The sequence below is a fragment of the Perognathus longimembris genome, chromosome 12, assembly GCF_023159225.1.
Source record: "Perognathus longimembris pacificus isolate PPM17 chromosome 12, ASM2315922v1, whole genome shotgun sequence".
Classification (NCBI taxonomy): domain Eukaryota; kingdom Metazoa; phylum Chordata; class Mammalia; order Rodentia; family Heteromyidae; genus Perognathus; species Perognathus longimembris.
The window spans coordinates 1,527,131-1,597,975 of record NC_063172.1 but is presented as its reverse complement, the minus strand read 5'-3'; the positions used below and the strand labels follow the sequence as shown (position 1 = coordinate 1,597,975).

The 70,845-nt window shown below is 56.8% G+C and overlaps 1 protein-coding gene across 1 annotated transcript; it reads right to left on the bottom strand.

The window, feature by feature from the left end:
• Positions 1-18,421: 18,421 nt before the first annotated feature.
• Positions 18,422-68,667, bottom strand: Tsnare1 (t-SNARE domain containing 1). Its single transcript, XM_048359236.1, is given in 20 exon segments — positions 18,422-18,444; positions 18,751-18,862; positions 27,928-27,955; positions 27,957-28,060; positions 36,748-36,810; positions 37,210-37,266; positions 38,891-38,988; positions 39,124-39,321; positions 41,634-41,752; positions 46,198-46,303; positions 46,923-47,001; positions 47,100-47,232; positions 47,535-47,618; positions 48,470-48,558; positions 51,248-51,333; positions 55,667-55,813; positions 55,816-55,923; positions 55,926-56,183; positions 66,744-66,882; positions 68,605-68,667. Coding segments are annotated over 19 exon segments (1,980 nt in total). The 5' UTR covers positions 66,832-66,882; positions 68,605-68,667.
• Between the last annotated feature and the right edge of the window lie 2,178 nt (positions 68,668-70,845).

Here is a 70,845-nt window from a genome sequence, read left to right as displayed (position 1 = left end):
ACAACCAGACGAGGTCCAATGGAGCCGGGGCCACGGAGACAGGCCACTGGCCTCAAAGGCCAATTCAAACCACGCCTGACCCTGAAGACGTGCTATTGTGGTCGCTCTGGCTCCCGCCCAGGAGATTCCCCGGCGGTTCAAAGGTGGCCTAGCGTTCGGAATGGAGTGTTGACTGAAGGCTTGGGCCACTGCAGCTGCCGGGGGACCACGGGGCCCCTGCGGGCAGTGACCAGGGGAGGCCTGGCCCCGGCTCCCCCTCGGGCCTCCTGTCTGTGACCGAGTCTCTTGCTGTCACCAGAGCCTGGACAGGTCACTGTGCATCACGAGGCTTGAACTTTCAGCCTCCAACACTGAGCTAACGGAACCTCCTGCCTTCTAAAGTCACCCCCGCTTCAGTCATCTTGCTTGAGTAGTAAAGGCAGACAAATACCAACACCATCCAGGATTTTCTTTAAATCCCTTATAAAATCCTTAACATAGGGATGATCACCGGTAAGCCTAAAACACACACGGTCCCTCCACCACTACAAGAGAACAAGCAAGTGAGCCACGGGCCCCGCCCAGACGCAGCGGACCGGGGCGGAGAGACACGGCCACCGCGCCCGGTGATACGCCCGTCATCTTCACAGGAACCCACAAAAGTACCAGAAATAATGAGAAATAACGTAACCTGTGACCGGCTACGCACTCGATTTGCAAAATCACGCACATTTCTGTGCAATCAGAAAATGCGGTTCTTATCCCGGCGCAACGGTGCACGCCTTTAGTGTCAACACCGTGGGAAGTAGAGGCAGCTGGCTCGGGAGGCCAACTCGAGCAGGCGAAGTGAGCGAGACCCCGGCTCCAAAACAGAGCAGCAGGCGGCGCGGGGGCTCGAGGCCGAGGTCAGCCCAGGAGCAAAGCCGGCAAGACCTGCACCTCAACAGGAAATGTGGGTGTCGTGGCGTGTGTGCGTCACCTCAGTTATACGAGAGGATCACGGCTCGGGAAAAGGTCTTGGCAGAAACGAAGGCTTTCTTTAAAAATATAACCGGAGTAAAGAAGGCGAGGATGCGGCTCCGGGGGAGAACACCTTTCTAACGAGCTCCAAGCCCTGCAAGAATGCCAGGACCGCAGAAAGGAAGGCTGTGTAGCGCGCTCAAATCCACGGAGAGATACACTCAGCCTCGGCTCTACCGCAGCGGCGCAGGGCTGGACGGGGTCCACGTGCTGCCGGCTTCGCAGGCTGAAAGACTCACCCCAGAGCAAGGGACCAAGTGCCTCCGGCTTCCCGGAGCGCCAGGGGCGGCTGAGGGACGGAGTCCACCCTCCACCGCCCTCCAGCCCCACCCAGCTGTGCAAAGGGCAGGCGGGAGCTCCCTCGGAGGACAGCACCGGGCTGAGGGAGGGATGTCCGTAGAACCTTCCATCTACAGAAGCAAACTATGGAGGAGGCTGTTCAGGCTCTGGGTGTGCAGAACTTGCAAGTGAGACACAAAACACGCTGTTGTCCCCAAGGCGAGGGTCAGGAAGGCTCATCCCCAACTTCCCGAGGGCTGGACCCCGATCGGGGCACCCCCCCCCCCCCGCCAACCACACACTTGTGAACAATCTCCTCAGCCATTATGGTGGGGAAGAAAAAACAAACAACATGATTTTAACGATGGGCAAAAGGCACGAACAGACTTATCACAGCAAAGGAAACACAAATATAAACATATGAAAAATTCCAGCCTCGTTAGTAATCAGGAAAATGCAAATTAGGACCACAATTAGATACTATTTTACACCCCAGCAGATTGGCAAAAATTAAGGCGTCTGACAATATGGAATATTGGAGTGACAGCGAGCAGATCAAAGTGAGCTTCATAAACTGCCAAGAGACGGCAATAAACCGTGACCGCCATGGAAAACCTTCATTCTCTCTGACCAAGCCCAGAACACACACACCTGAGACCCACGTCAATACAGAAGGCAGCTTCAGAGGTGCACCGGGCCCCCCCCCGGCCCTTCCCGGAAGCCCGAGAGGGGGTCACGGCTGCGATGTTATTATCCACCCAACCCCAGAAACACCGCACGTCCAAATTAAGATACATTCACGCGACGTAATTTTCTGCCTCAGTGAAGATATGAAGTGCAGCTACGCGGGAGCACGTGGCTGAGTCTCAGCAACAAAGCTGGATTTTAAAAAGCAAGTCTCGGAGAAATGCAAATATTATGGCACGATTTTTATGAGCTTAAAAATAAGCAGACCTAAACAATATATTGTTTAGCAGTAAACACATTTCACCAGCACTATCATGAAATGACACAAAACGACTTTAAAAAGACATAAAAGCAAGGGCGTCTGGGGCCTTGGAAGCGGGGCCAAGGTCGGGCGGGGGAAGGCGGTGGGCGTGGCCGGCGGCGCAGTGGGGACCTGGTGTGTGGATCAGCCCCGAGCCCCCCCCCCCCCCCGCTGTCCTATCACGGAGATGGGCTCCTGCAGCCTCGTGAAAACGCCAACAGCGTCCACATTAACATGGCGAGACGTCAGTGCGGAGCGCGGCCTGCCCACTGTGAAAGCCAGCACCGGCATCCGTGATTCTCTGAGATCCTATGGTGATTCCAGTCATCCAGTGCAGTACATGCACACACACAACACACACGTGTGTGCACACACATACAAACATGCACATGCCTACACAGACATGCACACACACGTGCAATACAGACATGCACACATGCGCAATACCCTCATGCATACCCACATACCCGCATGCACACACTCGCGCCACACACACGCACGCGCACATGCACACACACACACACACTGCTGATGTCTCCACAGGGCCCTGCACACTCTTGGTTCCTGACACCCCCTGGTCTCAGAGGCAGCACCCTTGCCCTTGGGTGACATGGGTGACGGGGGTGGGGGACCCTCGGCCACGTCATGAGGTGCCCCTCTTGGGCAGGGCCACAGATGATTCCAGCTGCTGTCTCCCTGCTGCTCCCCGGGGCCGGCTTTCACCCCTGGGCCGCCCCTGCCCCGCACGCCCTGGGCACGGGCCGGGCTTCCCTCAGCCACCCGTCCATCCCGGTGGGGAATGCAGCTGGGCTCCGTGGGAGGGCGGGTGGGAGGGCGGGCGGGTCCCATCCTGGCTCTGGCACCACGTGAATGTCACTGTGGGGAGCCCCGGGGCCTCGAGGAGCCTTTCTGTGCAGACCCCCGGGCTCCAGGCACCCCGAGAACTGGGACGCGAGGGGTGGGGAACGCAGAGTGTCGGGCGGCCCATGCGAGCAGACCCGGCCCCTCCTCTTTCTGAGCCTGCCCACCAACGGTGCCGTCTTCACCCGCTCAGGTCCCTGACCCCGGGGGGAGGGGGAGGGGGTGGGGGTGGCGGGCCTCGCTAAGGCCAGCACCCAGCCCGGCCCCTTTGCCCACCTGTCCTTCGTCAGGTGCTGAGACCAGCGGCCAGAGCTCATCTCCCACCTGTGCCGACTTCCTTCTGGATAACTCCAGGTCAGCCAAGCTCGGACAGCCCCGAGGGAGGAAGCGGGGAGGGCCGGGCCAGTTCCCGCGGGGCTTCCTCCGAGGGTGGACGCTAAGTGGCCAGGAGCAGAGCACAGCCCGCACCTTTCTCTCTCTGTGACTCTCTTCCCTCCCTCCCCCCTCTCTCCCTCCCTCTCTCTCTCTCCCTCCCTCTCTCTCTCCCTCTCTCTCTCTCCCTCTCCCTCTCTCTCTCTGTGGCTGCCGATTTTTGCTTGCTGTCCAGGCTGGAAACCGGATGCATGAAGTTCCAGCGGCCACCTGTGAGCGGGCGGTGAGCCCCAGGGAGGTGAGAGAGCGGGTTCTCCCACCACAGACTGCCCCACGCTCCATCCACACACCAACGTGGAGAGTGGCTCTAAGCAGGCCCGAGCCCCGCCCACAACCCCTCCCGCGCCCTGAGCCCTGCCCACGACCCCTCCCATGCCCTGAGCCCTGCCCACGACCCCTCCCATGCCCTGAGGCCTGCCCACGACCCCTCCCACGCCCTGAGCCCTGCCCACAACCCCTCCCATGCCCTGAGCCCTGCCCACGACCCCACCCACGCCCTGAGCCCTGCCCATGCCCTGAGCCCTGCCCACCGCCCTGAGCCCTGCCCACGACCCCTCCCCATGCCCTGAGCCCTGCCCACGACCCCACCCACGCCCTGAGCCCTGCCCATGCCCTGAGCCCTGCCCACGCCCTGAGCCCTGCCCACGCCCTGAGCCCTGCCCACGACCCCTCCCACACCCTGAGCCCCCGCCCATGCCCTGAGCCCTGCCCACGCCCCCACCCCACGCCCTGAGCCCCGCCCACGCCCCCTCCCACGCCCCTGAGCCCCGGCCCACACCCCCTCCCACGCCCTGAGCCCCGCCCACGCCCTGAGCCCCGCCCACCTCCACCCACGCCCTGAGCCCCGCCCACGACCCCTCCCGCGCCCTGAGCCCGCCCACGCCCCCACCCACGCCCTGAGCCCCGCCCACACCCCCTCCACGCCCTGAGCCCCGCCCATGCCCTGAGCCCCGCCCACCTCCACCCACGCCCTGAGCCCCGCCATGACCCCTCCCGCGCCCTGAGCCCTGCCCACGCCCCCACCCACGCCCTGAGCCCCGCCCACGCCCCAACCCAGGCCCTGAGCCCCGCCCACGCCCCGAGCCCCGCCCACGCCCCGCCCACGCCCCCACCCACGCCCTGCCCACGCCCCCCTCCCACGCCCTGAGCCCCGCCACGCCCCCACCCACGCCCTGAGCCCCCGCCCACGCCCCCACCCACGCCCTGAGCCCCGCCCACGCCCCCTCCCACGCCCTGAGCCCCGTTCATAACTCCACCGAACCCCCACAACCCGTGGCCGAGGAGGCTTCCGGCACGGGTGCGGGCACCACCTCTCCAGCACAAAGCAGCGATGCAGAGGAGGCGGAGCCCTGGCGCCCGGGCGCCGCGCCTGCCTGGCGGGGTCCCCCACCTAGGGCCGGCCGCCCGCCCCTCCGCGGCGCAGGCCCCAGTGCGCACCCCCCGCTGAGCGCGCCATGGAGGGCGGCTTTCATTCTGTTCTTTTCCCTCTCTGCTGTCCAGTGGCAAACAGAACACGATGTCACCCCCCCCGAGCGGGCCGGGATTCACAGCACCGCCTCCGCCGCTGGGGAGCTGGGGGGGGCGGGTGCTGGCCCCACCACACCGGGGTTTGTCCTGGCTGTGCCAGCTTCGGCGGCTGTGGCCCGCCCAGGTTCCTGGCGCCTTGCACATCGGCACCGTGGGCGCCGCCTGCCGCGGGGCGGGGACCGGCGGTGGAAGGCGCTGGTGTCCTGACGGCACCTGCCGGTCCGTCCCGGAGACGCCTGCCAGGCACAGGGAAGAGGGGCGCGGAGGCGGCTACACGTGGGGCGGCAGGAGAGCAGAGCCGCCTCCCGCCGGCCAGCCTGGGCTCCGCACCGCACACCACAGCCCGTCCGCCCCCCGCTGCCAGCGCGCTGCACCCCGGCATCTGACCGTCCCCCCCACCCCCCCAGCTCCCCGGTGCCACGCTGGGCCCTGGCATCCGACCTCCCCCCCCCCCCCCCCCGCTCCCTGCTGCCCGTGCAGGTTGTCTGGCCACCAGCCCCCGGGTCTCTGGTTTTACACCGAGTACCCTCCTCCTCCTCCTCCTCCCTCCTCCTCCTCCTCCTCCTCCCAGCGAGGGGCCGCTGAGGGCTGGCGTGGACACGACGGTTCTCCACCGGGTCCGCGGCGGTGGGGACGCCCCGGGACACGAGCCCCCGCCTCCTCCCAGCCCAGCGCTGGCGCTCAAGGAGGCGCTCCGGCGGGCAGCGGGTGCCCCTTGGAGTGGAGCGGGCTCTGGGGGTGCCGGGGCGGAGGGCGGCCCCACGCCCACCACCGGCGTGGAGCGTGAGCCCCCCCGGCTGCGGCTTGCCGAGCGGCGCTGGCACCAGCCTGGAGGCCACGGTGGCACCGGTGACCGCCCCGAACGCCCAGGCTCCACGGGTGACTCCCACAGCGCCCACCCTGCCCAGCTCGGGCGCCCGGCGGCAGAGCGCCCAGGCCTCTCCCGGGGCAGACAGCCGGCCCCGGGCCCCGCCCCAGGCCCCGCCCCAGGCCCCGCCCCGCCCCAGGCCCCGCCCCGCCCGGGCCCCGCCCCATGCCCCGCCCCGAGCCCCCCGCCCCATGCCCCGCCCCTCCCCGGGCCCCGCCCCAGGCCCCGCCTCGGCCCCGCCCCGGCCCCCGCCCCAGGCCCCGCCCCGGCCCGCCCAGGCCGCCCCGGCCCGCCAGGCCCGCCCGGCCCCAGGGCCGCCCCGCCCAGGCCCCCCCCGCCCCCCCCCCCCCCCCCCCGGGGCTGGCGGCTGCCAGACACCCAGCTCAGGGCCTGGGGCAGCGGGTGAGGGCAGGGCGGGGTACTCTGGCTACCCCTCCCGGGCCGCTCGCCCCCCACCTCCGGACCCCTCCACACCCAAGCCTCCAGGAGACAGACTTCAGGGCCTGGGCGGGGTGGGGGTGGGGATGCCACGCCTTTTCCAGAAGACGGGAATCCCCTCCGCGCAGACGCCCCGCGCGACCGGGCTTCCCTCTCGCCGCCCTCCCGGCGGAAGGCCCAAGGGCTGCGCTCTGGCCCGGGCGGCGGCCCGAAGCCTGGCGCGGTGCTGAGGCCTCCTACTGAGGCGACCCTGTCTGCTCTCGGCAGGCCGGGCTACGCGTGGCGGCTGCCGGCGGCCGCCCTCCCCCAGCGGGCCGGGCCGGGCCGCGGCGGGGAGGGCCCTCGCGGGCCTCACACCCCCCACCGCCGCCTGCCGCAGCCCGATCCGCAGGCTTCGCACACCGAAGCCCTTGCGGCATCTCCCTGCGGCTCCGGCCCTTTAACCACGCTGTGCACGGCAGGCGGGGGGGGGGGGGGGGGGGTGTGCATGTTGGACATCTTGTTCATCTTTGATGTCCTCCCCCAGCTGCCCCTTGGCTCGGTCCCTCTCCTCACAGCAGCCTTAGAAACGTGCCCTCTCTCTCCCAACCTCCGAGTGTAAGGAGAACGCAGGTGGTGGGTGAGACCTGGATTCAAATTCTGGCCGTGCCACTTGTCAGCTGCTTGAGAGGAGCCAGGTCTCAGCCTCCCCCGGAGTGCCACACAAGCCACGGCAGAGCGTGGGGGGGGGGCAGGGGGGGGGGGAAGAGCCCACCCCCTCCCCTCCCCCCTTCCAACCCGGGACCGGCTCTGGGGAGGCTGAGAGCCCCGGAGGCTGAGAGCCCCTGCCCGCCCAGGCCGGCCCAGAGACAGGCCGGCGCCCGCCTCAGCGGACTGAAGCCAGTGGGGGACAGGGACTTGAAGCAGCACGGGGGGGGGGGGGGGCGCTCCCAGGGAGGGGCCGTGCCGACTCAGCACCCTCTCCCGGGGAGCCTTTGAGTAAGATGCGAACACCTCAGGGACGGATATAACTTACTCCCCCCATCCCCCATGACTCACCCAGTGCTGCGTACGGAAGACTCTGCCTCATCTTAATCACCACAGTCACCACCCACCGCGCCTCCATCACAGGGACCCGCCGCCGCCGCCCACCCCTTCCACCCCGGCCACTGCAGTCACCCCTCGGCCGGCGCGCAGTGGCCGCCACGGCTGTCACCGCTTCCGCAGCCGCACGCGAGCCGCCAGTGCGACCCTGCACAGCAGAGGAGGGGAGGAGGACTGGGCACAAGGGCTCCGCCACTCACCACGGCCCCCACACCGCCGCCGGGCACGCCACCCCCGCCGCCCCCCGGAAAGGTGGCGCCGGCTGACCCCACGGGGAGAGCTCCTCCCCTCTCGCCAGGCTTCTCCTCCGCAGATCGCGCCGGGAGGGGGGGGCAATCCCCCCATCTTCCAGCTGCCTCTCCTCCCGCAGGGGCCCTCCAGACTGATTTGGCCCCGCGGATCTACCCACCATCCTTCGCAGCTCACAGGACCGGCCTCTGTGGAACCACGCCGCGTGGAAGCTTCCGGTGGGCCCCGTCGAGGCCAGTCCCCTCCTCCGTTAGGCCACGGGGCTCGCAGCCGGCACGTAGGAAGAACCCCAGAGGGTCAGCAGCGGGGCCCCTCGGCGCCCAGCCCCCGGGGCAGGCCCGACATCGGAACCTCTCCTTCGGGGTCCAGGTGAGCCGCAGGCTTCCAGCACGCAAGGGCCCGGACGGCTTGCAAAACACCTGTTCCTCCCCAGGCCCGGGTCCCGGGCACCTGCCCAAGTCCCCAGCTTTCTGCGGCTCGTCTCTGAGACTCCAGAGCCCACCCAGCTCCGAGCCACACCCCAGGCCTGGTGACCCCACGCCCCGACCCAAACGCCACCGCGCCACCCACAACCTATGCAGCAAGGGAGCCCCCGTCCAGCCCCAGGAGACGGGGCCCGGCTCTGCCGAGCCCGAAGAGGCTCCTGAGAAGCCCAGGCCAGAGCTCTGGCGTAGGCCTTGACACCCCCCGCCCCCCGCGGGAAGCGGGGCTAAGGCTGCATTCTCTTCTGCCTGCGCCCCCTGGGAGCCTGGCGTTTATTAAACGCGGGCTGACTGATTTCGGTCTTTGCCTGGGGTTATTTTTCTGCTCAGCATTGTCCCAGAGGAGGCCCCATCGGGTGCCCCCCCCTGGGGCCCCTGCAGATGAGAGGGGGCACAGTCGTGGGCCCCAGTCAGACAGGGCGGCCTCTGTCCCCAACGTGCCTGGAACCACAATTCACATTTACATTTCTCAGCAGCAGCAGCGGTCTGGGGCGAGAATCTATAACAATCTGATCACCAAAATGAGCTTCTCCGGTGTTCTCTGCACCCGGCGCAGGCCTCGGCAGAACCGGCTGTTGTTTATGTAAGGTGCTCGGCCTCCAGTTAAAAGGCCCGGCCCCCAGCACACGCCCAGCCCCAGCCCTCCCCTCCACACGCAAGCAGGATCCCCCAGCGTCCACCAAGGGCAGAAACAGCGTCTCCGTCGTCCCCCCCAAGAGGGGTGCCCACCCCCCTTGCTCTCGGGGTGGAGCTGCTAACAAGGCTGAGTCCTGCATCTCACCTGAGGGGTCATGGGGAGGGGCCCAGCCATCAAGACCCTGAGTTCAAGGCCTACGTGCCTTCCCAACCAGCTTCCCTAGCCAGCTGGCCAGGCACGTCTCCCTAGTTCTTCCCTTTTGTACTGTGGTCCTTTTACATTAAAAATAAAAACCTGAGCTGGGTGCTGGCGGCTCCCACCTGTAATGTATTAGCTACTGGGAAGGCTGAGATCGCTGGGACCAGCCCAGGCAGAACAATGTCCACAAGACCCCTTCTCAACACAGACCTGGACACGGTAGCAGGCCTACTAGTCTAGCCACTGATTAACACGAGGGGGTTGTGACACTGCACCCTACCTCAAAAGAAACCAACAAAAATCGGTGCTAGAGTCATGACTTAGCAGTAAGAACACCTACATTCGTGTAAGGACACGAGTTCAGATCTCAGTACTGCTCCTCCCTCCACTTTCTTCTTAATATGTTCTCAGCTGTTTTGTTTTTTTTTTTTTTGGCCAGTCCTGGGTCTTGGACTCAGGGCCTGAGCACTGTCCCTGGCTTCTTTTTGCTCAAGGCTAGCACTCTGCCACCTGAGCCACAGCGCCACTTCTGGCCGTTTTCTGTATATGTGATGCTGGGGAATTGAACCCAGGGCCTCATGTATACGAGGCAAGCACTCTTGCCACTAGGCCATATCCCCAGCCCCATGTTCTCAGCTGTTTTGTGGTATTAGCATCTGAGACTCTTAATTAACTTCAAAGTGTCCATAAATTAGGTTGGGCATTCCTAACCCAAAACTCAGAACTCTAAACTGCTCCCCCAGCCGTTAGCCTGTGGGGCGTGCTCAGCCGGTGGAGGCCTTAGGTCCATTTGTCTGCAGTTAACAGGGCACCCAGGTCTCCTTGACATCTCTGCTGGTGCTTCCTTCTCTGCCTTACCCCCCCCCCCCCCCACAGCCTGTCCTGGCTCTTGCGTTTCAGTGTACGGTTTGTAAAACATTTGTTTACTACACAGTTGCAAAAACTTGTCGACTAGAAAGCTTGTTTTCTATTTGTCCTTTATTTTTCTTCTGTACCGTTTCTCTTTTGGTTACCCTTTTGTTGTTGTTTAATGAGGACTTTTATTTGCACTGATTCTGCATGTGTGTGTGTTGGTTCTGGGGTTTACACTCAGGGCCTGGCTGCTGTCCCTGAGCTATTTGGCTCCAGGCTACTATTCTACCACTTGAACCACAGCTCCACTGCCAACTTTTTGGTGTTGAGTTGGAAATAAGAGCCGCTGATTCTTCCTGCTTGAGCTGGCTTCGAACCATGATCCTCAGAGCTCAACCTCCCGAGTAGCTGGAGTACAGGCGTGGGCCACCAGCAGCTGGTTTTTATTCCATTTTCACTGGTTTGGATGTTATAAATTCCAGTACTATTCTTTGAGAGGTCACCTTTGCCTCGTTTAGTTTTTTCTTTTTTCCTGTGTGTGGCTCTCTGGAAGTTCTTATCCCATGCAGACGTGTACAGCCCCCACAATCAAAATACAGATCTGCTCTGTCGCCATGAAGAAAAAAACTTGTACAGCCCTTGACAATCCCAGCCCGCCCCCTGCCTAATGCCCGACAAGAAGCTATTGGTCTACTCACCATCTCTACAATCTCAGCACATTGTAAGAATCCACCTAACACAAATACTCTATGCAGTGTGTGCGCGCGCGCGTGCGTGCACGCACCAGTACTGGGGCTTGAACTCAGGGCATTAGTGCTTCCCTTAGCTTTAATCACTGAATGTTGGAAGTGGGCTACACTCCACTTGCACACGTTGCTGGTTAATTGGAGATAAGAGTCTCACGGACATTCCTGTCCAGGCTGGCTTCAAATCACAACCCTCAGAACTTAGTCTTCTGAGAAGCCAGGACCATGGGTACGAGCCACTGGTGTCCGGCAGCAACGCCCTTTTAGACTAGTGCCTGCCGCCTGCCCCCTGGCACATAGGTGTGATGAGGGTAGTCCTATAGCCACGTTGGACTAGAACCACAGAGGAGGGGGCTGAAGCCACATGAGCCGCAGGTGACTGCAGTCTTCAGGCTTCCTTCCTGTAGGAGCTGGAACTCCACCTATCTTCCCCAAGACCAACTAGCTGTGTTCTTCCAAATGCAGTTATGTGGAGTTTGAACAGCGTGAGCTTTGCCGAGTGTGTGTTTACTTGCTTAGCATGTTCTGTAACACTGTGCTCCCGGAGGCCTCGTGTCTGCTGCTGTCCCTTCTGTGTTCCACACACTGGGTACAGGGCCCAGCCCAGAGCAAGAGCCCAAACATTCCATGGGATCAGCCAGAACCAGAGTTCTGTGTGTGATTAGGATCCAGGCTAAGTCTGCAACCAGGATTAAGGCTCAGTCTGTGGTTAGGGTCGGGGCTTGATGTGTGACCAGGGCTGAAGCTCGGTGTGGGACCACGATTGGGTTTCATTGATTGGCATCAGGCTTAAGTTTGTGGCTGGGATCAACGCTAAGTATATATCTGGGATGAGGGCTCAGTGTGGGGCCAGGTTTGGGGTTCGGCGTGGAGCTGAAGCAGGGTTAAGTCACACAGAAAGTCCTCCCTGCCACGGGGACAAAAGCCAACCACGAGGGGCATTTGTAGCGGACAAGAAGTCCGAGGGGAGACTCATCGGGCTTCTTAGAGGTGGTGGTGTTAAGCTGGTCCTGAGCTCCGCAGGACAAGGGCCGGTCTTCCTGAGGGCAGCAGGGAAGCATGAGCGGGGGCTACCGGCCACCTGCCCCAGGGTGGCGAGGCTAGAAGGCAGGCACTGCTGCAGAGGGCTGTGACCATAGCAGGGGCCGCGTGTCCCAGGCGGAAGGCCGCGTAGGAAAGCCCCTCTGCCCCGCCAGTGGCCCGTGGGCCCGGTCCCCAGCTGAGCTGGAGCACCGCAGCCGCAGGGGCCGCACGCCGCCCACCCAGGCCGGCCCAGGCCTCCAGCAGCCAGGCCTGGGCTCCCAAGGGCCGCCCGGCGGTGCGGCTCCGGCTGTGCGGCCCGACGGGGGCAGCCGGGCCCGGCGGGGTCCCAGCGGGCGGTGGAAGGGAAGGATTCGCGGGGCCCTGCCGGGAGGCGAAGACACAGGCAGCCACCGGAAGAGGGGACATCCAGCCCGCGCAGCCGTCCTCCTCGGCAGCTCGGCGGCGGCTTTCCTGCCACTTTGTGCTCATGGAGGAAAATGCCATTTGCAAGAAAAATCAATAGGTACAAAACAGCGTCCCACCCCCACACAGAGCTGAGTAATATATAGGCATGTATCCACAGCTGACATGGAACAGGAAAGAGACGGTTCCAGGCCCACGGGCAGCGACCTCGGGTGGCAGCCCAGGACACCGCCAGGTCCTCGGGGTCTGCACACCCACGAGGGGGACAAAGCTTTCAAGAGAGCTATTCCATACCCTTCTAGGCAACTAGCCAAGCTGTCGCTTCCCGGGTCCAAGGCCGGGAGGGGGGCAGTGCCTCCCCATCCTCCAACCAGCCTGCCTGCAGGGCGCGGCCCCGGTGCCCAGCGGGGTGTGGCAGCTGCGTGGGCCTGCTGGGACCACGGCTCCTCTGCCCATGTCCCTGAGTAAGCCCGGGCCCCACGGGCCGCCGCTCCACCTGCAGGGAGCCACACCCACGCCAGGGCCAGAGAGGGAGGGGCTCCCCACCCTGGGTGTGCTGTCCTCTCCTGGAGGCGCGGGCTCCTGCCCTCTCCCCCGGGGCGGGGGGGGGGGGGGCTAGAGATCCTGTCCCCACCCTCGACTCCAATCTGCCAGCGGCCCCACCGCCAGCCCTACACCCCTTCTTCTACCTTCAGGGTCGTTCCTGAGAACACTTCCAGGCCTGGGGGAGACGCCCGAGAGCCTCTGGGGGGGCCTGGGGGCCACACAGCCGACGGAGGTGCTGTCTGGGACCGAGGGTGGAGCTCCCAGTCACCAGCCGTGCCAGGGTCCGGTTGAGAGCCACGAGGCCCCGGGCCGGCCTCCGGCTGTGTTCAGCCAGCTGCTGCAGCAGCTGGTTCTGCTGGGCCACCAGCTGCTCTGCTGCTGCGACCAAGAGGCCAACAGGGCACCCTGCCGCCCGCGCACCCAGCAGCCGCTGCTCGGAGGCCTCCGGTGCCGTCACTGGGGTCCTCCCGGAGGGTGGGGGCCCGGAGGTCCCCAGGAGTGTGGCCACAGGGGATGCCAAGGCTGGGGAGGAGACAGGCGCACGGGTGGGTCCCCGGAAGTCCAGGGGATCGGGCTCAGGTGGGCGGGGCCTGTGCGGGGCTCGCGGGGGCCGCCACAAGCAGGTGGGGGGCCTCATCCTCTTCATCAGCTGGCAGGGAGACAGGAAGCCGTCAGATCCGGCGGGCCGCAGCCGGGCAGTCCAGGCAGGGGCGGGGCCCGGGGATCGGCACCGAAGCTGTCAGGGCACAGTCGCCGTCCGCAGCGAGGGTGGGGCGCACCTGGCAGGTGGGAAAGCGACATTCCACAAGGCAAGGAAGTGTCCTTGACCATGCCAGCACCGTGCCACCCCGGACCCACCTGTCCACCACCCAGGGGCCTTGCGGCACGCCTCGTCCGCGTGTCTTCCTGTGTCCACCCTCTTCGCGTCTCCCCGATCCCCACCTGTCTCCCCACTCGTTCACCAATGGTCCAGCTCACTTTGATGCGCTCCTCCTCTGCCGCCTCTGTTCTCCTCTCCCCTTCTGTTGGTTCCTGCCCTCACCACCCACCCATCCCGCCACCCAGCCTCCGCCCGCGGGTCCCGAGTGACATCTCAGGAGGGGCAGGGGCCAGCGTCTTCAGGGCAGCAGGAAGAGCCCCACCCAAGCCATCCTGAGGACGCAGGCTCTCAGAGCAGCTCCTGGTCTCCACAGCTATGTGGCCCCCGGAAGAGCCCTTCCCTCCTTGACCTTCGAATTCCTAAGCTGCAAGCAAAAGGCCTGGCTGCAGCCCCCCGAGTGTGGAGTTTCTCTGGCTGTGCAGGCCCCGACACGCGTGGGGAAGGTCAGACTCGGAACAGGACACGGTGGTGACCTTTGGGGGTTTTCTCTCATGCTGGCTAGTGTATGGCCTGCGTACCCAACACATCAGCCTCACCGGTGGCCTCCATTTTCCACTCCAGAGGCAGAAGCTGACCTTGGGGAATGGCCCGGCCGCTACCCCCATACCAGAAGGAGCCCTGTGTGGGTTTCAGAGACCCAGCTCCGGCTTGCCCCTGCCCCACCCTATAGATGAGTCCTTGGCAAGGTGCCTGGCTGTCCCTGGCAGTCCTGACCTCGAGTCTGTGGTTGACGGAAAAGGTACAGCCACGGGTGACCCTGACCCAGCCTCCACCGTACACTCTTGCTGAGAGCCAGCCCGGGCCTGTGGCCTCGCATCCCCACATGAGATCCGCCTCGTCTAGGCCCGAGCTCTTCCCGACTTGTCTACTCTGCCCTCAGACCAACGCTTCTTCCTTGCTCCCCAGGGCAACTTAGGAAGCTCTCCAAGCACAACCCTAATTTCCCAAAGTCCCCAGAGGGGAACAAGGGCGTGATGGCTGTCTCTCTCTCCTGGGCACGGCCCACATGCAGACGTCCACACGCGACACCCAGGTGGCTTCTGTCCCCTCCACCTTGCCCCCCAGCAGAGTGTACAGCCTTGCGGGCAAGCCCTCCCGGCCCTGGGTGGCCCAGGGCGTCTTGTGACTCCCGTGCCCATCGCCCTCACTCGGCACCCGGGATGCCCACTCTGCCTGGCTCTTGGGACGCACACACGGAGTCAGGGCCAGGGCAAAGCAAAGGGTCACGATGGATCAGACCACTGCTGGGCCCTCTTCCCACCAGCTCTACGTCCCAAGCCAGCACAGGCTAAGTCAAGCCTCTCACGGTGGCCACGGGTCAACAAGGGGGTTAGCAGGTGAACCCCAGGATGAATGAGTCACACACAGCCTGAGATCTGCTCTCCAAGTGGTGCACCATTCCTGCACAGCCCCCAGCCCAGGCGAGCAGAGCCACACGCTGGCCCCTGAGGGTGGCAGACCCAGCAGACACCCACAAGAGCCCCGGGGCACCCTGCGGTGGCACAGGCATCAAGGACCACATGCTCTGGTCTCAGGAGGCACAGCCACGCCACGCTCCCTGCAGGGAGACCGGGCCCCACACCCTGCTAGCAGCCAGCCTCCAACGGGGCAACTGCCTGGCAGGCCCAGGCGTTAGGAACCAAAGCGCAGATGAAGAGCACCTGGCGCCAACCGCGCGGGCAGCCCGGTCCATGCTGCGGGCTCCTCCCCGACCACCGGCAGGGCTCGGCGGGACAACGGGACACGGGGCGGCAGGCCGAGCGTGCTCACGCCATCTCGCTTGGTGCTCTTAAGCGCCGTCCACGACCCAGCCCGCAGAAGACGGCCCCACAGTGGCCCACCTATTCTAGCCCTAAGGATCCCACCGAAGCCAGTCCCAACGTGCCTGGCGGGTTTCGTCGTCCTATCAGTGGTGTCTCTGAGGGCTTTCCCAGGGTCCCCAGCCTGAGGGCCCCAGGCCAGGCCAGGCCGACAGCCGGGGGCTGGCCCTGGATCCTGACCTGTGCCCCCAGCAAAGGCCTGTTCTGCGCCCTCATCTCCCAGGCAAAGGCACCGTGGTGAGGAAGGGCTGCAGATACCACGGCCCCCGGCTGGAGCGTCTGGAGCTGGGCCTGCCTGGCCACGTGAGGCTGTCCTGCTGTCATCTGCGGCTTTCAGGGGGAGCTGGCCCTGCTCCTGGGGCTTCAGCCCAGTCTTCAAAGCAGCTTCCTGGGGTAGAAGCTTCCAGTGGGCTTGGCTTCGAGGGGGTGGGAAGGAGGGGGGGTGGCAGTCGGAGGTGGCACAGGAGGTGTCCGGTGCCCGATCAGCACCGCGCCTGAGTACAACAGGGCCCCGACCAAGGACAGACACGTCCAGCAAGGTGACCCCTGGAGTGGACTCAAGGGGCGCAGCGCGTCCTGGGAGGCGAGCAGCCACCCCCATGAACCCCAGAAGGGTTCCGAGGAGGGTCGGAGAACAGGTCAGAGGCGGGGGCAGGAGAAGTCCAGGCTGGGCACGCCTAAATCCCACAGCGGTGATGACCAACGACAGGTCAGCTCCGCAGCCAGCGGGGCGAGGGCCCGCCCGCAGTGCCAGCTTCCACCCGCTGCTCGCCCCCGCCCCCCGGGGGCTGCCGGCCCCGGGACTGGGTCCAGCCTGACGGAAGGAAAGCCGTCCCTCCGGCCCTGTCGCACGTTCAAGTCCCATCCCACCCTCGCCCCGCCTGGGCGCGGGGCCCCCTCCTCGCCAGGACATGCCGGTGTTGAGAGCCCGGTGGCCTGACGTGGCTCTCGCCCCGCCTTCTGCACGGGGTGCAGACGAGCGACCCTCCCGTGGCAGAACGGGCCTCCAGCGTCAGTGCGCCTGTGGACCTTGACGGACCGAGACGCACGTGGGAAACGAGCGCCCCTCTGGGGGGTCTGGGGGGTATTTCCAGAGGACGATCTAGGGGTAAGACCGCTCACGGACTGACGAGGGGAGAGGAGGAAAGAAGAACGCCACAGGCATGCACCTGCCACCCCCGCTCTGGCGGCCTGACACCGCTACAGTCAGGGGCCAAAATAAACCCTTCCTCCCTCGTCGGTCACGTCTGGCCACAGGGATAACGTCTAAGACGCCCAGTGTCCCCATCCACAAGCCACGGGGCCAGAAGGATGACAGCCGTCTCCCGGGACTCTAAGCCTTCCACTTGGAGGGCAGGCACCGGCGGTGGCCAGCACGGGTGGGCTAGGAATGGGCTGCGGGGGGGGGGGGGGAGCCCACTTACTCTGCAGGGTTTCCCCAGCCTGGCCCTCGCCTTGGGGTGCTGGCGCTGAAAAGGCCTCTGCCACCGTGCGCTGGACGGGCGTGAGGAGAAGGCCAGGGGCCGGGCTCTCAGCGCCCCCTCCCCCCCAGGTCTCACCACGTGTGCTTGAGGTGGCTCAGGTCTCGGTGACAGTAGCCCAGCTCGTTCGTGGCCTGCGGGACCCCGCTCCACACTCGGTGCTCCGGGGCCGGCACGCCCCGCGGCGCCCCACACAGCAGCGGGGGTGACGGGCCACCCTCTGCACTGGCACCTCTGTCTCCTGGGTGTGTGGCGGGGGCGGGGCTGACGTGGGCTTGCGCGTTTGGGTGCGGGAGTGGGAGCCGGGCGGCGGGCCTGCTCGGCCAGCTGGGGGCTGGAGCTTTGGCCGGCTTGGGGCCTTCTTGCTGCGGGACCCTGGAAAGCAGAGCACCAGAAGCAGAGCGATGGGCGAGGCTGTGGGGACACACGGAGGCCCTCCCGCCAGCCCACAGGGCAGCCTGCCCTCGCTCGCCCCTCCTCCCACCGGAAGGCGGCCCCTCACGGGGGCACGCGGGGCGGACAAGCCGGCGTGCACAGTGCACACTCCATCCGTGGGACAGCTCGAGCGGCAAGGGCTTCGGCCGCTTCCTTGAGAACCAGCAGCAGGGGAGGAGCCCCAGGCTGAGGGCGAGGTACGTCTGGGGAGGGCTGTCACGTGGAGCAGGCCTTGGGGGAGACGGCCTCTGAGGGGCAGCGGGGACGGGCCGGCCTCGGGCCACCCAGGAGCACCCGCTCAGGAGCTGGGCTCAGGCCCTACCACCTCGGGGAGCAGCAAAGTGGGGGAGAAAGCTCAAGACACTCAGCTCCCAGATCGAGGCAGAGGATGCCACCCCACCCCACCCCTGGCCCGGCACAAATAAGGCACAGTCTTGGCCAGATAGGGGAGGCTGGGAAAAAAAAAACCAAAAAAGCAGGGTCCTCGTGCCGGCCGGCTCAGGCTGGTACCCTGGGCGGCGGCAGCAAGTACCAAGCCAGGCTCAGGAGGAGGGGCCGAGGCCCTGCGCTCCTCCAAGGCCCCCGCGTGGGATCTGGGCGGCGGCACGGCGGGGGAGAGGACTCCGTCCGCATCGCTAGAGCTCCGGGCCACGTGAGAGGACGCACCACGCGGCGTCCAAGCCAGACCTGCCCTCGAAGGAAACGGCCGGAGCGTGCGGAGACCCTCACTTGGCTCTCCAAGGACCCGACGCCTAACTTGCCTGGCTTAACACCATCGTTCTCCTCCTTGTAGGAACACAGGCGGTCAGCTCCTGGTCGCCCTCCGTGGTGAAGTAGGGGAGGCAGAGGCAGGCTGGACCCGCCGCTTCTCCCCGGAGCTGGCAGTGGGCAGGCGGAGGAAGGGGCGGGTCTCTGCGGTGACCCCCGGCGGCTCTGGCCTGCGTTCCCACTTCCGGGAAAGGCCTGTCTCTGTAGCGAGGAGGGCGTCGCTGGACCTTCAGCCTCTCCGCTTCCTACTACGCCAGGCAGGGCAGCCCAGTGCCCCTGCAGAACAAAGCGGGTTTCCTTGAGATACAAACCTGTGCACCCTGTTCGACCCACTCCAGGGCGGCCCTAACCCCAAGGGCTCTTCCTGTCACAGGGCCCACCCAGAGGAAGGGGCTGATCCTGCCGCTCATGTCTCCAGAACCTTCAAGGCTGTTCAGGGAGGGAAAAGGGTGTTCGGGGCACCCTCCCCTGGAGGGGCTTCAGCTCCCCAACCGCCGTCCCCACCTACCTGCCTACACGGGCACACGCATTCCCGGGCCACCGTGACAGCACCAGACTCCAAGGGGCCCAGGCTCTCTAAGCTCACGAGCGCAGGCCACGGCTGCAGCCACGTGCGAGTCTCCCCCCCTCGGGGCGGCAGGCCCGCACAGTGGCATACATGAGGCCCAGAGTGGTCACGTGTTGACTGAGCCGGAGGGGAAGGTGGAGAGCCCACGCTCAGCCCCACCCAGGTACCTCTCCCCGGCAGGTGGCCCGAGTCAAGCAAGCACCCAGCAGTGGCATCTCCCTGCTCCGGCACCATGGCGGCCACGTCCTCGACGACTTAGTTCACGTCCAGCAAGTCACGCTGCAGAAACAGGACGAGCCACGTTGGGAGCAGGGGTTGTGGGTGCAGACCGCGCGCATCAGCACGTGCCGAGAGAAGCCCAGAGCCTGACATCCCTCGGAGTCTGCCCGCTCTGCCCGTTCCTGTTAGAGGGCAGGCCGGGAAGCTCTGTCCCCGCAGAGGCAGAGCCAGGTCTCGGTGCTCAGCACCCCCCTCCCCGGGCCGAGCCCCAGGCACTCGGCAGGCAGGGACCACGTTCCTCCAGAAGCGCAGAGACACGGGGAAGTGTAGTCCTGTCCAGGACACGGTGTCCTCAACACCATGTGGGCTTGGTGGGGAAACCAGAGATCACCCGGAGAGGAACACGAACCACAGCATCGTCAGGCCGCCATGATGGCTTCTCCTCTCGCCTCTTCCAACTTCCATCCAACCACAGATGGCCGTGAAAACCCACGTGCTAGGGATGTGCCCGGGGCCAGGCACCCACTGCCGCCTTCACAGCTGAGGAGGGGTGGGGGCACCCATGGGGCAGAAGAGCGGCAAAGGGCAGGTCAGGCCTTAGCGGTCCTGTGACGTCCTGGCTCCCTGGGATGCGCGGGGGGGGGGGGGGGTCTCCCACCTGTGTCTGCCTCCTGGACACCTCAGCGCTCCCGAGCTCCACCAGCAGAGGGGTGCCCGTCTCTCTGCCCGCCATGAGATGCTGGGCAAGGCACTCACCAGCCACGGGCGCCAACCCTGCCAAGTCTCACGCGGCACCGGGCATGTTGCTGAGTTCAAGCTCGGGCCAGGGTCCCTCTTCGCGTCTGCCGAGATGGGGCCCCTTGCCCCAGCACGCCCACCCCCTTGGAGCTCATCATGGAACCGAGATTGATTTCCACAAGGGTCATTTCACCCCACTGCAAAATATTACAGGGAAATTCATTTTCTTTTTAGGAGTGTTCTGGGAAATGAAGCAATTAGCATGATCTTAAACCGACATGTTCTATCAATTGCAATTCAATTACTGGGCTTAAATACGGTGAGTCGCGATGGCTCAGGGAGTCGCCGTGGCCAGGAAGGAGAGGTGCAGGGCTGGGGCTTCCGCTCATCCCCGGTCTATCTAACGCAGCACTGTGGGGCAGCAGTGAGAATGACTGGCACCAGCCTGGGCAGTTTCCAGGCTTCTGTTCCCTCTACCCGTGCTGGGAGTGGGGTCCTTGGCTCAGGGGAGCTCCCCAAAGATAGACATATCAAGGTCACAAGTCAATGGGCCTCTGGACCCATGGGCCCCTTCTCCTAGACTTCTGGTTGCGGAGCCACACCGATCGGGGGGATATCTCCGTCCTCTGGCTTTGTGTTTTCTTCTGGTGCTGGGGTTTGAACTCGAGGCCTTTCTGGCAGGCACTCAGCCACTTGAGGCACCCCGGTGGCCCTTGTTGTTTCCATTACTTCTCCTACGGTCTGGTATTTTCTCATCTCGCCGCGGGCCCTGCTCTTCCTATCTCTGCCTCCTGGGCACACGGGCTCGTGGCGGCACGCCATCGCGCCAAACTTGTTGGCAAGATGGTGTCTCATTAATCTTTTTTCTTGGCTGGCCTCTAACGGATCCTCCCGATCTCCACCTCCCGAGATGATGCTTGGAATTCGACTGCAGCTTTGGAGTGGAGACTTCCCTTCCTCTCTTTGTGACTGCAGCACTGCTCGGCAGGTGAGCCCACTGTGGGTACCAGAACAATGCCAGCCCCTGCCTCCAGCCCTCTGTGTGGGCTTCCCACACACAGACCCACGGTCCCCTGGAAAGCTCACGGTCAATGGACAAAGGGGAGTTGCAGCTGGAAAGAAATAACGCCCCGACCTTTGTAGGGGAGTGGAGAGGAGAAGTGGCATTACCACAGAGGACTGCCTTCCCCACAGAGCCGCGGGCAGGGGCAGCCCGGGCTCTCACGGGGCACATGGGGCTGCGGGCAGGGGACGGACGGCCTGCGCCGCAGAGTCTCGCATCCCCCCGAGGCCACTGCCCCTCCTGTGGCTGTGTGGCCTCCACAAGAACCCCCAGCACCGCTGGGTGACGGGCACCCCAGCCACCCCAGCCGGGTCTGAGCAGTGTGTGCCTGCTGGGAGGGCGGGGCTGGGCTCCTCCTGTGTTGGGATCCGGCCCCTAGGCCTGCCGCCCCTCCCCCAAGCCCTGGGGGAATGCGGAAGCAAGCTGCCCTCTCTGGGTCCGCCCTTGCACCCAGCCCCCAACTCCAGCCAGCCCAGGCGTCTTCCATCCTAGCCAGCCCGGCGCCTACCAGCTCCGCCCTGGCTCGGCGCGCTCGAGTGACGATAGCTCTTGGGGGTCAGGTGATACCTTTCAGCCTATCGACATCCTGGCCAAACCCCCTTCCCTCGGAATCATCTCCTGTTGTCCTTGTCTCAATAAAGTTAGTTCGCTCTAAGAAGCTGACCCCGAGGCATGTGTACGTCTGACTTTGTCCATTGGTAAGGAGGCGGGCACACATTCTCAGCCAGGCCACGTGCGCAGCAGGTCAGTGCTGACTCCCCCGCTTCACCCTAGCTTCATCTGCGGGTCGGGTGACTAGGGGAGAGGGCGCGAAAGGGAGTGTGGAAAGAAGAAGTAAGTACCCGAGCCGGGAGAGGCTAACGAGCCCAACATTGTGGCACCCAATGTGGGGTGCCAATTTGTGGGCTCTCTCTCTCTCTCTCTCTCTCTCTCTCTCTCTCTCGACTTCCCCTCGCTTGGGGGGGAGGGGCTTGTCCGCCCCTTCCTGGGTGGTCCATTATTGCTCACGCGGGAGCGATGGCCACGGGTAGCCTCGGTGGCGTGTGGTCGCAGGGTGCCCCATAGCCGCCAAGAACGACACGGACGCGTGGGCCCCTGGAGAAAACCTCTAGGGCTTCTGTTTATTCAAATGAGGAGCCTCCCAGATATACCCCAAAGGCGGGCACAAGAGAGGGGCCCCTGATTGGTCCCAAGGAGCTGTCCCTCAAGTGATGTCAGACTTCCTTCTCTTCCTGTTAAAGACAGGAAGGGGAGGGACAGGCTGAGGTCAGCTGTGGCCCCTTAAAGGTGCAGCTGACCCCAACAATCCTGGGCTCCCAAGACCTTGGGTGCCGTGGGACAGGCTAATCCTACCAGCCGCCCCGGTGCCCTCTGCTGGAGCCAACAACGGAACCTTCCTTCACCATCACTCACGCTCCAGGGCTTCCTGGGGCCCTCATTCACCCTGGCCCCCAGAACAGAGGGAGGGTGGAGAGTGGTAGGGGACCCTGGGCAGCATCAGCAGAACATCTGGGCAGGTGCCGCAGGTTTGGGTCCTGGCCCTGGGTCTGTCACTGACCCCGACAGCAAGTGGGATTTGGGGCTGGCCTGCGTAGGCGCTGGGCACCTGGCCAGATCCCCTCGGGAGCCACGCTGGCAGACGGGTCAAGGCCAGCTTGCTGGCCTCAAGACTCACCTGCCTGAACCCTGAGCTGCCCGGGACGCAGCGACCTGACCACCACCTTGAGACACAGGTGCGACAGCTGTGTGCCCTGCCGCGGGCCGAGAGCGAGGGAGGGGAACGGGGAAACACCTGAGCTTAGTCATTTAAATCATGCAATTATTCTCTGATTGCTTCTAAAACTAGAACTCATTAAAGGCTCTCACAGAACTTTCTTTCCATAGAACTATCTCCTATAAGACACAATAAAAGCTCAGTGTGTGCGTGTTCGCGCGTGTGCACACACAGTGTTCTCTCTTCACTTTAAGGAGGAAGAGAAAATACCACTACATTTTTCTCTATCACACACTCTCTTCTTATAATTAGCATCTTGGCAACCATTATCTGCAAAGGAACTGTTCCAGTTAGTGAACAGCCAACTTGTATTTATTCATGTATTTGTTTGACTCTCCCTTTACACGTGGTTAGCATAGGCCAGATCCACCTCACCCTGAGTGGGGCTGGACACACCACCTGCCGGGTGGTTAGAGCTGCAGGGCCTCCAGCCCAGACCTTCCCTTCCGAGCATCTCCACATCAGGTCCTGGGCCCTCCTGGGCCTGCCATGTAGCCATGGCAACAGAACAGCTACTGTGTGCAAAGGCCGCACCTGGGTCAGGTGACAGATCTGCTGGGCAGCTCCCGCAGGTAAGATGGGCTTGGCACGGGAGCCCGGCACACAGGACAGCATGACGGAGCAACAACACAGTTCCGGCTCAGATAGTTGGATAGTGCCCTGGGGGCCCAGGGCTACATCCACCTCACCCACAACCCAGAGACCACGAGAGTGCTGTGCCTGCCTCTCAGGGTAAGTGGCTGGGTTCCTGGGCTAAGCTGTTTGTGCCCTGGGTCTAGGGTAACCTTGGCCACGCGAGCCTCCCCCGACGCAAGGGCTGAGAGGCAGCTGTGAGAACACCCCCGTTGGGACAGCCCAATTCTCTGCTCAAGTCTCCACCCGGCACGGATGAGCTGTGTGGCTCTGGCTCTTGTTGCATCTTTGATAGAATCAGAACATGGGAGCACTCACTGGGCAGCCCTCCACAGGGGGCTGGCAGGAAGCGTGTGAATAGCAGCAGCAGAGCCATTGCTAAACGGCCATTCCATGAGCCCACCTCTCCTTCTACCCTCTACCCAGCCCCTTGCTCACTCGCTCCACTGGTACCCACAGCTAAAACAGACATCACTGCCTCCAAGGCCTCTGTTCCAGGGACGGGAGATGGGTGGCAGCCAGGTGATCGAGGCAGGGGTTGTGTAATAAGTCTTTGGTAGAGAAGGGCACTGCTCCAGTGGGGGAGGAGCAAGGCTCCAGGTGAAGGGAGCGGTGGCCGGAGCCGCGGTGGAGGAAGGAGCACAGCAGCCCGCATCTGCCGGAGAGCCACACCAGCCACCGCACGCTCGTCCTGAAGAGCTGTGGACACACCTGGGGCACGCCTCCCCGCACAGAGCGACGGGCCCGCTCCTGGGCCTAGCCTGGCTTTGCCTCTGAGTAGACTGCACGACCGGACGATACCTTCAGCTAGCTGTCTCATCAGGGCCTGGCCCTGGGTCCAGACACCACTTGGGGAGCCAGGCCATATGAGGAAATGTGTGAACTCTAGCTGGGAGCCCAGCTCTTCCTCAGCCAACAGCCTGTCTCAAGTCGATACTTGAGACACCAGAGAGAAGAAGCTGTCCTGACTCCAGCCTGGGCATTCCAGGCCTCCTAGGGCTGAGGAAACTGGCTGGGCCAATCCCACTAATGCCTGACCCACAGAGTCATGAGCACCAATGACCTCCACCTCTGCATTTCAAGGTTAAATACAGCAACCTGCACAGGCACCAACACACTTAAGGTCCTCGGGCTGCTTGGTGATGGCTGTGGGTTCTTCCATCCGCTGGACACTGGTGCTATGTTCCAGGGCCTTTCCCTGTGAACCAGGCAAGTTTTCATTGCCATGCCAACAAAGCCCAAGAAATTGATGCATCGTGCCTTCCAAGGCTGTGCCCGGAATGACCATGCAGCTCCCTCAGATACCTGAGCAGCCATTTAAGATGACTGGCCACATACAGCAGCCGTGTTGTGGGGAAGCCCAAGCTACAAGGTGTGAACAGGTGGAGACAATCCAACAGAAGAAGGACCCTATCTGGTTCTGGGACTCAAAATAAATCTCAGGGAGCTTGCAGCCTCTAGCTGTCCAAGTCACCCTCAACCACTCGTGGTCCCATCTCAGGGCCTAGAAACTACAAAGCAGACACAAGCCAGCCCATAAAGTTGCCTCCCAACTCCTGACCAGCACTGCTAACTAACAAATGGCCCACCAAAGCATAGGGTGTGCAGGTCAGAGCAGGAGAGAGTGCAGGGCATGATGGGATGCGTGGGGCGGGATCTCCAAGGGAAACTCCTGCACTCAGGTTGGAAAAAGACCCCTGGGAGCCAACAAGGTCGAGGCCTCGCCCATCACAGAGGCTGGCCCAGGCGTCCTCAGGATGAGTATACGGGGCTGAGGGGAGTCATGGCGGGTCAGCCCTGAGCCCCAAGCTACAGCTTCCCACTCAGCATCTAATTGGACCTGATCCAGCCAGGCCAAGCTCTACCGCACTGTCTCTGGATCACTGACCCTCCATAAGCCAAGCGGCCTCCCCATAGCCCTTCCAGGGTCCATTCCGCTGTCTAGGCTAGTGGGCCTTGAGGAAAGCATCACAGACCTGCCCACTTGAGAGATGGAATGACTGAGGCAGCAAGCAACTTGTGGGCAGCCAGCTTGTTGATGCAGAACTGGGCTCTAAAGCCAGCCACCGCGTCCCAAGCCCAGCCATTCTGTCCACAATGATTCTGGGAAGGTGGGGACGTTGGTCTCACTGGGTGACCACCCACTCCACACCCTCCCACATCTACTGAGGGCTTTGGAATTCACATTCAGGAGCCAAGGTCAGACTGGGGAGGTAACTCAGTTTACAGACAGGAAAGACGGCTGGAAGCCAGGGGGTACACTTGGTCTGTTAGTGATGACCCTCCCTGGGCCTGTTTCCCTATCTGTCCACCCCACGTGTCCACCGACGCATCCTCCGCTCTGGTGGGCAACCTGTAAGGAGCCAACCACAGGGACACACAGCGGCCATTTCCCCTCCCACGGCTGGGCTGGCTGGGCCCTCCCTCCCGCTCCCGTCTCCAGAGCTGCTGTCACCAGGACCTCCTGCACACTGGGGAGGGTTCTGAAAGGCTAATAATAATTTGTGTTTTGTGTTTCCCATTTTCAAAGACCTAGGGGAGGGGGTGGCGCAGAGAGAGGAGCGCTCACGGCAGGAGCCAGGCCCTCACGCCACTGCCTTCTTCCAGAGCCGCTGCGCGCCGACACAGGGAGCAGGCGCCCGGTCGTCAGCACTGCCCCCACAATGGAGGAGGAAGCCACCAGGGCTGTAAGGGCAGGGCTACTCACATCCACCCAAGGCCCTGGACCAGCCCAGGACCGAAGGGCTACGAGAGGACTGTGCTCAGACAAGCCCAGGCCCGGCCTAAGGATCCTGTGGTCTGTGCACAGGCTGAGACCCTCAAGCGACTTTGATTTGGCTCTGCATTAGATGAGGTTCCAGGCCCCAGGCCGGCTCTCTCCTGCACTGGACAACTGTAGCAGCCTTTGCTTTGGCCCCGTTAGCCCTGGGAAGGCCACTGGCTCTGTTCACATTCACCATGCAGAACCAGAGAGCACACACAGCCCAGGGCAGCCCAGGCTGCCGTGTGAGCAATCCTACCAAAGGAGGGGTTTGCAGTGAAGACCGCCTAGGCCTCTGCTCTGTGTGTCCTGGGGTCACACGGTGTGTGCCTGGCACTATCTATCCATGCTGAGTGTTTTAGGAGGCTGCAAGGGTCACCGGGCGGCTTCACTCCACCCTGGGAGCAAGACTCACAGGCTCAGAACGAGGGACTCCCTTCCCCAAAGCCCAGCAGGGAACCCTATGACTACCCTACTGTCCCTGCTGAGCCACCACTGTTACGGGCTGGGGTTCGAGGGAGGAGATTCCACGTCCCTCCAAGAGTTCACCACACAGAGACAGTCTTAAGCAAAAAAAGATGGATTTATTGGGGAAGCAAAAAGCAAACTGAGCGGCCAGGGACGCAGCGCAGACTGGGGCGCTGACACTGTGCCCCCCAACAGCCCTCGAGCTGGGGTTTATAAAGGTAAACGCGTAGCACAGAAGTGGGGGTTGGCGCAGGGGGCAGAGCACGCAGCAAACAAGTTCCTTTACAGAAGCAGAATTTAGGGGTCAGGTTGACCTAATATTTAGCTTCATTTTAACATTTCCTACCATGTTTCCCTAATCAAGATGGAGTCAGCTCTGCTTCCTGCAACACCCTGAGTCCAGAGGTCAAAGGTGACACTGCTGGATCGGCCCTGGCCCGCATGCTGCCGCCCCTGGCTGCAGGCCTCCAGGTCGGGTGTCACTAGAGCGGTCTCTTTGGCAGCACATGCCCTCCCCGGAGCCCATCTCCCTCCTGCGGCCCCCCCCCCCAGAGCCCCTCCTGGCCCCCAGGGACAGGTCGAGCCTGTGCTCCCCAGGGCTGCTCTCCAGTGTCCCTGGAGGCTGGAGTTGAGCACTCCAGGGGAGGAGCCCCGAGGCCTCTCCGGGGCCTCCCATTTGCTTCCCCCCGGGAGACCCGACTGTGCCCACAGAGGGCCAGAGCGCCTGTGCGCGCTGAGCCGCTGTCTGGAAGCTCAGCCGGCCAGCCAGCCCCCAGCGGCCTCCTGCCGGGATGCCGGACGCAGGCGGCGGCGCCTTCACAAGCTGGAGGACAGGGAGGGGACGGCTCCTGGAGCAGAGGCGAGGAGGAGCTGTCAGGATGGGGTGACTCTAAGCTAGGTGGGTGGGGGAGAGGGGCTTGACTTCAGTCCTCAGGGGGTACCCACCTCCTTCCGGGCCTGCTGGCGGACCCCTGGGAAGCGTAGCCCATGTCTTCACTTTCTGAGAGCGTCTACCCGAAGCCCAGCTGCTGGGGGCTGAGGGGAGCCAGTCCTAGGACTTGCACAAAAGGAGCCCCAGAGGGGAGGAAGGGCGTGCTCTAGGTCATACGCAGCTCAGGTCCTACAGCCAACAAAACCGTGTCCTGCCAACCTCTGTGTTCTGCGCGCTGCACCATGAGGCACTTACACTCACGCGTGCACCCCCCCACACACACACACACGCTCGGCAGCTGCACAACTGTCAGTCAGCGGCTAATCAGGAAAGGCCACAAGCAAGGCCCGTGCAGTCCCCACACCCACGGATGTCTCTAACAGCTCATCCCGACACCTGCTGGCCACAGTACTAAATTGCAGGTTCTGCCCCGGGCAGGTTGCTCAACTGCCAGAAAGGAGGGCTCAAGCACCCTCCTTCGAGCTCCACGCCTCCTGGGGATCCAAAAGGGCACGGGGGGAAACGGCAGCGGCGGAGAGGTGACTCCTGCCCATGGCCCTGGCTTCTGGCCAGAGTGCTCGGCCTTAGGAGGGGCGCCCTGTAGGGCTCCTAGACTCCGGGCTTTCCACCAGAGACGCCCGCCAGACAGCCCGCCAGGGCAGAGCGGTCAGCGCAGGCCAGGGCCGAGTGCACCACCGCAGGCTGACTCCCTGGGTTGCACGGTCCCCCACCCCAGCCCCCACCCCCACCGCCTCACCTCCACCTGCAGGACAGCTTCGTCTCGCTGGGATGTCTGCAAGCAGCTCCTGCTCCTGGCCTTGCCACAGGCTGCCACCTCCACTGAAGATCTTCTCCTTGTTGGCTAGCTCCACAAAAGGAGCCCGGGGGCTCTGCTGCGGGTGCAAGCAGGCCATCACCACCCACACCCGCGCATCACCCTGGACACCGGGCCCGGGCCGGCCTTCCTCCCCAGCCCCAGCGGGCCACCTCAGCCCGCGGCTCCGGGCGAGCAGGCGAGGCTCTGCACAGCTGGTCCTGGACACCAGTGTGCCCAAGCGCGCATCCACAGTGCTGCAGGAGAGAGACTGGATCCCCGGGCTGCCATTCGTACTGCTGGAGATGTGTGTGCGGGATCCCTGCCCCCACAGGTCCCCATCCCAGGCCTGGCTGGCTCCACAGGCACACCCTCAGGCCAGGGCCGCCATGTCCTGGGCTAACTTGGAGCCCGGGGACACAGCCCCGGCCCAGGTATACACCTTCCACATCCCCAGCTTCCGAGGAGTCGCAGCTCTTGTGAGCCCCCAGGCACATGTCAGATGCACCGAAGTCCACCTTCTTGGTCGGAGGCCGTGCACCGCCACAGGCCCAGGTAGGCGCCGGGCGCAGACCCAGGCGCAGCTCCTGGCAAGGGCTGTGGAAACCAGGGTCAGCGGTGAGCCTGGCGTCATGCGGCAGGCCAGCTACCACCGCGGGGCCTGCCCTGCAGACGGCACCGTGGAGGGGCCTCGGGGAGTTTCCAACCTGCTTTTATTCTTCAGTGGGCTCTTTAATCCAACACATTTTTAATTCAATAAAATGGTGCATTTTTTTCTCCCCTAAATGCCACTTGCTCTCTAGTGGGACAAGCTGGCCGGTTTTTGGCTCTTCGTGGCAGTGGGCAGGAAGAACAGCTCTTAGGCATCTATCTGGTCCTGAGCACTGGACAAGTGGGAGTGGATTCTCTGCCAGCCTCCCAGGGCCATCCTGAGTGTAGACACCATGGCTGGGTCTCTGCCCTTCTCCCCTTCACTTGGACTCCACCAACCTTGGCCAGGAATCAGCAGTGCCCTGCTACAAGCAGCTCCCTGACATGGGTGCGGGACACAGAGAGGTCTGGCTGCTAGCCAGCTCACGCACCCCAGCCCCTCAGCTGTCACCGGCCCCCCAGGTAGGTGGCTGGAGATGGAAGCCGAAAGACAAGAACTGGCTGGCCTCTGTCATCCCCCCGGGTGATGGCTGGGACCTATTCCAGTCACCTGCAAGGGGCCTGGAAAAGCCATCGCCCGATCCCGCTCTGCCTTTCCCTCCTTACAGGACTCATGTATGCCTAAGCAAGGGCCGCCTCGCACCGCCAGGCAGCTCAGGTGGGCTGTGCGCAGAGTCCTGGCCAACCCTGTGCCAGGGGACGCGACTCCAGGTGACCTGGCCTCCCCATGACGCTGCACGGAGGGTTGGTGCAGTAACGGCCATGCGCGTTGGGGAGGGGCCCGGGAGGTACAGGGAAGAAGACGAGGGCCGCCTGGGTAGGAGGCCTTCTGTCAGCAGAGCAGTGACTTTGGGCAAGACTGGAATGCAACTGGAGAGACGGAGCTTTTGCTGCCTGCCTCCCTCGCCTTCCTTTCTGGTACGCTTTGGGGGAACTCGGGGTGCTCTGTGGCTGCAGTGGGAGGCCCCAAGTCTGCTGGCCCCAAGCTGGGGCCCTGCTTGTCCTGTCCTGGGGAGAAGCTACATCAAGGGGCAGTCGCCTGCAAATGAGTCCCCATAACCTGCCCCAGGCCGCTGCTGGTGATGGAGCCGGATAATGACATTGTCTCGTCAGCCACTCGCTTGTGGAGGGAGGAAGTGGGAGCCGAGCACCGTTCCCCAGGACCCACAGGGGATGTGGCGCTCTCACCTAGAGAGACACGGTGGAGCCGCCCGCACCCTGTCCTTTCCCACGCACCCAGCGCACACGGGGAAGTCGCAGAGGCCTTCACATAAATAAATACGTGGATAGATGAATATAAAATAAGAGAGCGAAGGAATCTGTTGGCAGGCTCTCCTCGTCCAAGTCAGTAATTATCACCTCCGTTCCCTTTCCTGTGGGTGGGAGGAAGTGCGCAGGGCCCTGAGGTGGGGGAGGGAGGCGCTGGCCCCACGCCAGGCCCCAGCTCCACGGTGCCTCCCGCACTGCACTCCTCCTGGGCGCTCTGGGCATCTAGAAAGAACCCACCCGGTGGGGGCGCAGGGAAGGGCTCCAGCCCCAGCACTGGCTCCTGCTCCGAGACCAGACAAGTAGCAGTTTCACCGAGACCTCTTCTGTCAGGTGGGGAAGAGGCCCTGATACAGCCGAGGCCCCTGCCCGACGCTCACCTCACACCAGCACGCACCGGCGCGCAGCACGCTGCCTGGCCTTTCCTGTCTGCCCAGCTCCACGGGAGCTCAGATCTACTCGCACCACAGGGACCCGCCGGCCACCAGCCGTGCCGCCAAGCTGAGCCACCGTACCCCCTGCGGCCACACGGAGCTGCCACCGCCATGTCACAGAGGAACCCCAATAAGAGGAGAAGACACGGCAGTCGAGGCCGGAGCCCAGTGAAGAGCCAAGCCCCGACTGCCGTGCCAGCCCTCCCGGGATGCCTGGAACGGGCAGCGCTGATCCAAGCGCACTGAACGCCGGTGGGGCACAGCTCCCCACAGCAGGCCCGCCACAGCCCGACGGAAGCCCAGCCACCTCTCAGGCCCGGCCTGGGACACACCTGAGCCAGCTTCTGAACCATTCCCAGGTGACTGCATCAGACCCCCTGACAGCCTCTTCTCCACTAAGGTCAGGAGAGCTGCAAGAATGGGGATGCACTCCTGTGGCCACGGTGCTGGGTGAAGATGGGTTACAGGACGCCCCGTGTGACTTCGCCACGAGCTAAACAGAGGGTGCTGGCCACGCATGCTGACTACAGGGGACCAGAGCCACCCGCACTGCTGACGGGGAGAGGCCACAGGTGGACGAACCTGGTCTGCAGGGCAAGGAAACAGGGGCTGGGGTCAGCCTCACCTCCACAGCCCCTCCCTCCCAGCAGCAGAGGATGACGGGAGAGAAGAAAGCGGTTCCCAGTGGAGGATCTCCCCGCCCTCCCGTGAGGCCGACAAAGCCCTCCTTTATTCTGCCCACAAAGGCCCAGTTTGGGTCTTCAGCTCTGAAGCCTGGACTAAGGATTTGCTGGCCAGGTGCTGGGGCCGAGCTTGGGCCTGTGATGGCTTTCCAGCAAGAGCCCGACAAAGGCGGCTTTCTCCTGCCAGGGCAGGGCTTGGGTGCCGTGCGGTGGGAAGCCATGTGTCCTGCAGTGTGACCACTGGGAAGGAGCCCCACCGTCTGGTTTCCCGTGAGAAGGCCCAAGGCTTGCGTGTAGGGATAATGACGCTTACCCTCTGCCCAGGGGAAGCAAGGAGGCACACAGCGAGGGAGCATGTAGGACTCCGGGAAACGGGGCACTTTCTCACGCGCTCTGACCCTGGAGGAGAGGGCAAAGCCAGGGCGCCAGCCACTCCCTTGCTTGGGAACATCAGCTGGCCATCAATTTCTCCAAGGGACACACGACTGTTTATATTAGAGTCGGAAGTTTCTGTCAAAGCTGTCGCAATCCTTCCCCAAACACCACAGTAAAGAAGAGAGAATGGAAGGCCCAGGAACAAGGCACATCTTCCCTGTCTCCCAGACACGGAACTGCGTGTGACAAGGGGTTTCCAGCCAGCCTGCGGAGATGGGCACAGGGAGCCCCCATGGCCTGGGGACAAGGAGGCCCTGGCAGGAATCAGCACCACGTTAGACAGCGGGGGTACAAAACCAGAGCAGACCTGCTGCCCTGCTTCGTTCCCAACCCCCAACAGCACTGCTCTGCCTGGGACGGTCAAATGCTGCTCACTAGCTAAGCTGGCCAGGGTTCGAGGCTGACCTCAGGGGCAGCAGCATCCCAGCCTGTGCCGCTGACACCCACTCCCAACTCTGCTCAGGGAGAACGGGGTTGGCAGGCGCCCGCCCCCCCCCCCCCCACCCGCCATCCAGCTGCAAGGCTCGTCTGGCAGCAAGCCTTTGGTTGAGCAAGGTCAAGTATCGTTTATAGTTTCTGAAATTCCTGGAAATAAACTAGCCCTGCGTAATCTCCCAGGAGCACCTCTGCTGGCCTCTCTCTCGTGAAAACACCACACACCCAGGGGTCAGCACACAGCGGCTAAATGTCAGTCTATGTTGCAAAGTAGCCGCTTCTAGTCCATCACTATAGCAATCATAATGCACAGGTATGTGGGGCTTATGTAGTAACGCATTACAATGTATCCTGTGTTATTTGTCAATTAAAAGTGATTTTTAAAACAAGATTTTTTTTTAAAAAGACACTTCCAGACCAGCCTCAGCAGGCCACACAGAGGTCTCATCAGCCCCGGTCCTCTGCAGCTCTCCGACCCCCGCTTCAAAGGCCTCCCACCTGGCCTGACCTTGGCCCCCACAGAACTGGGATGGCCCGTGCAGTCACACCGGGCCCCTCTCGACTCACGGCTGCCCCGGTGGACCCCAGAAGCCACAGTTCATTCTTTGGCTGCTGCAGTCTTCCAGCATCAATTCAGCACTAGTTTTTCTCCACTCCATGGCAGGCTGGCTGTGTCCCCAGGTTTGGGGACCACCATGTGATGTGAGTTCTCTCACACGTGACCTGTGATGGGCACACGCATGCTTTTCTTTGGGTAGAAATGCAAGAGCAAAGTAAGCAAATGCTGGGCCTCAGCATTCCGAACCAGGGGTACCCGTGTACACAGTGACCAGCAGGGCCTGACAGCCTCGGCCGGCACTGGACCTCTTCAGACACTTCCAGTCAGGGTCATGTAATTAATTTCAGGCGTGAGACAGTGTGCAGTGGTGCATCATGGGAGTACTTTCCCTTTTCCTAACAGCTAATGTGGCTGAGAACAAATTCGCGTATTTAATAGTCGCTTGGGAATCCTTCTGGGGAACAGAGATCTTTATGTATTGCAGATGTCTTTTTCAGATACATGTTGTCTAGCCACCGTCTCATTCTGCAGGCTGCCATCTATCTTACCCTCTGCAGTCCGTACTTCCTTGTCTGTGCAAGAAAAGCAGACGCCCACGTGCCTCTCTGGTGTGCTCCCAGAGAACCTTCCACACGAGGGCTATATTCCCACACACATTTCAAAGTCATCTAGGTGTGCGCTGACGTCACAGTCTCCGCCCTGTCCCACAGGGTCCAGACACCAATTGGCAAGAACCGAGTAGTCTTTAAACTTGGCTTCCCTCCATTCTTCAGTTCTTCCCTGTCCCTCAGGAAGAATCTGTCATTCTCCATGCGAGGCCGTAAGCAGCCGCTCATCAATTTCTCCTTACTTTTGATACTACTAAAATAGTGTCACTTTAAGAAAAAGGAAAGGGCTGGGGATATGGCCTAGTGGCAAGAGTGTTTGCCTTGTATACATGAGGCCCTGGGTTCGATTCCCCAGCACCACATATACAGAAAATGGCCAGAAGTGGTGCTGTGGCTCAAGTGGTAGAGTGCTAGCCTTGAGCGGGAAGAAGCCAGGGACAGTGCTCAGGCCCTGAGTCCAAGCCCCAGGACTGCCCTCCCCCCAAAAAAAGGAAAAAAATAAACAGTCTCTGCTGTGTTGCCCAGGATAGTCTCAACTTCTGAGCCCATGTGATGACCGCCGTCCGCTCCTGAGTAGCTAGGACTGCAAGCACATGCCACCACACCTGGCTAGAATGGCCTCACTTCCTCAACATTTCCAAGCAGACACCGTCCTCCTTCCTGTGGGCACCAGCAATTCTAACATCTTCACCAGGTCCACTCCGTGCCAGGGCTCAACTGCCCTGTCTGTTCCTGCCGGGTCCTTGCCCTGGGTGCCCTCTTCCCACCCACTGCACTGCAAGGCCCTGGGCAGTGGTGATGGAGGGGAACAGAACTCCACTTCCACGTTGTCCCTGATCTTCTCAGAAGACTTGCTTTTTCCCCAGCACATGTGCTGTCAGCTGCCGGCTTCTGAAGTCCACTCTGGTCAGGCCGGGGCATCCTGTGCGGTCCCACTTTGCTGCACGAGCTGTCCTGAGTGGTGCTGAATGTTATCACGCTTGTCTCTGATTCTGCTGGGATGACTGTTTATGGTTGGGTCACACCAGCCTTGCTTTCCTGAAGCAAACCCACCTTGCAACAATGGGCCTATCCTCAGACATTGCTAGATTTAATTCGTTGGACCTTTGCTCACCCTCATTAAAACTTGCATGGGGTTTTGCTGCTTATGACATTCTCATCAGAAGCCGGAGTTCCTGCAGGGTGCAAGGAGCTCAGGGGCTGCCTCTTCTCCTGCCCATTCCAGAATTGCTTCTGTGAGTGAGTTACTCCTTTAATATTTGGAGGAATTCACTGGCAAAGCAATCTAAGCCTGACATTTAACTCATTACAGACATACTTTCTTCAGTAACAGATTCTCTGTATATACTGGCCAGTTAGTTTCTCGTCACAGGTAGGTTATAAATATGAACTATAAATATGTATATATATGCAAATTTGTTTTACATATTTTTGTTTACAAATATAAAGGCTAAGAGTTTTAATATCGTGTAAACTGTCAAGTGTGTGGGCATAAAGCTGCTCATCATACTTTTACATAACTTTCTTTAACCCGTGGCGCATCCCCTCTAAAGACCCATCTTCATTCCGGATGCCAGTAGCTGGGATTTCTTCTGGTCTGGACTCATCTTGAGAGGGTGCAGAATTTCATTAATCCTCTACAGAACCATGCCTTCTGACTTTGCTCCAGTGTGCGTGTAGTTTCCTCTGCTGTTGACTTCACTTCGGCCTGCAAGCCCACGTCAGCAGCTCTGGGGAGGGCCCACACCCCTGCCCCCAGACGTCAGTCTTCCTTCCACGACGGTCCTGTCACTTGTGAACTCTACCTCTATTTCTCAAAAAGCATTTTCTTCGTTTTTGCCTTCCGGGAGGGAAGGACAGGCGTGGGGCCTCCTCCTGTGGGCCTGAGAGGCCACCCTCTGTCTCCAGATCCAGAGCCCCTCAGCTTCCATGTAAAAATTCTCATAAACTAGTTGGCTGTGTTTTCTAGACTAGTGACATGCATGCCAGAGTGGCCACGCTTTCAGGGAGCTGCCTGGCGGCCACCACCTGAGTCTGGCTGTCTGAAGAGCCCAGAGCTCTCATGCTTTTCTTCTCAGCCAATGAGGGCATAGCAGCTCCATGCCATGCCCTGTGTGGCAAGCCAGGCAACTGACAAATGCCCTAGGGAGTAAAAGGAAGTCGAGACAAACATTATTTTGGAATCTTTGCCTTTAAACTACTGGTTTCTTTCTTTTTTTGTTTTTATTTTTGGCCAGTCCTGGGGCTTGAGGCTCAGGGCCTGAGCACTGTCCCTGGCTTCTTTTTGCTCAAGGCTAGCGCTCTACCTCTTGAGCCACAGCGTCACTTCTGGCCTTTTCTATATATGTGGTGCTGAGGAATCAAACCCAGGGCTTCATGCATGCTAGGCAATCACTCTACCACTAGCTTACATTCCCAGCCCCTTCTTGGGTGTTTTCTGATGAAAGAGATGTAAGCACATGTAGGTGTGCATGTCTCTGGCTCTGTGTGTGTGTGTCTGTGTGTCTGTGTATATATCTGGCTGTATGTGTGTGCAAGTGTCTGTATACATCTCTGGTTCTCGGTGTATCTGTATGTTTATCTGTGTGTATCTGTGTGTGTGTGTGTGTCTGACTCTGTGTCTGTTCTGTGTGTGTGTATCTGACTCTGTGTCTGTTCTGTGTGTGTGTGTGTGTGTCTGACTCTGTCTGTTCTGTGTGTCTCTGTGTGTGCGTATGTCTGTATACGTCTCTAGCTCTGTGTGTCTGTATATGTGTGTCTGTGTGCCTGCCTGGCTGTGTGCCTGCCTGGCTGTGTGTGTGCTTGTGTGCCAGCCTGGTTCTGTGTGTCTCTGTGTGTGCGTATGTCTGTGTACGTCTCTGGCTCTGTGTCTCTGTGTGTATGTGTGTCTGTGTGCCTGTCTGGCTGTGTGCGTCTCTGTGTGTGTGCTTGTGTGCCAGCCTGGTTCTGTGTGTCTGTGTGTGTGCATATGTCTGTGTGCGTCTCTGGCTCTGTGTGTCTGTGTGCCTGCCTGGCTTGGTGTGCGTCTCTGTGTGTGTGCTTGTGTGCTTCCCTGTCTCTGACTGTTGCTTGACGTCAGCTCTCACAGGAAAGGTTGTCTGTACCATGGCTTGGTGGGGATGGGGAGAGGTAAAAGGACTTTCTGAGCTGAAGCATGGTGGAAGGCAGTTAGATCACTGGGGCACTGCTCTCAGAAGGGACTGAAGTTGCTCCAGTGGGCCCCGCATAGAACCCTCGAGTGAGCTACTATAAAAGAATGCACCTGACCCCCAAATCACTCTCTAGCATTCTCCCACCTCACAAGTGCTCTGCTGCCACCAGAGGCAAACAGATGGGACTGTGTGACCTTCAACTTTCAGCCTCCAGAACTGTGAGCTCAGGAAACCACTTTTCTTTACAAAGACTGGAGCCTCCAGCATTTGGTTATAGCTACGGAACGCAGACTAAGATTGCCTGTTGCCTGGCTATCAGTGGTCCTTCTCAGCACCCAAAGCTCTCAATGGTCATTATTTTAGAGCCTTACCCGTAACAGGCACTGGGCCAGGTCCGAAAGGGTACACATTAGTTTTTAAAGTTGTTTGTCAGGGCAGCCCATCCCTCTCCCTTAGACTCCTGCCCACACCATTCCTGCCCTTCCCCACAGCACATATGACTGAAGACTCGACTGCTCCAACACCCTGGCCACATTCAGCACCCATCTGCTGGCTGCCCCTCCGGCACACGGGAAGTGCTGCTCTGGACTTTTCTGCAATTTTCTGTTGGGAACAGTGCAAGAGAAGGAAGACAGGAAGAACAAAAAAAGTGGGAAAGAGACAAGAGGTGGTCAGATAAACAGCAGGCTGCCCTGGGCCTGAGGAAACTCACCCTAAACCAGCCTCTGCAGGAACGTCCCGGATGCAGGTGTGCTTGCTGGGCTGCAAGCACCCCAACTGTCAAAATGGGGTGAGGCTTGCTCTTCCCCCCAAGAGGTAACACTCTTTACAACACTCCTCCTGAGGACATGCCTCCAGATACTGACCGCCTAAACAATGTCCCCAAGGAGGGCCCTTTCACCTACTCTGGGAATGGCTGGACCAGCACAGCACAGGGTGAGGGAGTGAGAGCAGATGCTGCGAGACCAAGCCTCTCCCTCAGGTGGCTCCTGGGGAGCTCACCTTCTGCACGATTCCATGGAGCTGGATGGCTTCCAAGAAGTGAGTTTTCCTAAGCCCCTCCAAGCCCAGTAAACCAATTAGGAAATGGGCAAAGGAGCTAAAGAGAGACTTCACAAGAGAAGAGATAAAAATGGAAAAGAAACATATGAGGAAATGCTCAACATCCCTGGTGGTAAAGGAAATGCAAATAAAAACAACCCTGAGATACCACCTCACCCCAGTTAGAATGGCCTATACTCTGAACTCAGGCAACAACAAATGCTGGAGGGGGTGCGGGGAAAGAGGAACCCTTCTCCATTGTTGGTGGGAGTGCAAATTAGTACATCCACTTTGGAGAACAGTATAGAGGTTTCTCAAAAAGCTCAACATAGACCTACCCTATGACCCAGCCATACCACTCCTAGGCATCTACCCTGAATAGCAGGTCCCAAGATATCAAAAAGACATTTGCACTTCCATGTTTATCGCGGCACAATTCACAATAGCCAAAATATGGAATCAACCCAGATGCCCCTCCACAGATGAATGGATCCAAAAAATATGGTACCTATACACAATGGAATACTACATAGCGATTAGGAATGGTGAAATATTGTTATTCGCAGGGAAATGGTCAGAACTTGAACAAATAATGTTGAGCGAGACAAGCCTAGAACACAGAAAACAAAGGGGCATGATCTCCCTGATATATGACTGTTAAGATGGGGTGACGGGGAGACAGTAGAGACCAGGTCTGTGAAACCATAAACTTCTTGTCAAATGGTATTTCCCACAGGATTGGGTCAGCGACCCAACATTATGTAACTAAAACCAAACAACTACTCAACATATAAAGGTCAAAAATTGGCCTCTCAGTGGATCACAATAGCTCAAAAGCTATGTACGTACATTCATATAAGACTATTGTTGACATATTGTCTAATGTCAACATTACATTTAAAGCCCTAGGCGAATTTTCTTGGGCATAGGCCACGTGGCTACTGTATATGTTCTTGATACATTGTATATTGTATATATGTCTACCTGACCTAGGGAAGGGAGAGAAAAACAGGGTGTAAGATATCACAAGAAATGTACACACTGCCCTACTATGTAACTGTACCCTTTTTGCCCAACACCCTGTCAAAAAAATTTTGTTTAATTAATAAATAAATTACAAAAAAAAAAAAAAAGAAGTGAGTTTTCAGTCGGTCCAGCTTCAGGTGCTCCTGCTACAAAGAGAAGGCAGCTTACAGGACCTGGGCCTCGTCTGCTAGAGCTCCTCGTCCCGCAGGGACCAGCCCTGGGCCTTGTCTCCTAAAGCTCATGTCCCGTAGAGACCAGCCATGGACCTCCTATCTATGAGTTCCTTGTTCCGGCAGAGTCAGCCCCGGGCCTTGTTTCACAGAGCTGCATGTCCTGTAGGGATTGGCCCTGGCTCTCACCTCTCAGAGCTCCATGTCCTATAGGGACCAGTGCTTGGCATCATCTCCTAAAACTCCACATATTGTAGGGACCAGACCTGGGTCTTGTCTCCTAGTCCTGTGGAGACCAACCCTGGGGCCCCGCCTCTCAGAGTCCGCAACCTGCAAGGACGGCCCTGTGGCTTCAATACCCTTCTACCCCAGCAGAGCCACACCCCTACCTTCTCCAGGCATGTTTACGCCCTCCTCCCTGAGCACTGGGCTCACTGCCATCTCACCATGCCTAGAGACAGGCTCTCTGCCATGTGCTGCTGTACCTGGGCCCACTGGTCACCTTCTTCACAGTGGCCCGAATGAGCTGCTTCAACACTGGCCCCTGGTGCCGGGGGGAGGTCAGGACAGAGCAAGGAGCCCAGAGACAAACCACTGCCCGTGGCGCAGTCTATCACGCTGTGTGCGAGGGTAGGGGCTGAATGCCTGCTGAACCACAGACGCTGAGCCACTGCCTCACCACCACCTGTGCTGACGCCCAGCTCAGACCGGCGCGCTCGGGAGGAGAAAGGGCTCTGGCGATGCCAGCTACGTTCAGCCTCCGCAGTGCCGAGGGGAGGGAGCTCGACACCAGCACTTAGCAGAAGCCCAGCCAGGCCGACAGTGGCCCTCACTCCATTGTACTGGCTCTGGTGGCTCTTGTCATCACTGTCATCCCCTAAAGACAGGACAGGATGGGGAGAGGTCTCCCATCACACAAGTCAGGGAGTACTTCATCACAGATGTCGGCTACCGAGGAAGGGAACTGGGCTCCTTCTCAGTCCCTAACCCCTAGAGGCTGAGCTACACTCTCCATGTCGCAGTCACGGCCTGCTGCGGCCTCTCCCCATCTCGGCGTCCCTCATACTGGACGCCTGCTCCCCCCACGCCTGCAGACAGCATTGCCACAGGCCCGTCACTGCGTGCGCCTGCCCCAAGGTTCACAGGCCCATCCCGAGTACGGAGAGCCTGAAGGGAAAGCCCTGCTTCCGGCATCGCTGAGAGGAGCACTCAGCACACTGCCACGGGTTGCTAACATGGAATGGAGGCTTGCAAGAGGGGAGGGAGGATGTACTATGAGTCCGCCATCTCCACAGGTTCCACATTTGTGGGACCAACGAAGAGTAGATTCAAACCCAAGTTCTATCGGTGCCGAACAGCGCACGCACCCTTCTGCTGGCGTTCCCTGAACAACAACGGAGTAGTGGCTCGTCACAGAGCAGCCGCACTGGACGAGGCGCTACGGCCTTAAACCTTCGGTTGACGTGAAGCGTGTGGGAGGGCACGCATGGTGTGCTGCACATACCAGGCCATCCCCACAGGGACACACACCATCAGGATTTTGGTATCCAGACTTAGTCCCCTATGGACACCAAGGGACAACTGCTGAGTGCCCCGCCACCCAAACTCTAGGGCCCAGGCCCCACTCTGTGGTCCTGATGGCACACACGGGGACAAGAGCTGATTCAGAAAGACCAGAGGCTGCACACTGGGATGAGACCGTCTTCCCTGCAGAGGGAGGGGGAAGCCAGCCAGTGCTGTGAGTGAGGAGGCCGGCGGCAGCCTCAGCTCAGAGCTTCCCAGGACCCGGGGCCTGGGAGCCTTCCAGCACTGGCCTGTTGCTTAGGTGACCACCAAGGTGGTGTGCTCCACGAACCCGAGGATTCAGTAGGTGCTGGTTCAATGTGGACTCAACTGAGCTAAATGTCCTTGGTCTCACCAGGAAGCAGCTGGCTCAAAGTCACAGCACAGTGCCTTTGGGGGCCTAGCACACACGTTACGTAAGAGGCACCTAGGAAGGATTTTTATGAAAGAATAAACGAACCAGCAGAGGAAGGCATGCACAGGCACAGAATACAGAACAACAGCGCAGGTGGAAAGGCCAGGCATGGAAGGCAACGTGACAAAGCCACAGGAAATGGCTCATCACACTGCTGGTTTACCCTACAAGGACAATGTCCTTCCATACTCAGAACCGGAGGAGCAGATATCTCCTGGAAAGGACTGTGGGGTGTGACTGTAAGATCGCACACAGAACAAAGGCTATGTGGCCTGACTCTGCCCATCCTGTCACTGGGTAACTGGTCACTGCCAATTGTCTTTTTAGTATAACAAACCTTTGGGACTAATCTATTTTGATTTTTGTGGAACAGCTTTAGAGAGGGCTAACTTAAGACACCCAAATTGTACCCATTTTATGTGTCAGTGCAGAACTATGCAGCTGTACAACCATGGCCACAGCCCAGTCACCCCAGAAACCCACCCGCCTAGCTCTGTCCCCCCAGGTCAGTACCTCCCTAATGCCACACACACTGTGTGCGGGCACATCTGGCTTCCTTCCACCGGCCTGCTGTGTGAGCCATACCACTTTTGCTCCCAGATCCCCTCCCTTTCACTGTGCAGACAGTGTCTCCTGCCAGGAGGTACCAACTACACATAGCTTTGATAACCAAGGGCAGTAGGCTTTTTCTGTCAAAGGCCAGATGTTTGCTATCTTAGGCTTTGCAGGCAGACAGTCTGCCACGACTACCAAGTTCTCCGTGGCAGGAAAGCAGCCATGGACAGCACACGATTTGTGAGGCTGGGCTTCTGCTCTACAGTGTAGGGCTACCAGCAGTGCCTCCTTTGTGATGAGCTCCCTGCAATCTCCAGGGCATGAATAACAAAGGCAAGTGTGCTGGCCCACTGCGGGGAGGTGCCCTGGGGCAGCAGGGCTGGGACAGCAGCGTGGCAGTGCACATGGCTGGCAAGGAGCAGGCACACTCGATGGTATCCAATAATATGGGGAAAGGTAGATGGGCAGAGGCAGGAGGAAGGGCAGAGGGGAACACATGGGAAGCAGAGGGCCAAGAACAGTGAAGCCGCTGTTGGGTCATAATTTTCACTCAGAGGACTGGGGTATCCTTATCTCCACTATACTATGGTCCCCAGTAGACACATCTGCCCAAGCACTGGGGTCACAGCTGCACAAGTTCATCTCCCATGCCCCACCCTGCCACAGGTCCTTAAGGAAACCTACTGGGCTAGGGGCCGGGAGGAGCTCCAAGAGCTGCTTTGTGGCACTGGCACTGGCCGTGATGGTTTTGTTAGTCACCTGCTGCACTGAGTGCCTGGCAGAAAAAGAGTCAAAGACAGAGGAGGGACAGGTAAAGGGTGAGGTAGGTGGACAGAAAAGCAGGGACAGGCAGAGCCGAGCCAGGAGAGACTCGCAGAGACAGCATCTAGAAACACGGAGACGAGGAAGCAGGGGAGTGGAGAGGGAGTCCACACGCAGGAGCACAGGGAGGTGAAAAGGGCGGCAAAGGCGCCAAGCAGAAAAGTCAGGGGAGGTGAGAGGGAGGGGGGAGGGGAGGCCAGGACAGGGGCAAGGAAAGACAGGCAAAGAAAACAGGATGATGTAGGGCAGGCACAGGGTGAGAAAGGAGCAGCAGCCCCAGACACAGGCTGAGGAGCATTTGGAAAGTGGCACGGGAGGCCGTGTGGACTGGACTCTGAGTCTCCTCCCCCACACCCACTCACAAGGTAAATTCATAACCTCATGCGGTGGATTTGGAGCTGGGCCTTTGGGAGGTGACTAGGCTGGGTAACCAGGAGATCTGGTGGTCCTCAGGTCAGCTTGACATCCTTATAAGACACACAGAGAGCCACTCTCCTCAACTACCCCAGCTTCTGTATGTACACACACACACACACACACACACACACACACACACACACACTCACCCTCACCCTCTCAGATGAAGAAAGAGGGAGAAGGCGCCGTCTACCACTAGGAAACAGCCATCAGCCGACCTGCATCCAACCTCCAGGCCTGTGTGGCAAACCCACTGTTTAGGACCCCAGTGTGGGGTGATGTTTAATGGCAGCTTGAGCCCACCAAGATGGAGCAAGACAGGCATGCACAGCGCGGTAGCCTTGCTGAGTGGAGGAGGCAGAGGACAGAGCTCAAAGGCCGGAGTTACCAAGGCCTGACAGGCAGAGGCCCTGAGGAGTAAAGAAATGAGCCCCAGGGCTGGGAATATGGCCTAGTGGCAAGAGTGCTTGCCTCCTACACATGAAGCTCTCGGTTCGATTCCCCAACACCACATATATGGAAAACGGCCAGAAGGGGCGCTATGGCTCAGGTGGCAGAGTGCTAGCCTTGAGCGGGAAGAAGCCAGGGACGGTGCTCAGGCCCTGAGTCCAAGGCCCAGGACTGGCCAAAAAAAAAGAAATGAGCCCCAAACCTGCACAGGTGCCAAGGCCTGTGGCACATGCAGCTGTGTGCACACACTGCGTGTACAACGAGACTACCTGGAGCCAGTGAAGGCCAGAGGGCCGTACACTGACCGAGAGCTGTGGCCACAGAGAAGGGAGAGGTACGTGAGCATCTTCCAGCCAGAGATGAGCTGTGCTGGAAAGCCAGGCTGTGAGGTGGAGACCCAGAGGGATGGAGCCATAGCCACAGGCCGGGCCGGCAGTCAAGCCTGCGAAGAACCTGCCTTCCGAAGCGGCAAGGCCCGGGCTCACCCACAGACACCTCCGGAACAAAAGCTGGACACAACTCCTTGAAGGAAGACAGCTAAACCAAACAAGCAACACGATTCCACAATGTCCATCAGCCAAAGTTAATAGTGTAATCAATAAGAAGAAAATTGGTCAACAGAGACTGGTCCATAACCGACAATAAAGATGATAGATTTGCAAAGACTTCACAATAACTATCCTAAATACAGCTAATGTGCTTAAGTATTAATGTGACCCATGAAAAATGGATGAGGTACAAAATAACCAAATGTAACTTAGATGAAAACTACAACAAATTCATAAAACTTACATGTCACAATTAACACTCTCACGTGCACAACTGATGTATGTTAATAAGAAAAAAATAACCTTCTCTGGAAGGGCTTAGCGGGAGACTAGAGAGACAACACAAGAGAAAAGATGAGTGAGCCCGAAAACACAATGGCAGAGAGCACTAAAGAGTGCTCCAACAGGCAGAGAAGAGCAGCAGAGGCCAAGCTTCACAGTCTGTGAAATGGCACCCAGCTAATCACAGTGTCATCTGCAACCCAGAAAAGGGGACAGTGTATATTTGAAGTAATAATGGCCAAAATTTCCCCAAATCTGATGCAAAGTATAAACTCACAGGACCAAGAGATTCAACAAACTAGGATAAACACAAAGAAAACCATATCTGAGTACATTAAAACTGTTGAAAATCAGTGACTAAAGAGGAACTAAATTAATCAACATGATCCAAAATGAAAACCAACAAGGTAAGTTAGAAATGGGAAACAAAAAAATGGTACTCCAACATGATAGGACAACAGCAAATGCTCTAGGATATTTCCAGCCCCAGCAGGGAGGGAGGAAAGGGAAGGAAGAAAGAGGAAGGAAATCTGAGGAAACACGAATGGCTTCAAACTGCAAACTCACAAATCTCAGGAGATCCCAAGAATTTCCCACAAATAAAAAGTGAACATAGACTATGTATATCATGTGAAAATGGTTCAAACCAAAGATTAAAAAAATGTTGATCTCAAGGGAAGATATGCCCAATAGCAACAGTGAATAGCCCTATCTCTCTCTGATCAGAGATTTGGGTTCTAGAACCCCCACACCTCAAGAGAATGACAAGAAAAATATAAGCAGATAGAGAATCACAAGAACAAAGAAGAATTTGTACTTGCACACAGAGAACTACAATGTGCTTGCCCCCGCCCGCAGCCTGCTAACCCTGTTAGGCTGCGACTCTGACCAGCAGAGACAGCAACACACCTGAAGGTCCAGAGTTGCGGATTGGGAGCAGGAGACCACCACATCCGGACACTGAAAACTCACCACGATGCTGCTGGTCTCCTTCAGAACCAACTCGGGGAATCATGAACACCCTGCCAGGGACCAGGCAGCACAGGTGGTAACCCAGAGTGCTTGGCCTGGACCCCCTGAGCCCCACCCGAGAAGGGACACCATACTGGAAGAGGGCAAAGAAGCTGGAGCCCTTTCTCCCACACTGTCTGCAGCTACCTGCAAACGATCATGAGGACACAACCCCATTCCCAAACCAGAGAACTACAAGGTCCAGCAGCCACCAGGCCCAAATTTGGGTCCAGATACTAGAACACTGATTGACCAAAAGTAAGCTGTGAGGCTCTCCCCACACCACACCGTGGGAACCTGCTTCCCCAGCCCCTGGGAGTCCCAAGCCAGGTCAGGACACTAGAATGCTGCCTCCAGTCCTATGGGAAGTGACTGCCTGGCCAGAACACAGGTTGGGAGGATCTCCCCACTCCACCCTGCGGGAACAGGTCTCCTATAGGTCCAAACTCCCAGGGTCTAGACCACAGAACACCGTACCCCACCCTAAGTGAAGCAGAGGCAACAAACTGGTCAGAACTTGGGCCAAGAGGACCTCCCTAGGAATCCATCTCCTCCAGGCTGGATTTGGGCCACAACTCCTAGACCATTATGCCCTACATTGTGGGAACCTGCCACTGGGCCTAAACCCAGGCAGGCAGGACACCAGACTACCAGGACCCATCCCTCTGTTGATGCCACCCTGTGCAGAAAGCTGCCAAACACCAGGTCTGACAGAGATGCATCCAGTGAACCACGCCCCACCACCATTGAACTCAATACATAATCCGAACAAACCCAACAGTCCCTGAACCCAAAAGCATAGGTCACAAAAGTCATGAGCCATCAAGACAACATGCCAACCTCAAAAGCCAACAATAATCCAGGGAAGGACTCATTATAACGAGGGCGAAGAACAGATGGAGAACAAAAGAACCATTAAGGCAATGATGAGAGAATTGGCCAACGAAATGAAAGGCAAATCCACAAACAGAAGACTGCAAGGAGGAGCTGACCAAGAATGTACAGGAAGTCCAAGAAGGCATGACAGGAGCAAAGAAACACTACACATCTCATTAAAAGATGAAATTAACACCCTTGAGAACTGACCTCAACCAACAGCTTGGAGCCAGGAAAGGCCCTATCTCCCTATTGCAAAGCACAGTTGAAAGCACAGGCAATAGAACAAGTGAAGTAGAAAATAGGGTATCCAAAGTTGAGGATAAAACAGAGGAATTAGAACAAAAAAATCAAAGGCATGGAAAAAGCACTCAGAACATACCAAACGGAAGTTCAAGAATTGGCAGATTCAGCTAAAAGATCAAATTTACACATACCCAGGACAGACGAGGGAGAATTCAAAACCAAAGGCATTGAAAACCTATTTAACAGTGGTTAGTATATATGCACCAAATAATGCTGCTTGGTTGACCCGTGCTTTGGTCAGAGTGCTATTATTGTGCTGAGGTCTATCATCTTCTGTAAGTTCAAGAATACTTAGGGGCAGGCATCCAAGGGTTCCCCCGGGCTTCGGGAGGGGGTGAGAAGGGCGCACCTGTGTCAGAGAGTGGTGAGCCATGGGGCTGAGCAGACCAGACCAGGCACACTCACAAGTGTGTGTGTACATGTGCGTGTGCATGTGCAAACACACCAGATGTGCAGGTATGTACACAGGTGCAACCCACACAGGTGCAGAGACACAGTGGCCACACACAGGCTGTCCCGAAGCTCGTGTGTGTGTGTGTGTGTGTGTGTGTGTGTGTGTGTGTGTGTCTCATTCGGTGTCCCCAGGGACTGGAAGCTCTGCTCCAAGGAGGTCACTGCCAGAGAACAGGGGAAATAGGCATCAGCAACAGAAGGACCGATCACTCTGCCGCTGTCAGGTCCTCATGTCTGGTCATCATGGCAGATGCAGGACGTGGAGACCTGGGCCAGCACAGTGCAGACCACCTACATGACTTAGACATCACGTTCCCCACCCCTCCCAACAAAGGTCCACCCGGGCAAGACCTTCTCTACTCTGCTGTCCCAGGAGAGGCCCAGGCCCAAACAGACCACACGGGCTCCCGGTGGGCACCTGACTCACTCCTAGGTCATATCCCCTTCCCTAGCTACGAGGACCTGCTCTGCCAGCCCCAGGACACACTCCTCCTCTGCAAGGCTTTGTCCAGTCACACAGTGCCAGAGAAGTCTGAAGGCACCGAGCTGAGAGCCGGCTGCTGCTGCGGAGCAGGGCGATCACAGAACCGCATCCAGGACTCGTTCACTCTGCCCAAGAGTGTGCCTCCCACACGGGAAGACAGCACGGCCTGAGAGCACAGGGCTGGACCACAAGACAGCACGGGCAGAGCAAGATCAACACTGGTATGACGTCAGTGTCACCTCAGCGGCCACGGCCTGCAAGGAGCAAAGAGGGGCAGGCCCAAGGTCAGGACTCACCATGGGAGTTGATTCGGAAGATGCTGGCCAACAGCTCTTGACATAGCTCCTGGATGAGGATGAGGATGGCCTGGAGCGGCTACAGGGAGGCGGAACAAGGGTGGACACGCGCCGGTGGGTGCCACCAGACAGACGAGGGTCACTCCCAGAGGCAAGGCCCCCCGGAGCACACCTCACCCCTTGCTCTCCAGGGAACGGGCCAGGGGCAGAGGAGGAGGGCAGCTCCTCACACTGTGCCCTCCCATTCCACTCGGGCACGGAGGACTTGCGCTCACACAGGACCTGCAGGGCACTCAGAGGGGCTCTGTTCCTGAGTGAAAAGGTTGAAAGCACCACACACCCCGCACCAGTGAGCCCCAAGGCAGACCACCACTCACAGCAGGGAGAGAAAGAGGTGCTGCTGCATGCTATCGTGAGGAGGAGCCCAAATGCACCCTGTTCAGTGACAAACCAGGACTTGGGTGACTTCATTTACAACACACCCAGACACAAGTCCACAGAGAGAGCAGACAGAACACGGGTGGGACCCGAAGTCGCTGCAAGTAGGCACAGAGCTAGAAGGTAGTAGTGGTGGTACAATCAGCAAAATCTAACAGTGACCGGCAGGCTTACGTCAAGATAGCTAAGATGGTAGCCTTCACCTTGGGCAAGTTGTATGATGATTCACTAAGGCCACAGAGGTGGGGACTCCCCAGCCTGCACAAGAACACCAAGACACTGACACTGCTGGGGAGGAGCAGATACGGCGAGGCCATGGCACACAAGCCCACCCCAGCCAGCGTCTGGGTGCACGCACAAAGGAACAAAAAACCCACAAGAAACCTGTGCAAGGGCGTAAGATATCACAAGAAATGTACACACTGCCCTACTATGTAACTGTACCCTTTTTGCACAACACCTTGTCAAAAAAAATTGTGTTCAGGGGCTGGGGATATAGCCTAGTGGCAAGAGTGCCTGCCTCGGATACACGAGGCCCTAGGTTCGATTCCCCAGCACCACATATACAGAAAACGGCCAGAAGCGGCGCTGTGGCTCAAGTGGCAGAGTGCTAGCCTTGAGCGGGAAGAAGCCAGGGACAGTGCTCAGGCCCTGAGTCCAAGCCCCAGGACTGACAGAAGAAAAAAAAAAATTGTGTTCAATTAATAAATAAATTAAATTAAAAAAAAAAAAAAAGAAACCTGTGCAAGATCACTTAGAACCGACAGCTTTGTGCCTAGGATCAAACCCTGCAAAGCCTGCAGTAGCAGGGATGCAGGGACATGGACAAACACATGTGCCGACAGCTGGGGCCCATGCGAGGGTGAACAGGCACACGCACCCCCACACAACAGAGCTCCTCGGGCAAGCTGGAAAATCTCAGGCTCACCCCATTAGACACGACACTAGCAACCCACCCACGGGCTCAGCCATCGGCGGTGCCTCGGAGCTGGGCTGGCTAGGGCAGGCTGGACTCCCAAGGCCCGCGCCACGCTCGTGCCTTGAGTGGGCTGGGCGACACAGGTGCAGACACTTGTCAGAATGCCCAGAGCAAGACCGAGGCGGCTCACGGTGAGTGGGCGCGGCTGCAGAGGCGAAGGGGGGCGGGGACACCGGGTGAAGGAAGCATGCCGGGGGCCCGGCACGTGCTGCGGCCTGGCTGGAGGCAGCCAGAGGTGGGATGTGCTGGTGAAGGGTCAGGACAGAATCCTAGCGGTGTGTGCGTGGGCAGTCGCCACGCAATACACTCAGCCTCTTCTGTTCACAATTTTCCATCATAATAACACGCAGATAACGAGCACGGTGTAAGGCCCACAGAGGGGCCGTGGCAGGAGAGGCCCTAGGTTTCTGCGTGGTCCCCTGAGTGCGCACGCTCCCTGACCCAGACTGGGGTGGCTAGAAGTCGAGCAAAGTGCCACTGCTTCAATCTGGCATCTGGTTCTTGCCAAGCAAGACATGGGCCTCAAACCAGCTCCCCTTGGTGTCACGGGGCTGTCTGGACAAGGCCAAAGCTGATCCCAACCCCATCTGGGAGCAGACAGCCCCCGCCTCGCACTGATACAGGGGCTTCTGAGCTCATGAATTCACAGGTCCCCTGTGCCCCTATCCTATATCCTAGACTCAGAGCTGCCACTGCATTCACAGAAAAGTCTAGAAGAGCCATCATCTGAGCTGTGCTCAAAACAGCAACCAGCTGAGCTGAGCTCATTCTCCTGGCCTCCACCACCCCACCATCCCACGGACCCTAAGGAGCTCAGGCACCACTGAGATGATGTCCTCAAGTCCCTGCCACCAGGAGGGTCACGACCAGGGCAGCAGTGAGGAGTGACCAGGGCGATGACAGGTAACAAGCTGTGCCCATGGGTGAGGGGCTCCAGCCAATACCACGGCCAAGGCCCTCCACCCAGCAGGCACTCCTGGAACCTGCCCGAGGGTCCATGTGCTTCCCTCCCCATTCACACGTGAAGAGCTGGAGATCAGCAGGAAGGTGACCTGCCCGAGGTCATGCCACCAGAAAGAGGTAGAGTCTGGGCACAGAAGAAACGCTTCGACCGTCCATTCCAGTGGGGCGGCCCTGCCCAGCCTTTCCACAGCCACAGGGCGGATGGGCTCCAAGGCCCACACTGGTCCCTGGTGGCACCGTCCAGACAGGTGGGGCAGCCCGCGTGCTCTCCCAAGGACTCAGCTCAAGGCTGGAGGAACAGTGGCGTCAATGCTGCCACGCATGGAGCAGCCTCGTGGAAGAAGGCGGAACCCTGTACAGGAAGCGGGTGGGACACTGGGGCGCTGGCTCGCTGCTGAGGAAGTGTCAGGCACGGAGGGGAGGTGCGCCCTCTGGCATGGCAAGGTGGAGCGCAACACAGGTACCGCACAGGTCCTATCTGAGCCTCAGAGGTCAGGACCGAGGGCTGAAGCGGGAAGGCCTCTGGCCTGAGATCAGGGTCAAGAAAGGGGATAAGGAAAGAAGAGAGCCGTGGAGGAAAGGAGTAACCTCAGGTCAGCAGCTGCGGCTGCTGTAAGGAGCCACGGGTCCAGAATTACCCTCCTAAGTGGACTAAAAGCGGGTGAAGTGCTGGGAGCTACTCTGAATGATCATCAGCCAAGGAGGTATTATAATTCTAAGAAAATGAGAGGCAAATGAGCCCTGGAACGACCTTTTCTCGACAAGAAGGGAAGAGGACTGGGCCCAGCTGCATCCTGGGGTTAGGAGGCTGACCAAGTCTGGGGTGTAGCACGACACCATCTTCAAGTGATGGCAGCCTCCAGGATGAGGAAGCGAGGCGGACCTGGGCTTACCCAGGCCCAAGACCTCCCTTCTGGCTCTCAGAGCCAGAAATCCCTAAGTTCACCCTGTGGGAAAGGAAGAGACCTCCCCGAACTCTTGGAGCAGTCACCCAGACCACAGAAGGTCCACGCTTTGGAGACGGGGCTAAGCTAGTGCCCGGCCAAAGGCCATTGGCAGGAGGTTCTGCAGAATTTTAATACAATCCTTGAAAAGATCAGAGTGACCTACAAGTTAACTTAAGCACTCCCTGCCCAAGGCCAGATAGTCATCTCCACAGGAAAATAACTGAATCCAGCACGACTGGACACAAAACTCACAGTTCAAGACTCACAGGGCAGTGAAGAAGTAGGGTGAGGTGAGCCTTGACCAGGAGAGCAGGAGCAGCAGGAGCAGGTCCCCAGGTGGCAGCGGTGGCGGAGTCAGCAGAGGTCATCAAGCAGCATGTGACACACTGACACAGCAGTTACAGTGTGCTCAAGGACAACGGAGGAAAACTCACGAGGTAAGCAGAGAACGGGGGTGGGTCAGGGAGAAGTCCAAAGGCGACAAAGGAAATGCTGAGTCTGGTGTGCGTCAGCTCAGCTACTCAGGAGGCTGAGACAGGAGGATCTCCACTTTCAAAGCAAAAAAGTAAGTAAGAGGAGGATGTGGCCCAATGGCAGAGAGCTTGCCTAGCGTGTGCAAGGCCAAGTTCGACCCTCGGGATCATAAACAATTAAAAAAAAAAAAAAGAAGGAAGAATGTCACACTCATTGTGCCACTTGAGATGACAGCAGTCTACCACAAAGAGCCAGTGAACTCAACGCAAACAGAAGACACAGGAATCAGACAGAGAACAGTGAATAAATGCCCAAGGGCCTAGGCCACAGCGAAAAGGGAAGGACCCATGCAAACCCTCAGTCAGGAAGAATCTCAAGAAACAATGATCAGAATCACTCAAATTTTAAGAAGCCACAAACTGTCAGATCTAAGAATTTCACCAAGAAGAATTTCAAAAGCAAACAAAACCCAAGGCGCAGGGGAGTCCGACTGCAGAAAGCCACTGACAAGAAGAAATCCTCACCGCAGAGGAAGATCTGTACCAGTCAGGGCAGTGGAGGCTCCGGGTGCCGTCAGGAGCCAGGAGGCTGGAGGCCAAAGCAGCTGTACCTGTAAAGCACGGAAGAAGAAAAAAAAGCTTCCACTTGGGCCCCTATGCCCAGTGGAGACACATTTCGAAAATAGAGTAAAGACTTATGTTCTACAAATAAAGGCGGAATCTGTTCCAACCAGATGTGTGCCACAAGATGTGCTGGAATAAGTTATTCAGGTTAGAAGTATCAGTGAGACCTAAGAATAGAGCTGGAGAAAGCCAGAATGGTATTTCTTTTTTTTAAGGTAAAAATAGAGGGCTGGGGATATGGCCTAGTGGCAAGAGTGCCTGCCTCATATACATGAGGCCCTGGGTTCGATTCCCCAGACCACATATACAGAAAATGGCCAGAGGTGGTGCTGTGGCTCAAGCGGCAGAGTGCTAGCCTTGAGCAAAAAGAAGCCAGGGACAGTGCTCAGGCCCTGAGTCCAAGGCCCAGACCCAAAGAAACATGGACTCTATGGCCTCCCTTATTGGGAATAATTAGTACAGGTTTAGGCAAGCCATAGCAGAGCATCACAAGGCCCAATAGCTATACCCTTAGAAACACATAAGATGATGCTAAGTGAAATGAACTCCATGTTATGGAAACAAGTGATATATCACAGTTGTAACTACTTTCAACGTCCTATGTGTATGTGTAGTTTCTATTATTGATGATGTTTTGTATCACCTTCCTATGTTTGTACCTACACTATCTCTGTAATCTTATCTGAGTATATTGGAAACCGTGTTTACTGGTATTGGAAGTAGGAAATTCAAAGGGAATACCAAATTCGAGAGACACAGGGTAAAAAAAGAGAAATAACTACAAAAGCAATACTTGCAAAACTGTTTGGTGTAAGTGAACTGAACACCTGGGGGGGGAGGGAAAGGGGGGGAGGGAGGGGGGCATGAGGGACAAGGCAACACACAGTACAAGAAATGTATCCAATGCCCAACGTATGATACTGTAACCTCTCTGTACGTCAGTTTGATAATAAAAATTTGAGGAAAAAAAAAAGGTAAAAATAGAAATACATCTTTTAGGCTAAGGGTGTGGCTCAAGTATAATAGCAAAATGTCTGTCTAGCAAGTGTCAGGCCCTGAGTTCAAACCACAGTACTATCAAAAAGCAAAACAAAACACCACTTTCCTTCCATGTATTTGTGCTTAACAGACAATTGACGATTGAAGCAAAAACCTGTAACAATAAGTGGTTAATAACAATGTGTGTGCTGCCTCCAGGGGAGGTGGCGAACCAGAAAGACAATGACAGGAGCATGAAGGGCAGACAGGACACAAGTGCTTGAGGATTTCATTTTATTTGAAGCCAGGCTGTGAAGAGTTAAAAGATGTACACTATAACCTCTAAAGCGACTACTACGAACTAAACAGGAATCACTGGGAAGCCAAAAATGGGAGGCAAAATGGAATGACTACGCAACACACTCAGTTACTCTGGAAGAGGAAGAGAGATAGAGAAAGCAAATTATCAAGAAGGCAGATTTCAGCAGACACATAAACATGAGCTGCCAATCCAAGAGCCACTGGCTGCTTCTAACAATCTAAAATGCATAAGCAATAAGAATTGTAAATTCATTTCTTCAGCTATACTAGCACACATTCCCAGGGCACTTTAGCCACATCTGGAAAGTGGCTGATGTACTTACTGGAGCACATGTGATGGAATTTCCCACTGTTCCCAAAGTTCCTATCAACCATTCCAACCAGAACGCAGAGACTGTCCAATCAGGTCTAGATAAGGTATTTTAAAAAGCCACCACTAGCTGGGCACAGTGGCGCAGACCTGTAATCCCAACTACTTGGGAGGTTAAGATGGAGAGATCCCTATTTGAGGTCAGCTGGGGCAAAAAGTTACCGAGACCCTATGTCAAAGAACAAGCAGGGAAGGTGGCCCATTCTTATAATTCCAGCTACAAGTAAAGCAGAGGTAGATCAGGTCTACAACCAACCTCAGTCAAAACATATGAGAACCTAACTAGAAAACAACCAAAGCAAAAAGGACTGGGGCTAGACAAGCTTAGGGATAAAAGAAAGGCATTTACATGGTGAATAGCTAATGGGGCAAAACAAAACAATTCTAAACATGTATGTTCCTAATAGAACATGAAGGTGAAATCACAAACCAATCATGAGAGAGACACAGACACTCCACTCCGACAGGTAAGAGAACACAGGACAGAATCTGTGTGGAGCCACAAGAACCCAACACTTCCTCCATGGTGGTGTGGAGCTCTGCTCGAGAGCTGAGCTTGCTTCCCCACCCATACACCACGCAGCTCTGCACTGCAGGCCATAAAACAAGTCTCCACGTAGTCATGACAGCTGACTTCATACAGCACCTGTGCCCTGAATGCAAGAGAATTAAATTGAAGATCAATAACACAAAGATATCTGTGAACATATAGCATTACTTGAAGCTAAACAGCACACTTCTAAATAACCATAAGTGGAATAAGACATCACAAGGGAAATTAGAAAGCATGTTTAACTGGGATGAAATGAAAACACAATATTTAAATCTGAGTAAGTAAACCAATGCGTAGAGGGAAATTTATAGCAATAAACACTTCCATTAGAAAAGAAGAATGGTCCCAAATCAATGATGTAGCAAAAGCAAATTAAACCCAAAATAAGCAGAAAGAAGAAAGTAAAAAGCAATGAAGACGAGCAGAAATCAATTCAACTGCTTTCAAGTAGGGAAAAAAAAATCAATGAAATCCAAATCTGGTTCTTTGAATCAATAAAAATCAATAAAATACATTAATTACATAAATTCCAATTCTGTCTAGGAGATACATAACTTCTCAAACCACAAAATCAAACCTGGCCTAGTGAGGAAGCAAGGAGCAACACCAGAATGAAAGAGGAGCCAGCACCGCAGACCCCACCAACACCAAGGGCAGGCACCCGGAACCCGGGAGAAACGTCTAGCCCTGCACTCGGGAACTCAAAGGAAACGAATGCCTTGCTTGAGAAACCAAAAACTGTACGTCTCACGTGAGACGCAAGTGAGACATTGCCAACAGCATTATAACCTGAAAAATAATGAACTCACAGTTCAAAAATCTCCCACAGTGAGAGCTCTACGCTCAGGAGGCATGACATGGCATATTTACAGGGAGGATAATACTAGCTGTACAGCAATTATTTCAGAGAACAAGAGGAAATACTGCCCAACTCATTTCCAGCACAGTAGGCTGTCAGATGACACCAGCTTTTGCACCTCTCAAAGTCTCCCAGTGCATCGGTCCTTTAAGCCCGGGGCCTGAGCACCTACCCACCCCTTTGCCAGGCACAGCCAGTGTTGCCGCAGTGAAGCAAATCTGAGCAGGAGTTTGGGGGACAGCTTATCTGCACCTGCTCGTACCTGGGTCTTCCCTGCTCCCCAGTATGAGACTAGGCTCCACATTTATTTCCTGGGCCATGTACCATGCCTATGCTAACCTCTGCAGGCTTCCTCAACCCATCAGATACCAAAAGAGCTGTTCTTTCTGGGGGAAAGGGTCTGCCTGAGCCCAAGGGTGCACCATTCAAGGCCCAGGGTAGCCCTGGAGTAACCCAACCTCGTGGATCTGCCCACCCTGGCACCACAGGGCTGGACCCATCCGGACGGAGCTCGCTGCTGAGAATAAAAGCCAGCTGCAGGGCCAGGTGCAGTGGTCCACACCTCTAGTCCCAGCTCCCTGGGAGGTAGAAGTAGGAAGACCACTCGAGCCCGGCAGTTGAGAGATTAGAAAAGCAAGACTCCCATCTCTTGAAAAAAAAATAAGTAAAACCAGTCTGAAAACAGTATGCTTTATACCACAGCTCTGAAGCCAGGTCATAAAACCAATTCAGCAAGTCTCAATGAGCACTTTTATTCTTTAAATAATTTCATTATTATTATTTTTGTGTATGTGGTTCTGAGGAATGGAACCCAGGGCCTCATGCATGCTAGGCAAGCACTCTACCACTAAGCCACGTTCCCAGACTCAATGAGCACTTCTTATGGATAGGGAGAGGGCAGGGCAGGAAGACAGCAGCACTGGGGTTGGTGTGATGTGAGCAAGCAGTGTGAGGAATCCATAGCTCCACACTGGGCTGACAGCGCACACGTGCCTCAAACCACGCAAATGGTGTGGTCCAAGGGCCTGCGCAACTCTAAGAAGGGAGCCACCTCCCCAGCTTAGCTCAGCTTTGGGGGCAACGCAGGAGGGGCGGGGGCTCTCTTACTTCAGAATGCCTACACGTGTGAGCAGATGGGCAGACAAGTGAGTGAGTGAAGCATAAACTGAAGGAACAAGAGGGTGCATGCCGGTGGTGACTGGTGAGGAAGACGAGGAACATGAGGAGAGAAGCTGCCACAGGATGGCCCAGGCGGCCACCTCCCTGGCACAACAGTGACGGCCTGGCGGGCAAGGAACTCACCTCTGGGCAGCGGGAGGCCGTGGCCCTCTGGAGGCAGGGCCTGGCAGGACGAGGTCTGGGCCACTGCCTGCTCCACAGGTGTGGTGGCTCGTTGGAGGCGGGGCCGGGGCCGGTCTTCGGGAGGTCGCCCAGCTTACGCTGCACCACCGCACACGGGTCCCGCCACTTGTGCTTCAGGTCCACCACATCTCGCGGCAGTAGCCTAGGGCACTTACTGCCCGCAGGCGGCGACTCCACACGGGAGTGGGCTCAGCCTGGAGCAGCCCTGTGCCAAACAGCAGCGGGAGGTGCTTACTGACCTTGGATACCAGCACCTCTGTCTCCCGCGGGCACAGGTTGGGCTTCCTCTTCTTAGCCCGGGGGGTGCTGGATCCTGACTTGCCGCCATGAGTGCTAGTGGCGGGCGGTGGGGTGGGCTCAAGCATCTGACGACCTCCGGGAGAAACGCCAGGCCCTGGAAAGGCAGCAAAAGGGAAGTGTTTAGGCTCTCTGAAGCCCCACAGTTGCCGGTCCCAGCCCGCACGCCTCCCCAATGGATGTGCAGAGACCCAAGCCCCCCGGCTGGACCTGGCTGACACCAATCAAGGCCCTGTATTCTGAGGCACTGGTGCCCCACCCCCAGTGGGCCATCTGCCTTTCATACCCACCTGAGGACAGCCAGGCCAGGGCTGACTCCTAGCACAGCCCTTGGCTGGGAAGAGCCCTGCCAGCCAGCCGGCCGCAGCCCCACATACACCTGCCTGTCAACCGCAGAGCCTCTCAGACCCGATGGGAGATGGCCTTGGCCTCCCCACCCGTGCTTGGGCAGAGGGCAGGCAGGGCTTCCGTGACCTTCCACCTAACAAGTGCTTTGGTGTGAACGCCAGAACATCACAAGTACTGACCAGTCTCTCCATACATATGAGCTCTGCCTGTGACTGTGTCAGAAGTCTGCGGCTCCTGCCACCCAGTACACAGCACACCAAGCACAAGCTTGGGACCCACAGAGAATATGGCTTAATTTGCTCTGATAATTTTGTTGCTCCAAAGACACTGATGGACACCTTCATTGACACGTACGGACCCTAGGATGCATCTTATAAAACAGTTGCCACCTCCAGCATCAAGATGTGCCTCTCAGTCCACCAGAGCCAATGGTGGGCCAGGATGGGCCAGGCCAGGCCACTGAATGGGGTCCCCGTCTGCCTGCCTACACCCACTCTGTGGGGACATGCCACGCGCTTCCTGAGGAGCCGGACCCGATGTCCACCGCCTAGACAGATGGCCCTTTCTGACCTCACCAGTGGGTTCCTGAAATTTCCAGGCGGTTGTAGCCACACGGGCCATCTCCATGCTGAGCAGTAGCTCTTGGGAAAGGCCCCTGTGCAGATCCCAAGCCCTTGTCTCCCAAGAGAAGGAGAGTGGGGGAACACTCCGTTCAGCCCGGGTTCTGCAGCCAGTGAAGAGGAGCGGCTTCTCCAAGCTCCCCTCAGGCGTGAGAGAGCACACAGGCCGAGCCTCCCGTCCTGCCACAAGCACTGCCGGGAACCTGGTCTCACGCACCTGGGGAGCCCTATGCACTGGCTGGCTGTCCTGGAAAAAGACCCCTATGTCCTCTGGCACCTGCTGCAGGGAGGCCATCCAGGAAGGGGAGCGAGAGGAGGCGGCGGGAAGGAAAGGCACGCGCAGCCACTCTGGGAGTGGAGTGCTCACAGAACCATGACAGCAGCGAATGATTTCAGAGACAGAACAGAGTACACTGGCTCCACTGCTTGTGAGGGGTGGACCGCCATGCAGACCTGGCCCGAGAGCAAGGTTCTGGCCCAGACTCCAGGCCAGGGACTGTCTCCCCCACCCACCTCACAGAGCCTAGGAACGGGGCTTTCTCAAAGCCACCTCCACAAGGAGACACACTCCACAGGTATACGACCCCACTCAGAACTTACTGCCCACCATTATGTAAAGAGAAGGTTCAGGGACTTGGTGACCAGGATAATCAGCTGCTTAGGCATAGGGTACCACAGAATTCTGTTCAGACTCTAAAGGTGCACAGGCCTAGCCGGCAACCACGGACCAATGACACGCTGCCCACACTCAACCCCTAAAGCCCAGGCCCTACCACAGCCCCCACAGGACCCGACTTGATCCTTCAGAAACCTGGGAAGGGCTGACTACTCTGCCCACCAGAGTCACACCAACTTTCCACTTCTGTGGGGGACATCTGTTGGGTTGAGGTTTTTTTTTTATTAAAATAACATAAATTGGAGATAATTGTAAATGAAATAAAGGCTATCTGCAGCTAAGACATCCTGCTAAGTACTAACTCTGGGGTGGTGACGTGCTACATACATGGCCTCTGTCCTTTGCAGTATTTATCCTTGACTGTGACCTGTACAGCTCAGGAACTTCTGCAGTGGGGTTTAACACATGTCCATCAGACTGCACACAAGCCATCGCCTCACTGCACCCCTGAAGCTGGACCTTGCGGTACTTCTGAATCACAGCCTCCTCCAGTCATCGGGACGACGGCTCCTCCCACGTCTTGTTGGGGACAGCTGTGCCTTTAAGAGGCCACATCTGGTTTTAGCCTGTCCCCTCCCCTTCTGCCTTTAACAGGAAGAGAAGCCCCCAGCCCCTGGGGCGAGCACGTGTCTGATGGCCAGGGACCCCAGAACCCAGTCCTTGGGGGGCTGGGCCTCCGCCCACAAAGGAAGTCCCCTGACATCACTTGATGGACAGCCCTCGTGGCCAACCTGTAGTCCCTCTCCTATGCCCGCCTTTGGGGGTATTTCTGTGGCTCCTCATTTGAATAAATCAGACATCCTAGAGGCTGTCTCCGAGACCACCGTGCACTCGTGTCTTTCCTTGGGCTGGCGGGCATGGGGTCTCGCAACCACACGCTAACCGAGGCTAACCCGGGACCCCGCTTCCGCGTCTAATCCCTACCAGCCGGAGGGAACGTGAGAGAGCAAGTATGGATCCCACACGGAAGAGACAGATAAGCCCAGGACCTCTCCCCACGTGGATGGGGAGGGGTAGAGCGAAGCCCGGCACATCTGTTTCCTAACACAGGGCCTGAGACGAGGCAGCAGGAGGGACACGGTGGGCCGCTGCCGCTGGCTGCTCAGAACTGGGAGGGAAGCCCAGCCTTCCCCAGCAGCCCCTGCCACTCCCCAGGCCAGCGGCGTACCCGTTCTCCGACTGCCACCGAGGCTGACCACCTCAGCATCTCGGTTCACAGACCTGGGTTGGTAAGTCCATTTATGCACACAACGTGTGCTGATCAAACACATCCTTTCCACCACTGTGCCCTCTGCCCTCTTCCCATTCCCAAATGCATTCCAACAAGTTTCACTTTCCTGTCTTCACAGACATAGATGGAGTAGTTGGTCGTACCGATCCTCCTTTACCCTCTCCATGTGCCTCCCTCCCTCCCAGGACACAATTCACTTGGCTCATATTCGTTTGGGTTGAAGTGCAATCGTCCAATGGGGCTTTGCCACGGCATCCCATACCACACGTGCACATAGCACACTTACGTCAGCTTGACCATATGTGTTTCTTACTTAAGATGATGGTTTCCAAATCCACCCCTTTGCCTCCAAATATCACAATTTGATAGGTCCACCCGGGAGAAGTGGCCTCCTTCTCTTGGTTTTCTCCCTGTGCACCCTAGAAGTCCCCACCCGGCACCTGTGCCCTAGGCCACTGGCATGCTGAGGGGCAATGGGAGGTCTCTCAGGCTGATTTCCCCACACTCTGAAGTCACCTCTGCATCAGCTGTGGTGTGTCACACCCCTTCCCTGTGCCTCCCCCTTATAATTTCTCCCCCTGCCATTAAGCTCTCTTGCCCTGCATGCCTCCATCTTGTACAGGAAGCAGCAGTTTGGTGCCTCTCTGTCTCTGTCTCTGTCTCTGTCTCTCTCTCTCTCTCTCTCTCGGGAGTTTCCTTTTGACAACCCTTACAAATTTCATTCTTCTTTATGGCCAAATAATATTCCTTTTTGTGTATAGTCTTCTTGATCCTTTCATCAGTTGTAGGTCAGCTGGGCTGTTTCCATTGCCCAGCGATTGTAATAGTATTACAATAAACATGAATTTTCATGTGTTTCTATTGTATCCTTGCTTACATTCTTTTGGATAAACCCCTATGAGTGGTATCACTAGATTGTAGGGTAGTTCTAATAGTCTTCTGGGGAAGCACCATACAGATTTCCATAGTGGTTGCACTAATGTCCACCAATGGTGGGAATATCCCACATCCTCACCTGCATTTATTGTTGGGTATTTTTGTTTTGTTTTGCTGGTCCTAGGGTTTGACCTCTGGGCTTAGGCACTGGCCCTGAGCTCCTTTTTGCCCAAGGCTAGCACCCTACTACTCAGGCCACAGCTCCACTTCTGGCTTTTTCTGAATAGCTTAGAGGAAATAAAGTAAGTCTCACAGACTTTCCTGCCTGGGTTGGCTTTGAACCATGATGCTCAGACCTCAGCCTTCTAAGTAGTTAGGATTACAGGTGTAAGCCACCAGTGCCCAGCTTTATGAGTTATCCTGATGGTGGCCATTTTTATGACAGTGAGATGAAATCTCAGTGTTGTTCTGATCTGCAATGCCTCTGTGGTCAGGGATGTTGAGTATTTCTTCAGGTGTTTATTTGCTCCTTGTACTTCTTTCTAGAAGTGTCTGTTGGGAGTTGTCTGAACTCCCAGTGTATTCTAGTTATTGGTCTCTCATAAGACATAGAGCTGGCCAAGATCTTCCCCCACTCTGCATCTGTCTCTTCAGCCTGGTGACTACATCCTTTGTGCAGAAGCTTTGTGTTTTGATGGGATCCCATTGTCAATCCTCACTCTTCCGGTGGTTGGAGTTCTATTTAGGAATTTACTGCCTATGCTAGTAAGTTCTAGTATTTTCCCCTATTCTTTCTTATAGTAGCTTCAAGTTTTACATTAAGATCCTTAATCCACTTTGAATTATATTAGTACATGATGAGAGATAGGGATCTAGTTTCAGTCTTCTGCATGTGGATATCCAATTTGCTTAGCACAATTTGTTAAAGAAGCTATCTTTGTTCCAAAGACAGATAAATAAATAGATTAATTTGGGGCTTCTTTGTCAAAATCAGATGGCTGTAGTTACATGGATTTATTTCTGGGTCTTTGAAAGTGTCCTTTGATCTTTATGTCTGTTGCTCTGCTGGTACTAAGCTGCCATTGTTACTACGACTGTATAATATAATTTGAAGCCCAGAATTTGGGTACCTCCAGCATTGCTGTCTTTTTGCTCAAGATTGCTTTGGTTACTTAAAACCTTTTGTGCTTCATATGAATTTTAGGATTTTTTTTTCTACTTCTGTGAAGAATGCCTTTGGGATTTTGATGGTACTGTACTGAATTTATAGATTACTTTGGGCAGTATGGTCATTTTCATGATATTAATTCTGGCTAGCCCGTTTTAATAGAGATAAGGAGCATTCCTTTCTGTTTGAGTTCTCCCAGTGATAACAATTTTTCAGTTGGCTTTTTTACTGCCATTATCTATGGGGCATTCAGGGCCCTAAGGTGCTGCATTATTATCTGTTGGCTGGCAGGAATTTGGTACTAGTCAGGGACTGGGCAAACCCAACTGCTCTTACTCCTGAGGGCATCTAGTCCTCCCTATTGTCCTGCCTAGAAGGTCTTTCCCACCCGCTGTAGCCTCCAGGACTGTGCCCATAGTTACCTTCAACCCAAAGGCCGTCCCAGGACAGAAGGGAGCATAAAGAAGGTTAACTGAATCCCACCCAGTATCATTGAAAAATCCCTTCTTGAAACTTCCTAACCACTCTGGACAACACCAATCTGCTCCTGGCAGAAATGTAATTACTTTCTCTAGAAAACATTAAGATAATACATGTTTGGAAATAAAGAAATCCACATTTAAAGAAAGTAATTCCTTAGCCAAAGAAATAAGGAAAACTAGACAACATTTAGTACTGAACATAAATTTAAAAGTACTACATGTTTTAAAATCTATAACACTGGAAGTGGATCTGTGGTTCAGAGTGGCAGAGCTCTATTCTTGAGCAAAAGAGCTTAGGGACAGTGCCCAGCCCCTGTATTCAAGCCCCATGACCGACAGAAAAACAAAACAAAATCTATAACACTTAGCTAAAGCAGTGATTCTTTGAAAATGTATCATTTTAAATGTTTTTACCACAAAATAAAAAAATATTGAATATGAATGAGCTAAGCCTCTGACCTAAGAGTCAGAAACAATAAAAAGGCATCACAGGCAGAGGAAAATATTGAAAATATAAGCAGAAATGAACCAAAGTTTAAAACGAATATATACCAGAAAGATCAAGAGAGTCAGAAGTTAAGAGATGTGTAAAACTGCCACATCCATGTCAATACTGACCATAATGATGAAAATAGGAAGGTATAAGTACCCAGAATGAGGAGAAAAGGGGACAAAATTTTGCTCCTGCCACATAATAAAAGCAACCATGCTGACCACTGACCCTCTGGGAGCCCTGGCTACCTTGGCACACTGGTGGCTTACCATGCAACGACTCACTGAGCCTCTATGCTTCAGCTGGGGTGTGAATCTATGTGTTCCCACCTTCCAGGGGAATTCTGCAGGATGCTTACAGCATTCAGGGCCACAACAGGATGCCCCAAAGTCTACATCCAGTGCTGCCCAACAAATAGAGGCAAGGAGACACGATATATATGATTTTACTTCAATAAATTGAAATATCTGAAATAGACATAGTTTCAGAAAAACGCCACTTTATAAAACTGACCTAAGGAGGAAAACAACTTGAATAGCTTTTTACATGTAAGAAAATTTAATGAAAGTCAGAAATCTCTCTGTAAACAAAACCAGTGAAAGTCACAAATCTCTCTGTAAGCAAAACCAGTTTCACAGCAAAACTCAGAAAGAGTCAAGGACTACAGAAGCCCACCCCAATTTATTTAAGATTTTTACCAAAGCAGTGAGAAAACAATAGAAGAAGAGGAAACCATACTTGGGATTTTGTGGAGTGTGCTCTCCCTCCAGGCCTGGCCACAAGCAGTAGAATCCTCCAGTGTGACACTGGATAGCTACCAGTCCATGGAAAGGAGGAGTCCACATCACAGAGTCGCAGAGACCTCTGCAGGTGAGATGACTCAATGTCACCACAGAAGGAGAGCAGGAAGGGACAGAAGAGACTCAGCTGGCCACACCCAGAGAGCAGCAAGAGATGACATAGGGGATATATTGAAGGTCACCATATTACCCTGTGTTTCTTCAAGCATAGGGTTTTTTTGTTGTTGTGTTTTGTTTTGTTTGGCCAGTCCTGGGGCTTGAACTCAGGGCCTGAGCACTGTCCCTGGCTTCTTTTTGCTCAAGGCTAGCACTCTACCACTTGAGCCACAGCGCCACTTCTGGCCATTTCTATATATGTGGTGCTGAGGAATCAAAGCCAGGGCTTCATATATACAAGGCAAGCACTCTACCACTAGGCCAAATTTCCAGCCCTCAAGCATACATTTTTAAGTTCCTATATTCATAAAGTTAAAAAACAAAATATATTAAAAAGTAAATCTCTAGAGTTCACTTTTCAAAAAATAACTGTGTTCACTTTTCAAAAAAATAACTGTGCACAGCAACAAGCATTGGAAACACTGTAATGTGAAGAATGGAACCACTCATACTAAAAGAAAAGTAGGTTTTTACTCTGTCAAAACAAACTTAAGAAAAGGTGAGTAGATCTTTATGGAAAAAAGTGTAAGACTTTATTGGAAGGTATGAAAGAAGAGCCAGAAAATACAAAGACATAACGTGCTCATGGTCTGGTAGACAGAAAGATAAAGACGCTAATTCTCCCCACAGTAATCCAGAGGACACAAAAGAACTCCAATCAAAACTTCAATGGTTTGACAAGGCAGTTCTAAACTTTACATGCAATCACAAGGAGCTAAAAATACCTAAGAGGCTTCTGTAGAAAAACAAGGGGTACAACTATCCCTGAAAACTCTCAGGCTTCCAATAAGGTTATAAATTTAGATACAGACTGTTGCGCCAGGGGAACCTTGCTCTCATCTCTCATCTCTCATCTCTCTCTCTCTCTCTCTCTTTCTCTCTCTCTGTCACACACACACACACACACACACACACACACAGCCACACTGCAGGTCTACAGGACAGATAGTCCTGAGAATGGCTATCAATTCAGAAAGATGACAGCAGAGTCCCCACCACCATCACGCCATCCACAGAAATCAATCCCAGGTGATTACAGACTTATGAAAAGCTACTCAAAGAGTACTATCATTGTTCTTGTGATAGGACTTGTAGCCTGAGCAAGAAAGAGCTAACCCTACTGGAACTCCTGAATAGGCACAGGGCACCCTAAGTGGGACTTCCACTCGCTAATAGGCCCTGAGATGACAGGGACCCAGCAGGGCTTCCCTTCTCAGAATACAGAGGAAACCACTACAGCACAAAGCAAACCCAAGGGAAAAGAGCAATCTAAGCATCAACCAAGAGGAAGACCCAAATGCCCAACTGACTTGCAAAAAGATAATCAATTCCACTGTCACCAGGGCAATAGAGATACACGCCAGAGATTGGTACATACCCACTAGGCAGATTGTAAGGTTCGCCAGAAAGGAAACCCACCACATGGTTTAGGCAGAGAAGAGTTTATTGGGGGGAAAGCAAACTGCCAGACCACACAAGAGGGAGGTAAAGGGAGACAGAGGAGAAGGAAGAAGATAAAAAGAAAGGGAGTAAGAGAGAAAAGGAAAGAGAGCAGGGACAGTGTTGAGTGGGATTATATAGGGAAAGGTGGGAGACATAGCCAGGCAGATGTGACCTCAGAGGAGGAGGAGGTCACTGCCACTAGGTGTGCCAGTTACCCAGGTAACTCAGGTACTGGGCGCAGACTTAAACAGGTATGGGGGCATCTGAATGGAGCCCTCCTGGGGGTGGACCTTACACAGATCTTGACTTGGCCAGGCCAGCAGTCTGACACCATTTGATACAATATTTGATGGAGAAGAGTCAGGCAGGCAGAGAGAGTGGTGACAACACAGAGAGGAGAAGGAATATGAAAAAAATGGAAGAGTAAAAGCAAAGAGGAGGGGTGTAGAAGAGAAGGACAAGACTGGGAGTGGGAGGAGGGGAGTTGAAGCAAAGGAAAAAGGGGAAGTGGAAAAGTGGAAGAAGAGAAGGAAGGAGGAGAAAGAAAGGGAGCAAGAGGAGTGTGGGATAGGAGGGGAGAAGGAAGGAGAAGAGAAAGAAAAGGGAAGAGGGAGGGGGGACAGGAGGAGGAAGAGAAAGAACGGGGTGGGGGGGCAAGCAGAGAAGCCATGGTAGGCCCACTGAGCTATGGGCCACGCCTATCCTCTCTGGAACAAATGCACAGCACAGGAGCAGGTCACAGAAGAATACAATAGCCTCTTGGTTATATAAAGTCCAAAACCATGCCAAACTCAGCAAGGCACCATTTTAGGATATAAACACACTACAGTAAAACTAAGACAAGCAGAATTGATTGATACACTATTCAGAGCCCGTAAGGAAGGCAACAAACAACCTGGGAAAAGGTGGGTGACAAGGCATCAGTGGCCCCCATCTTTAAACTGTGACGTAGGAATGTGTCATGGACAGCCCATGGACAGCACAGGCACAACTTGGTACCCACTCCACCTCACAGAGAACACACTATAACCTAACGTCAACAAAGCAGCTCGCCCTGTGCCTGCTTCGGCCCCGTCTGGTCGTGGGGAAGGAGGCACGTGGCAGGAGGCTGGCCCCGCTGCCTGCCCACCAGGTAGATCCTTGGTTGTCCCCTCTCTGGCCCTGCTTATCTTCCCCTGACTCTCCTGCACTAGCCTCCTTCCCACCGTCAGCTGAGGCTGCCTCCTCCTGCGGTTCTCGTCCATGTGAGACAATCTCAGAAATCTCAGAAACAGGGCCCATAAGGCACAGACTCACCTGCTTCCTCCCAGTGACACACTATGATTCACCTAGGATGCCTGGCATTCAGCAGACGCCAGCAGGAGACGAGGCGGCCAGGATGGGAGGGGCCCAAGCCGCCAGCGTTCTCCTGGGAAGGGAGGACTGGGGTAGGCAGTGTCTAGACTAAGCGCTGAAACTGATCGCAGCAATGTGGGGAGGGGGCATGGGATGACAGTTTCATGATCACACAGCCCCATGTCCACCTTCTGATCATGTGCCAGCACTGATGGGGGAAACAGATACCAGCCCGGCTTTGCTAGACAGGAGCAGGGCAGAGGCGGCCTGGAAGCCTCGGTGCAGCCTGGGGAACTCGGCACTTGCCAAGAACACAGAGGACCTGCAAGGAAGTGTGTCCGGCCCCAGGAGTATTCAAGCCTGGAGCCCCAAGCTCACTGGAACCAGGCTGGTGGCCAGCACCAGCGCTAGACTGAGACCGAGGCCAGCCCGGGGCAGGGAGGAGTAGAGAACCCATGGAGATTAAACTCAATCCCTTCCCCTCACAGAGCCTGCCCTGACCAAGGCCAGGCCAGAGGAAACTGCAGCTAAGACATGGCCTTGGAAGCGCCTGCAGGAGCAGGTGTCCTTCCAGACCAGGCCACAGTTCAAGGTGATGGCTCAGGGAAGCCAGGGGGTAAAGGTCGTGAGGCCCGAAGAAGATCCAGCCTGTGGTGGAGAGGGCACAGAGGCCGGCGGAGCACAGCACAGAAACATCTAGAAGAGGACCCCAGCTCTGCACTGCTGCGTGCCCTGCAGAGCTGAGGGGTGCGGCTCCCGTTCTGTGTACTGTGCAAGGCACCACCTGTTGTGCAGCACTGTCAGGAAGACCAGTCAAGACCACCCGTCACTCAGCCATGCCCCCAAAGCGCCAGTGCCACCCCTCCCTTCGTAGTGCCTGAATCGTTCCCAACTCAAGCTCGGCAGCCAGCCACCGTGGCGCTGCTCACAGGTACCACTCCTTGGAGGAGCACGACACTCAGAGACTGCCCAATGCCATCCACCAACCCCGGCCAGGAGCCCGCACAAACAAGCCGGCAATACTATTACCTAGGGGATGACAGCCTTGCCTTGAGGGGGTCCCAAAAGGGCCATGGCTCCCCAAGCCGCCTCCACTGGCAACAGAGCCATAAGACATCTTCTTATTAGGGTGAGCAGGCTCCTCGCAGAGCTGGAAGAAACATGAAAACTGGAACAGGGAAAAGAGGAAGATAAACCTCAGATCCAGGGTACACGGGGCCTGAGCCCATCCCAGCCCCACGTGTGTGGCTCTACTGCGCCATTCCTAAGGCCACCCGCCATTTCTCGGTAGCCCCAAGACAGTGACCAAGCTCTTTCTAGGTAGTCCCTGCTTAGAGACAGGGCAAATGCCTATGAGGAAGGCATGTCCCACGATTCCCTGCAGGAACCCAAGGAGAGGGCCCTGCATGTCTTTTAAAGCCCACGGAAGCCCTGGCTGGAGCCCCAGGGCTCCAGGAGCCCCTTGGGTACCCACTGCACAGCATGCTGTACCAGGAGCTTCCACTACCTGCCAACCAGCTGCCTGGAGTTTCGTCTTCCTGAACCACACCTAATGGTGGCAGGGCTGGGGCCAGGCTGCTTGATGCAGTCCACCGGCTGTCGCTCTTCTATTCTTTTTTTTCTTGTTTAGGTCCAAGACCAGGACCCAAACTCAGTATCTGGCACTTTCGCTTATCGGCTATCGTTCCACCAAACGAGCCAGGCCTCCACCCCCACCATGTGTTACCTAGGAAGCCTGCATGAGCTGCTATGTCTGCTTGGGTCTCACCTTACAGGTAAGACCAAAAGAAAAGGACCTGCCTACCCCTTAGGTTAATATTAAGGACACACATTAGGTGCTCAGAACAAGACGGACTGAGAGTAAACGGTCACAGTGTAACTCCTAGCATGTCTCTAAACCTCAGTGGGGAGAGGGACAGAATCCTGCCTCCCAAAACTTCTGTCACCAAGCCATGGGGTAGGGGAGGGAGGGGGCAAGGCGGGAGAGGTGGGGGATGAGGACAGCATCCTCCCTGCTCTTCCTAGAAAGTAGTATATGGACCTGGAAAACAAGGAGGTTTCCAGCCCAGACACTGCCAAAGCCACACTCAAGAGGCGCGGTTCCCTGTCCTACGCATCCCGTGGACCTTCTACACTCTTCCTAGTCCCCAGTGCCATGGCTCACAGGGCCTGCCAGCCAGGCCAGCCTCGATGCTAAAGACCCTACAGCACGGATTCAACAGCCTCCAGCACAGAGCCCCAGCAGGAAGGTGGATGGGCTGCGTGTCTGTGGCTCTGGCCCGCAGGGCAGGCAAGCAGTGGGAGCTCCAAACTTTGGTTTCAGGCCCCCAGGAAACTGCAGAGTATCAGAGGCCCTGGAGAGCTTTCGTTGATGTGGATTATATCTACAGTGTTTGCTCCATTAGAAATTATGAGTAGAGACTGGTTTTGAACAGTTTGTTTATTCAAAGTAACAGTGATAAACCTATTACTGTTAACACAGAGCATTTTTATGGGAAATGACTGTTTTCCCAAACAAAACCCCTCAGTGAGAACAGAGGAGCTTTCCTGTGCTTGGTAGGAAACAGCCAGCATTTACACACCACTGTGTAAAAGCTCTCTCTGGAGTTTCATGCCTTGTGGGTGGGCAGGGAGAGTCGCCTTGACTTGGCAGGGGTAGAAACAGGCAGAGAGGTGGGATGACTTGACAGACAGACCCCAGTGCCCAGCCCCATGAACCCCAGAGGAACGAGCCCATGCAATAAGACCTTTCAGCCCACCGATGCCTAACGTTGTGTTCCATCAAAGTTGGCAATGATTTAAGGAAGTTGGCTCAGACTGACTACTAAAACCAAAGAAAAGGCAAAGGGAGCCAGCGCTAAAGGTGGACCTGGGCAAAATGAGCACTTACCAATTAGGAGAGACTTCAGTGGCATGAAGGAGCCTAAGACAGAGTATGGAAAAGCGATTCCGGTGAAGTCCCTGAGGAGGACAAAACACAAAGCACATGAAGGTCATCGTGAACTCCAAGGAAAACAAGTCATAAGTAGATAGGAACAATGTGTGTGTGCACACGCACACACACGTGGGCCTGCGTATGTTGTGTGTATGTGTTACAAATAAATGCATACAGATGTTCTGCATGTGTACACATGCCTGTGTATGGTATATGTGTGCCTCTGAGACAACACACATTCGTGTAAGGAAACTCTGAATCTCATCTTACAAGTCAGTAAATGATGCTTTAAAAAAGTAGTAATACAACATGTTACTTAGGAAAAGATAATATCAAAAGAATCTATTATATGAATTACAAGTAGCTGGCTCTGAAAGAAAAGAGAGGCTCTAGGGATTACTGTTCTTCTTAATCTTGTGGAACTCATTTACTCTCTGAAAGATACATGTGTATAATTTGTAAGATTCCCATGAAACATTGCCTACACAGATCTGCTGGAAAGAAATGGGGGGAAGGGTGACCTAAGCAGAGGAGAGCCAGGTGGGAAGCTAGTGGTCTCCTAGAGAATCACCTAGTCTCACCCTGATGACCACACAGACCAATTTCAGGCTTATGTTGGGCACCCACCAAGCGCCAGGCACTGTGGCAATATACCCCAGGTAGACTCTCCCTGACTTGGGCACAGCTGTCCAGGAAAGTCAGCCTGGATTATCCTGAGCAGCAGCTCTGAAAACGGGCTTCCAGAGAACTTGGCAGGGGCTGGAACCACAGGCTGAGAGGATCTAGCAGATCCTCCGGGTGCAGCTCAAGGGGAAATCTAGCACAGGTCACCTCTCACCTCTCACCAGACCAGGCATTGGGTACTATTAGAACAAAGGGGCTTGCACGGGTGGCGGACAGCAGCAAAGGCACAAATGACTGCTTCTGGAGGACCCCTCTGCTACTACTCTAAGAACTGACTATTGTGGGGCACATCTGAGGGCTGCTGCACAAACTGGCCAGTGAAGAGAGGCCACAGAGCTCAAGAGGGGCTAGAAGAACCAAAGGAAGAGAGGGGAAAGCAGCCATGAGGAATCCCACAAGAGAGGGGAAAGCTGTTGTGTTCATGGGGGGGGGGGGGCACCCTGAGGAGAAGGGAAGCTAAAGCCATGGGTAGGCTGGATGTAGTGTGGAAGTCCTCCAGGTAGGGACAATCAGAGAATCACTCTGGGAGAGAAGCTACTGTACAAAGAAAATAGCCCAGCAGTGTGAACACAGGAGAGCCAGACCAACATAGAGAAGGGAGTAAGAGACCAGCAGGTCCATGGCAGAGAGAGTAGTTACCATCAATCTCTACAAGGGCAGGAAGGTGACTGGGTTTTTTGGTGGGAGAAGCAACAAGACGCTATGGGGGAGGGGGGTGTCCATGAGAGATGGGTGGCCTCTTGCAGGGAAGGGATTAGACCCGAGACTGTCAGGGTTCCCTAGCCTGAACACCAACTGGATGGCTGGAAAGGGACTGAGCAAGCGCCGGGACCTGGGAGAAGCAACAGCAGCCTGGGGCTCTCTAGATTGCTGGGAAGGTAGGCAGAAGCCAACGCACAGCCAGAGCCACAACAGGCAGGAGGGAGACCCCAGATCTGGTTTGCATGGCGAGGGAATAGGGAGGACCGCTGCGTTTGCTCAGCAGACTGACATGAAGGCTGGCCGTGTCCTCTGCTCCTGGCCAGCCAGGATTCTACCAGGTTCTACCTGGAATCCAGAGTGTGCCCCATCTCTGGGAGACGGTGAGAGCTGAGGGACCGCCAGCCTCAACAACCCCAAACCCCAGGTGTCCCATGTTCCTTGATCCCTCCACTGCCTGCCATCCTCCCTGGGGCCAACAAGGTGACCCACAACTACAGAATCAACGGAATCAGAGCCCGGCACCCGGCACTGCTGAAGTCAGCAGTCAGTACCACGGTACCCTCACTGCCTGCTCCAGCCTCAGCTCTTGCAGCACCCCCTACTCTGCTTTCTGGAGCTCTTGCTGCTGGCACTCCGGCCACCTCTCACCTCCACGCCTGCGCTCAGGCTATGCCTTGTTCCTCCTTGTGGTCTCTGCCAGTTCCTGTCTCAAATTCTTAACCAACCTCCCGCCAGGCTGACCAGCACTCTTGTCCCGCAACTCCTGCCCCACCTGACCACAGAACCCCAGGCTCAGCCCTCACCAGGCCA